General features: G+C 48.1%; 2 protein-coding genes across 2 annotated transcripts; one reads left to right on the top strand and one right to left on the bottom strand.

Annotated features, from left to right (window-relative positions):
- Positions 1-446: 446 nt before the first annotated feature.
- LOC117006673 (acrosin-like) lies at positions 447-5,038 on the bottom strand. The gene is made up of 7 exons (XM_042779917.1): positions 4,968-5,038; positions 4,603-4,815; positions 3,560-3,825; positions 2,351-2,496; positions 1,167-1,936; positions 630-712; positions 447-520 (listed from the first exon to the last, which is right to left on the bottom strand). The coding sequence occupies exons 1-7, from the start codon at positions 5,036-5,038 to the stop codon at positions 447-449; spliced, it is 1,623 nt and encodes a 540-aa protein (XP_042635851.1).
- A 7,302-nt stretch (positions 5,039-12,340) lies between these two features.
- LOC117006672 (kinetochore protein NDC80 homolog) lies at positions 12,341-26,649 on the top strand. Its single transcript, XM_033079228.1, has 16 exons — positions 12,341-12,468; positions 12,855-12,941; positions 13,698-13,821; positions 13,899-14,071; positions 15,239-15,341; positions 16,144-16,233; positions 17,422-17,515; positions 18,618-18,724; positions 19,517-19,661; positions 20,844-21,049; positions 22,204-22,356; positions 22,611-22,700; positions 23,479-23,571; positions 25,037-25,167; positions 25,675-25,777; positions 26,146-26,649. The coding sequence occupies exons 1-16, from the start codon at positions 12,368-12,370 to the stop codon at positions 26,266-26,268; spliced, it is 1,923 nt and encodes a 640-aa protein (XP_032935119.1). The 5' UTR covers positions 12,341-12,367; the 3' UTR covers positions 26,269-26,649.
- The last annotated feature ends 43,516 nt before the right edge of the window (positions 26,650-70,165 follow it).

A 70,165-nucleotide genomic window follows, 5' to 3' on the forward strand; every position in this document is an offset into this window, starting at 1 on the left:
CACATCCATCCCCCACTGTGGCTTGCCTGCCCCTTTCTTGCCTGAGTTTCTCTGCTCTGCTTTGGGGAGCTGCTTGCCTCTTGAACAGGTGATGGTGTGCAGTGCTCCTGGAATGGCTCTTCTCAGGGTGACAGAGATCTCAGCCTGAGAAGCAGAATGAAGACTGAAAACACTAAAGGACACTGAGGAGATTCTGGTATGTTTTAACTTTACCTTGGAACATGACCCAGTGTTTGCTGTCCAGCCTTAGTACAGTGATGTGGCTCAGAGAAAGAGTGGTAAAGATGCTCAGTGTAGGGGAACATGAGGCACCTTGCCAAAATATCCCTTGTGTGTGTGACAGATGTGGAGTCAGCCTGAGTGCCAGCAGTGTCTGCAGGGGAGCTGGGGACAGGTCATGTGTCACAGTGTGGGGGTGGCACCAGGCTCTTCTGCCTCCCCACTGCTCAGAACTGGCTGTGGAACTCCTGGCTGTGGAACTCCTCCTCAGCCTGTGTCTGGCCAATCTTCAGAATCTCTCCTGAGTCACAAGAGAGTCCAATTTCAAGTCCACACCCAGGGATCCCAGTGATGGGCAGCATAAAGCAGTGTTCCCAGCTGCAGTCCTCGAGAGCTGTATCCCCTGTGACCTGTGCTCCCTTCTCCCATCATGGCTTTGTTTTGCTGGTGCCTGGCTTGGGACTCCTTGCCTTGCACAGGATACTGAACTGGACTGCAAACACATGCTAACAGTGGTAACAGTCAGCTTTATTTCCACAACTAAATCAATTTCAGCATTTGTGTGCATGCAGAGGAGGAAGATGGGCAGGACAGAGGACACCTTTGACCCTGAGGCTGCCTTTGCATCAGCAGGCACTGCTGCAGTACGAAATGGTCATGGTCCACTGCAGCCTGCACAGGGTCCTGTTCATCCTCCTGCTTGTGCCTTTTTCCCTATGATGTCCAGCAGCATCTGGTGCACCTGAGTTAAGAATTGCTCCAATATCTTGTAGGGATACTTGTGTGAAGAGGGCAGGAGAGATTGTGTTGGTGTTGGCTGCTCAGAGGGGGATGAGGTCTCTGGTGCTGGCATGGCTGTCACATCTGGGTGATGAGTGGGAGTAGAGCAGCCTGATACTATTGGTCCTGGCTCTGGCTCTGGCTCTGGCTCTGGCTCTGGTTCTGGCTCTGGCTCTGGCTCTGGTTCCTCACAGGGGGATGAGCTGGAGCAGCCTGATTCTGTTGGTGCTGGCTCTGGCTCTGGTTCCTCACAGGGGGTTGAGCCGGAGCAGCCTGATTCTGTTGGTGCTGGCTCTGGCTCTGGTTCCTCACAGGGGGATGAGCCAGAGCAGCCTGATTCTGTTGGTGTTGGCTCTGTTTCCTCACAGGGGGATGAGCTGGAGCAGCCTGATTCTGTTGGTGCTGGCTCTCCCTCTGGTTCCTCACAGGGAGTTGAGCCGGAACAGCCTGATTCTGTTGGTGCTGGCTCTGGCTCTGGTTCCTCACAGGGGGATGAGCCAGAGCAGCCTGATTCTGTTGGTGTTTGCTCTCCCTCTGGTTCCTCACAGGGAGTTGAGCCAGAACAGCCTGATTCTGTTGGTGCTGGCTCTCCCTCTGGTTTCTCACAGTGGGCTGAGCTGAAGGTTGGCTCTGGCGTTGGAGTGGTTGTTTCAGTTGTCTCTGGAAGTGGAGTGGGAGTAGAGCAGCCTGACTCTGATGGCCTTGGCTCTGGCTGCTCAAGAGGGGTTGAGAGGCAGCTTGACTCTGGTGCTGAAGTGGCTGTTACAGCTGGGCACGGGCCCATCTGCACCAGGATCCAGTCGTAGAAGTGCTGAGTGGAGGTGTAGACTCCCGTCCGTTTTGCCCTGGCACAGCCTTTTCCCCAGCTGGTCACTCCCACGAGCCAGAAGTAGCTGGCACTGTTATCTTTGCACACCAGAGGCCCTCCACTGTCACCCTGCAGCAGAGGAGAGAGGATCAGGGTGCTGTTGGGTGGCTGCTGTCAGCACTAGAGGCTTGCTTCTGTCTTGCAGCCCCTGCCACAGTGTGTCCCTGGTACAAAAAGGCTCTGCTCAGGTGCTGGAGTCTCCAGAACCTTAGCTGGGAACAGGATGGGTGTCTGTGAAGGGCCCTCTTGTATCTGCACAGCGATGCCAGATGGGCAGAGCATGGATGGTCCAGAGTCTGGACCTCTGGGCTGCTGAGAGCACTGGATGGGCTTTCTGGGCAGGGGGGCAGGCTTGGAGAAGATGGGACTTGGCAAGGAAACTGCACCAGGGGAGGGGACCCAGGGGAGGAGAAATGATTTGCCAGGCACAGCACACAATAATGGGGTACCTTTACTGCTGGGGCTGGCTCCCAGCACTCCTACCTGGCAGGTGTCCATGCCACCCCGTGGGTAGCCAGCACACAGGTTGTGGGTGTGGATGGCCCCAGAGTACCAGCGGCTGCTGTTGACGAGCTGGTTATCCAGGAGACGGACCTTGGCTTCCTGCAGGACATCACTCACACCCTGAGCTGTGAGCACAGGAAGGAATGAGCACCCAGAATTCACACAATTCACACAATGACTAGGTTGGAAGAGACCTTCAAGATTATCAAGTCCAGCCCATGCCCTAACATCTCCACCAAGTGCCACATCCAGTCTGTTTTTAACACATCCAGGGATGGTGACTCCACCACCTCCCCAGGCTGATCATTCCAGTGCTTTATCACTCTTTCCATGAAAAACTTTTTCCTAATATCCAACTTGTATCTCCCCTGGCTCAGGTTGAGACTGTGTCCTCTTGTTCTGTCAGTGCTGCCTGGAGAAAGGGACCAACCCCACCTGACTAAAATCACCTTTCAGGGAGCTGTAAGAGTGATAAGGTCATCCCTGAGCCTCCTTTTCTCCAGGATAAACCACCCCAGCTCCCTCAGCCATTCCTTGTGTTCCAAGCCCCTCACCACTCTTGTTGCCCTTCTCTGGATGTGCTTCCTGTCTGCCTTGGGGAGCAGCCAGCCCCACCTCTCCAGAGGCATACAGCCTACAGCCTTGTCAGCTTTCTTCTTGTCTCTGGTAGGTGTTTTACCAGGCCTGAGAGTGCTGATATCAATCAGTGACTTCTCAGTAGTTTACATTAGCCAGCAGAGAAAGACTGGAGGCCTTACTAGATACGTTCCACAAGAATCTTTATTTCTTGCCAAGGGTGGTCAAGTAAGAATTCCCCAGAGACAAAGGGCAGACAGCCATATTTATAGGTTCAAGGGGGATTGAAACTACAGCCAATAGAAAGTTATACAAAGGGCAGCATCTAATCTAAGTCAAAAGTTCTGAAGGTGAACTGACCAATTACACAAACTAATTTCTAACCAATTATGTTCCAAGGTGTTAGGAGAGTGACCAAATTCTTAAGGAATTTGGCTCAGCCTTGGTATCCAGGAGACCTTATTTATTAAACTACATGCCAGGGGCCAGGGGAAGATGGCTTTGGAGGAATTGTATCATCCACACAGCCTGACTTTGTTGTCAGGAAGCCCAACCCATTTCTCCAGTGTGCTCAGCTCACCCTGAGGGCACGGTCCCTTTTTGGCAACTCACCTTTTGGACTGCCAGAACCCCAGCCAGCCACGTAGCAGGATTTTAGCTTTGACACTGTGATGGAGGCATTGGGCACACAGGCCAGCTGCACATAGTCACTGCACTGCACGGGCTGGTCCAGCTGCAGCAGGGCAATGTCGTTCTGCTGGGACTCTGCCGTGTACTGCTGGTGCACCAGCAGCTGCTTGATGTGGCGCACCTGGGCCTCGGGGCCCAGACGGCTCAGCTGGGTGGCCCCGATGAGCACACGCCACAGGCTGATGTTCCTGCAAGCACAGACAGGGGTGATGGAGCTTTTCTCTTTTATATTTGTCATAGATTTGTAATCCTGTGATTCTTTAGTGTGTAACTTTAAATTCTGTGTACAGTGTGAGCTGCTGCTTTCCCATTCTGGTCAGACACAACAATTCCTCTCCAGGCCTGAGGATCAAGGACACCTCACTTCCTGAGGGTCCAAGAAATGTAACAACAAAAGTGATTTGGGGGAAAGCAAACTGGGAGTAAATGACTTCATTACCTGAAGCTGTAATTGGAAGATTTACCTCCAATATGCAAATGGACCAAACTTATAAAAGTATGAAAACCTGTGACCCTCTTGTCCATTTTTGGGTGTAGCCCCTGCGGGGCTTTGTCTGAAATGTACCTGAAGGCCCTTCCATAAATACAACTGCTTTTTATTCCCTTCATTTTATCTGGCCTCTGTTCTTAGGTAATCCTGAAAAGGCATCACTATTGCAGCTCAGAACTTCCCTACCTTCTGCTTCCCAAGACAGAGAGAAAAGCAGAGAGGGTAAGAGAGCAAGAGGAAAGCAGAGCAGTGAGGAGTGTGAGTGCCCTAGCATGCCTTAGGCTCCAGGAATGCCATGCTGGAGGCTGCTGGGCAGCAGTGACATGAGCCCAGCCTTCTGAGCAGTCTCTCAGTGGGGCTCTGCAGTGCCAAGGCACTGGGCACATTGCAAGGAAAAGGAGGGGAGCAGTGTGTGGTGCTGCAGGCTGGGCAGCTGTTGGTGGTGGGGATCCCCTCATTTCTTGCTCCTCCTTACCTGGCCTTTTGGAAGCAGTGAGCTGCTGTGAGGACCCACTGGGGGCTGATGAGGGACCCTCCACACGTATGGCCAGAGCCTATTTTCTCGGGGTCCTGGATGCTGACAATCCAGGGCCAGGCCCCTGGCTGGGCACCTGTGCCAGCCATGATGCTGAAGTCAGAAGCTATGGAGTTGAAGTCAGAAGCCATGGGCCGGTGCCCGCAGGTGCCACTGCAAGCAGGAAGTCATTACTGCCCTGCCCTGCAGCTGCCCACGCTGGCTCCTGCTGCCCCAGCAGCTGGGGGCTGGCAAAGAGGCTCCCACATGGGGTTTGGGGGTGTGGCAGTGGGGGACAAGCACCTTCCCAGAGCCTGGGGCCATACCTGCAGGTGTCCCAAGTGCCATATGCAGGCCTGCACACAGCCAGCAGGATGAAGAGGTACAGCAGATTCATCACTGCCAGCGGCATCTGGCAGCTGGAAAAAACAAAAGCTTGTCCTTTCCAGTGCAGCCACTGACCTGTGTGCCTGCAGCAGCTGCATTGCCTGTGGCACCTGCAGCCCTGGGGCTGATGTCACAGAGTGGGTGGTTCCAGGTTCTGGGCACGGTGTCCTCAGAGGGCAGGGAAAGGCCACAGCCTCAGAGCACCACAGAATGGTTTGGGTTGGAAGGGACCTTGAAGGTCATGCAAGGCAAAAGGAGTCCCGTGCCTGGCACCTGCAAAATGACGCCATGGGCAGACAAATCTGGTACAGAGGGAAAGTCACTCCAAAGGCAATGTTTGGCCAGAGAAGGTGCTCAGAGCCACCACAGGATGGAGAAAACTGGCACATCAAAGCTAGGCAGAGGACAGGAAGGAACAATGCCATGTGCCAACAAATGGAACAAGCTAATGGAACAAGCCTGAGAAACTCCTGAGTGTTGCTGGAGGAATTGCTGACCATGGCAGAGTGTGAGAAGGTGACAGGAGTTACAAAGCCACCAGGAAGTCCTTCTGAGCCTGTTTACACATTTTCCATGTCTGTAGCAGGGTGAGTACTGCAAATGCCTCAGTGCTGCCTCTTGCTTTGGAGGCTGGTGCAGAACATGAGGGGCTGAGATTGAGAGCGTTCATGCACTCACTGTTGTGGTTTGGGAGTGGAATTCCCACTGGAACACTGCAAACCACTGCTCCTCACTCCCTTCTCCCTTTCCCCTCCCTTCTCTGGTGGGCTTGAGAGGAGAACTGGAGGCACAAAAGGAAAAGATCATGGGTTGAGACAAGAACAATATACTGGAAACAGCAATGAACCATGAAAATGAACAGTAACAGCAACAGTATAAATAAAGAAGTGCACAAGAGAGTGGGATGGGACAATCATGCACCCCGTGGAGCCTGGCAATACCTGCCCAGGCTGCCATGCATTTCTCCAGAGGGGACTTCCTCCCCTGTCCCTGGAAAATGGTGGGAGGAGGTTCAGAACAACCTCCAGGTCCCAGCCATGTCCTCTCCTGGCTATAGCAAAAATTTACCCCATCCTGGCCAGACCAGGACATTCACCCTGTGATCTGTGCCAGAGGCACTGAGTCCCTGCATGCCAGGGAGGGCAGTCACCAGGGATTGGCAGACTTTGGAAACTCCTCACCTCTCACTCTGGCCTCTGGTTTTCCTCATTTTATGGAATGGAAGAACACATGTCCAACTCCTCCCAGTGTCTTCTTCACTGGAAATCCTCCGTGCTTTGATTCCTTCTCTGACATCCTGCTGCATCTGGGAAAGCAGTGGCAAGCCCCAAGGCTTTGTGTGAAGGTCCCTCCTGCAGCACTAGAGGTGCAGGCAGGCTGGGCTGCCCTGCCTTTACCACACCTCATCCAGAACACCTGGAACCTCTTCCCATTCACACTCCCCTGCCCTGTCCTCCTCACCCCACAGGGATGCACAGAGGGGCTACCACACCTCACAGTTTGGTAGCCCTGATACCACACTGCATCAGCTCCATGTCCTGCCTCAGGACACCCAGGCTCTCTGCTGACACCTGGGCTTTGCTGTCCTCCAGAGAGAGTTGAACAAAATCATCCTCTAGAAAGGACACACACCACAAGCCCAGGAGCCAGCAGCACCACAGGAGAGTTCAGCAAGGTGCCCTGGGGATAGCCAGGCCAGGCAGGGCAAGGTGGGGGGACCACAGGGCCTCACTGAAGCTGCCACATTGTACAGCACAATAAATAAGGTTAAATAAATGCTGGGATGAAACACAGCAGTGCTGGGACTGCTCTATGTAGCAAATAACAGTTATGGGGGAAATACAGATGAACTGGGTGCACCTGAGAGCTGGGGCTCCTGCTGGAAGGCTTCAGCCTCGAGGCTCTCAGTTCCTAAAGGCTCTGCTGGTAACTGCTTCCCAGGAATGGCTCCTGGGGCAGGGAGTGGGGTGGACAAGTCAAGGATGGGGCAGAGATCAGAAGGAGCTGGGGAGCTCAGAGAGGTCTCCAAGGGGAGGAGGCTGTGTCTGAAAAGTCCCTCATTTTTCTGGCCAGCTTGGCAGCTCTGTCAGGTTCAACAGGAGGTTTGTGTGCAAACAAGACAGGGAGATATTGGCATGATAGGTGCTGGCATATTCCTGACTTAGGCTCTCCAGAGGGAGATTTGCTGTTTCCCCATAGGCCACAGAGGATTTTAATATGAGATGAACTTCACTTTGTCTCCCCAGGCTCGTGTCCAACCTGTTCCATGGTCTCTAGCACACGTACAGCCTGATGGTCACTGTCACCCACAACTGGAAACTGCTTTGCCATTTCACATCATTGAGCCAACCCACAGACAATGCACTGAGGAACATTATTCTCCCTGCAACTGAGTTTTGCAGTAGTATGGAGAAGAAAACTTCTGAGTCTCTCTTGGACTAAATACAAAGTGCCTTCCCAAATAAGCTTTCTGACCTGTATGGACACAAAAAAACCAAAGGAAAAAAGAAAAGATCTTTCAAATATCTACTTGACCAGGGAATGCAACTGAAATCAAAATATTTTCAATCTGCAGGTGGGAAATGGAGCCAATTACTGATATTATAGGCTCAAAAGCTACAAAGGTATGATAGCAAGGTGTGTGTCTTGGTCTAACCCCAGCTGGCAACCAAGGACAACACAGCCAGTGTGGCTGTGTGTGAGTCCACACCACATGCCTCCCACTCCCTGATGGGAGAAGAACCCAAGGAAAAAAACAAACCTCATGGGCTACTATAAGAACAGTTGAAAAATTGAAACAAAATAAATTATTAACATTACTTTTATTATTAAAAAGTGGGAGAGAGAGAAGTATGACCCAAGAGAAACAACTGACACACAATACAATTGTTCAGCACCTACTGCCTGATGTCCAGCCCATCCCTCAGCAACAAATCCATGGCTCCTGCCAGCTCCCATCATTTATACAGTGAACATGGAATATCCCTTTGGCCATTTTGGGTCACCCCTCCTGGCCATGCTCCCTCCCAGCTTCCTCTGTGCACCTGCAGAGCACGGGAAACTGAAACAAATTAACAAATTAACTTAGGGCAAGCACAGCTTAACACACTGATGTTGGAATTGTTGCTGTCAACATTATCCTCATGCCTAACCCAAAATGAGAATCTTTGATGTTTTCTGATCTATCTTGACCAGGCTGGAAAGGACAAAGCAGCTGCATCTGGGGGCAGACATTTGGGCAACATATCTACCTTTAGCCTCCCTTATGTTGGCTCAGGGGCTTTTTAAAATCTTGGGTTTATTTCTCATTTGGAGCATTCCCACTTCATCAACTTTGCACTGGCTGTCCAGCCAGAAAACTAACTGTATCCCAGCCAAAACCATACACCATGCTAACTTCTGTTGTTGGTTTTCATTTTTTGGTAAAGTTACAATAATTAGAAGGCTGAAGAAAGAAAGAGTAAGAAAATACTGAATAAAACATTTCAGTCAACAGATGTGGAATATCATTCTTTCAACCAAACACAGCTTTCAAAGCAATTATCTGAAGTTTAATTTAAAATTCTAATTTAATTTCAAGTTACTGTGCCTATGAACATATTTTTAATGGAAATGTATACTGGGATCTAAAAACCAGTCATTTTCCACATTTCAATTCACTTCATAAAACAACAGTTTCTGCATTTTACAGAAGTACAATCAGTAAATCAAATTAAAGTATTGGAATTTGATTTTTGCAACTTTTCTAAGTGGCAAAACTCTCAAATATCCTGTTAGTCAGTCCAGGATGACACGATTCTTGGATCTATATACACTGTCATTCACTTCAGCACCTTCCCTTCACAAAATTTAGAGCCCCATTTTATTTCCAAATCATGGAGCCTTTATGAGTTTTGATTGTCAGTGAGGTGGGTTCATCCATTTGTCCATTGTCAGTTACAGTGTCTTTATTAAAGGTTTAAAATACATACCATGGTTTCCATAGCTTCTGATTACACAATCTTCAAAATACACTTTATTACAATGCCCAGATTAGTGACAGGGGAAGAAAAAGATTTTTTAAATAAATTAATAGTGCCACCTCTAGATATCAGAGAGTACAGAATCATAATTTTTTAATACCTAGGTTTGTGATAAGAGAAGTTCATACTGCTTCAACAGAATTAATAAGCATATCTTTAGAAATTATACCTTCTTATAAGCATGTGATAACTCACAGGTGGATGAAATCTTGACTATGAAGCAATCAAAGCAGGAGTTTTAACAAATGACTGCTGAAGGAATTTAGCATATTTTGTACTGCTCCCTATCATGACACTGACTGAAATTCATGAATGGATTCAACAGCTGACATTCACAGATTCACTTGCAGATACAAAATTGGGGTTGTTTGGGTTCATTTTGACGAGTCTACAGATATAAATAAGTACCAAAATAATCTGGGTTGACTTGCAGAGCTATAACCTTTAACCACACAAACACAGTAAAAACCCAGTCCTTTCTAATCTGTGAATGATACGAGGCTAAATGGAGTCACAGATTTTTCCAAAATCTGTCTTTTCCACATTTTCACCAAATATCATTAGAAGCCTCCAAGTCATCAGACTTCTTCATTTCCTCATTTCCACTGCAGAATGATTTTATTTTAGCCTTTAAGGTGATTCTGCACATGCACAGCTTATTCACAAAAAATAATCACAGGCCTTCTGCACTGCATCAGCAAGCTGCACACCTTTACTGCAAGACTTTGCCATGTGAAATAAAAAAAGCATAGTTATCTAAATGTAGTTCAAGGGGAACAGATTTAAACAAAAAGCCCAGTGTGACTGACACCTTTATGAGGTGTGTATATCTATACACTGTATATACACCACATATGTATGCATTTACACTGTATACGTTTACTGCATGTTACATCCCTGGTATATAGACTATGTGTATTTCGTATATATGGGCACACTGTATATACACACATATATATGCATATATACACAGTACATACGTGTGCGTACACTGTATCTATGCATACAGACACACACACATATATATATATATGTATGTATATACCATAGATCCAGACAGAGCCATGGATCACTATGACGGCACCAGGAGCAGGAATACAGGCACAAGGGCAGGGCCAGCCGCAGCGCTGCTGAGCCCAGGCCCCGACTGCCATCCCGCGGGCACACGGGGACCTCGGCTCGGCCTCTTCCCCAGCACAGGGACCTCGGCTCGGCCTCTTCCCCAGAAAAACTCCCGGGGGCTGCAGGAAAGCCCGGGGCTCGCTGTGGCCCGGCAGCGCCTAGCCCACACTCACCGCGGGCGGTCGCTGTAGGACCATAGCCCTTCCCCGAGCCCTGCCGGGGGTTGGGGTCCTGCTCCCCTCAGGATGCTCCTCACCTCCATTCCCTCCCTCGCTCCCCTCCATTCCCTCCTGCCCGCGCAGCTCCGCCAGCGGCCCGGCCGTGACGCACTTCCGGCTGGCGCTCTGGGCACTTCCGGCCGGGGGATTTAAAATTGCGAGGAGGCGGCGGCGGGGACGGCAGGGCGGGGAGCGGGGCGGCAACAACAACGACAATAACAGCAACAATAAAAACAACAACAACACCCTCAACCAGCAGGACACGTGTTCGTGCGGCGGCGGTGAGTCCTGGGCTGGCCTTGCTGCTGGAAATGCTCCGTGCTTTGATTCCTTCTCTGACATCCTGCTGCATCTGGGAAAGCGAGGCTTCGCTATGGGTTATGATGCGCACTCAGGGCGAGCGGGTGGAGCTGCGCTCCAGCTCTGGCGCGCTCCTACTATTTTTATTTTTTTTATATATATTTTTAAAATTTTGTTTTAGCCTCCGCTAGCGTGTTTGCTCTGAAATACCTGCTTGGACTCCGCTGTTACAGTGTCCTGGCTGGTGGCAGTGGTGCGCAGGGCAGTGCCAGTGTCCCTGTGCCGGCCCTGCTGGGGCCGCTCCTCCAGGGCCGTGCCCGGTCCTGAGCTCAGGAAGGACATGGACGGGCCGAGCGTGTCCGGAGAGGGACAGCAGGGCTGGGCAAGGAGTGTGATGAGGAGTGGCTGTGGGAGCTGGGGTTGTTTAGTCTGGAGAAAAGGAGGCTCAAGGGTGACCTTACACCTGCTGAGCCTGTGGCCAGCTGGGGAGGGGCAACAAGCGAGAGGAGAGCTCAAACTGCGCTAGGCTCTGCTGGGACACTTGTAGGAATTTCTTCACAGAAAAGGCCATTATGCATTGCAATTATACACTGTCATAAATGAGTGTGTTAATCTTGCTTAAGCACCAGCATGATGCTGGAGTCAGTGTCCCTGGAGCTGTCTGAGGAAAGGCTGGATGTAGCTCTTAGTGCTGTGATCTGGCTTACAAGGTGCTGTTTGGTCCTAAGTTGGACTTTTCCAGTCTAATTGATTCTGTTGTGCTAATTGCTTGCTGTATCTCTAAAAATTCAATCTCTGTGGTTGATCCCAGTTAAGTAATGGAATAATGCAGCTTCTTCCCCAGGCACAGTCAAGTCATGACTATGGTGCCCTATGACCTGAGCTTAAGCTAAACTTCTGTTGTGGGTTGTGAGCAGTGGAACTGGAAGTAAAATGAAGCAACAGTTTATGTTAATAATGTATTTTGGTGATGTTTGTAGTGGAGGGGACATTTATTAGCTCTAATTCAGTCATTTAAGCACATCCCACAAATGGTAAAACCTCTGTAGAGAGCAGAAACTGGCATTTTATTCCTGAGTTAATTCTGTTTACATCAAATTCTCCCTTATGCCACTGTGGGGCAATGGTATTAATATTCCAGTTTGATTTATATTCTGCATGCATGGTCTGAAGAGAACCATAATGTAATGTCAGAACAGGTTTTCCAGTTCTTGTGCTATGATATGGGGAGATCAGTTGCAAATGAGGGGGGAGGCTCAGAATGAGCAGCTCAGGAGCTGAGGTGTGGCTGAAGTGCTGTGAGCAGTACTTGTGGTAGTGTGGCCCTTTTTCCAGTGGGCTGAACTGAAAAATTGCTCCAGCTCTTTTGCTTTTTGGAACCTGGGGGTTTGAAACAACCAAATATAAAGAAAGACATAACAGTAGGTTTGGAATAACCACTGACCTTTCAACAGTAAAACAGCTGATTTGGAAGACCGTGGCTGCTTTTGTGCATTTCTGGAGTCTTACATAATCTTTTTTCTTATTTTTATTTTTTTTTTGGTTCAATGTACAGGTCTACTTGTTTATTCTGAACCTTTGCAAAATCGTTGTGGCATTTAGAAAAGAAATACCTTAATATCCTTAGATTTCCTGCTGCTGGGATTCTGAGGGATTGTGATTTCCAGCAGAGTCACAATGAGGCGAAGCTCAAGCACTGCTGGAAGCAGCAGTCGACAGTCCAGGATGGCACGGAGAGTGCCAGATACCAGCAAGACAGGTCTTCAGGCACCTCAGATGTAAGTCTTGCTGCTCACACTGCTAAAAATAAGCATATAAAATTAATTCTGAAGAGATTTATCATAGTATGTTTGAGTGTGTGAGTAGCAAACAAGGGAAAAAAATTTAACCAGTGAGAAGAAGGCTCCTTCCAGCCAAGGATGCTTGCACAAGTGCTCCAGTTTGGTAAAAATACTTGCTTTAACCTTTTTGTGTACCTGTGTCCCATTTCAGATGGTAACCCTTTGTACCATGTTTCTTGGGAGGTGGCTGAGTGCATCAGTTCAGTCTAAGATGTTGCTGTGCTGAAGGTGCTTAGGAATAGATGAGTGCATGAACAGCTCTTGTACAAGTAAAAGATGAATTGGTAGAAATAGGCACTGGCATCCTTCTCTCTGTTCCTCAGGAGGGACAGAAGCACCTTTGGGAGGCTGAGCACGAGCAAACCTACACCTGGAGCTTCAGAAAGCAGAGTCAGCTGTGCTGGGAGCAGGTATGGATAGCTTTCATTCTTTTGCACTGTAAATTAAACCAACAATGGTCCTGCATAATTGTGGGATTTTTCTTTCTTGACAGATTTTCATTATAGGGAACAATGGATCTGAGGCGAGCAGATTTTTCAGGTCTGCTTTCCTCTGGTCCTTGATCACTAAACAATAGTGCTGCAGAGCAGAATTGCTTTGGGAACTTTTTTTTTCTTCTTCTTTTGGGAATGATGTGCACTGCAGACCTTAAGTGTATCTCAGTACATTTCCTTGTTTAAGGAAGAGTGGTATCTGAAGTATACTCTGCACTAGTTTCTTCTCTGTAAGATACAGACCTTCCAAAAATCTATAATCTTTCTGCTTAGCTCATGACTTTGTGTTGTGGTATCTTCTTTCCTAGGGCCCCAGTGTTGCAGGGGTCTTTCCCTTTTAAATATTCCCTAAATATTTTAGTGCTTGTGGTCACCGACATGATTTTTCTTCTTCATCTTTGGGATATTCTTCTGCTCTCTGAAAGTTTATTCCTTTCAAAATAATGAAGACAGTATTAATCTAGGATGCAGTAATCCCTTTGTTGTACATGGGGCATTGTGACTTCCAGGTTGATGTTTTTCCAATGTACCTCAAAATGAAAACTTCAAGTATCACTTTGTACAACAAATGCAAAGAAAACATAAATGTAGCAATTGTTGTGACTTCAGCATGAAGAGAGTTCTTCTTTCTATTTGCTTGTCACAAGGTCTGTATTTATTGTCTGTCCTTAGAGTGAGTGGGCTTGGAGGCTCGTGCAGCAGCCAGTGTGGGGTGTTTGGGACAGAAAAGATCAAGGATCCCAGGCCCCTTCATGACAAGGCATTCATCCAGCAGTGCATCAAGAAGCTTTATGAGGTAACATATTCACTTTTTCTGCATGCATGTTATGAGGTGTAAAATGTACTAATCCAAAGTGTTATTTCTCTTTTCAGTTCCTCATTGAGAATGATTATCCCCACAAGGCTTCCATGCAATCACTACAGTCTCCATCAGTTAAGGACTTTTTAAAGATTTTCATCTTTATCTATAAATTCTTCTGCCCTTCTTATGAATTGCCTGGCTCAAAATTTGAAGAGGAAATTCCCAAAGTTTTTAAAGACCTTGGGTAAGATGATTATTGTTAGTTCCCTGGGCTGAATAGATATGCTATGGCTAGAGAATTAAAAGCTAAGAATTCTGTGTTGATAGTTAGGGAGAATGGATTGGTTTCTTTTTTCAGATAAGACTCTGAAAGTACAATGTTGGGATTGTTTTGTTTCACTTTTGTTTTGCTCTAGGTTTAATCTCTGATTTTCAGTGTCTCTTGTACATTTTAAATTTCAACTTGCAGAACTATAAGCTCGTGGAATCTTGCTTTGTAATGTAAAATCTAATTGATTATTTGTATGAAACTTTGAAAGACAAGAGACAATTTTCTTTTGCAGACCTTTCAGTTTGTTCTGTTGGAATCAAAGAACTAAAATTTCCAGATTTTTGGATCAAGTTAATTTAGTTTAAAATAAGTTTTCCTGCAACTTTTCTCATTCTACTTTTAAAGCAGAATGTGGAAATGACCAAAATGTTGAGGTGAAAAAAAGCACTAAGTATCTGAGTGGTTTATTGCTGAATTTGTTCAGTGTTTGAAATCATTAACACCCCAAGGCTTTCCAAGAAAGAAAATCTTCCTGTTGATAATTGGGAATTTTCAGTCTCATTTAAAAAAAAAGTGTATTTTACTCCTGTAGATTTGAACCCATTATGGTGTGAAAGTGCCAGGGCTCCTTAAATGTGGGTGTAAATCTGTTTTGTTCACTTCTCAGCATTTATTAAAATTTTGCTTTAATCTGTAACATTTGAAACTGCTGACTGAGCTTGAAATGTTGCAAAGGATTACACTCTGCTGCACCAAGAGTGTAATTCTGGCTGAAGTGCCTAATTCTAACAAGTCAGTTAAAGTTTTGGGAGTTCAGGGAGCATCTGGACAACACTCTTGATCATATGGTTTATTTGTAGGCAGTCCTGTGAGGAGCAGGGAGTTGGATTTGTTGATCCTTAGGGGTCCTTGTCAAACCAAAGTATTTTATGAATCACTTCAATGAGAAACCCATGATAATTGAATAAAACAGTGCTGTAAGAACCCAACTTATTTCCTTTGAAATACAGTATAAAGTACAATTGAGCTTGCTCTTCCTTCTGTGCCTTCATCTACATATAAAAATGTGCTGCTTTATTTTCAAAATGTGGTGGTTTGTTTTCATCACAGCTATGAAGAATGTCTCCTTTGGCCTTATAGGTACCCCTTTCCTCTGTCAAAAAGCTCCATGTACACTGTGGGTGCACCCCACACCTGGCCTCAGATTGTGGCAGCTTTGGATTGGTTAATTGAATGTGTCAAGGTAACATTTGTCTTGAGATAAATATTTCAGCTTTCCAGGCTAGAATGTTAGTTTCAATACAGATCTAGTAAATATTTTCTACAAATCTCCTTGTCTAACATGTATGTAAAAAAAAAAAAAGGTGGATGTTCTTAGCTGTCATCTGGGAACTGACCCCTTAGCTTTATGTTTCAGTAACTTTAAAAATGATTTTTTCATGTTATAATGGGATCATTTTTTTCTTTAAATGTATGCACTGGATAAGTTCACATACAGAAAAGGTGGGGAAATTCTGGCTTATATTTACATTAAATGTGAAAGTTAATGGGTATAATCACTGAATAGACTGTGTATCTTGAGTGCAAATGTTAGGACATCTGCCATTCTCTCCTAAATTTGAAATCTAAGGATGGAATTTTCAATTGAAATTATTCACTTGTCCTGTGCTTCTGATACAGAGTGACAAGTTTTGTGTTCAGGTGGGATGTTTTTATTTAATTTTGGTTTTGTTTGGTTTGAGTTTTTTTTGGTAGTGGTAACTGTTGTTGCTGTCAGCTCAGGTCTGAGCAAAACTTGGAACCTGTGACAGAAGTTCAGCACTGCTGAACTGAGCACCCATGAAAATCCTGTCACTTTTGCTGAAAAGACACAAGACAATTTGTCAATGTTGACTGGCCAGTTCACACCTCTCTTCAGTCAATGCAGGCTCATTCCAACCTGCTTGCTGAAACTCAGGGTTACTCTGCTTCTTATCATGAGAACAATATGAAAACTAATGGATGTGTTCACATTTGCTCTTTGTGTGTGCACCTCTGCTTCTCAGCTGTACAATGCACTGAGGGAAGATGCTCCAGCATTCGATGCCAGACCAGGCTGGGGAGGAGAGACTGATGGTGGAATTGTACATCATGAGGTACAGTTAGAATCAGAATTACTCCTGTGCTGAACCAACACAATTTAAATCCAGTTTAGCTTATTGTGTCATGTCTTGATAGATTCTGTTCCCTTTTATAGTCACAACACTTTCTAGGGAGTAGCATTATATAAAAAGCCTGGTCAGCTATTTCCTGAGCAGGCATCATGGCCAGACTATTGCTGAAGACTGGGTGTTAAACAGAAATACCTTCTTCTCCAAGTATCTACTGTTTCAGTTCTCCTTTGTGGAGAAAGGGAATTATGCTGTTTATTATTTTAGTAGTTTCTGGTATATTTTGCTTTAGCACTTGAGACTTCTGAGGTTAACAGCAGTGCAGTGTAAAGACTTAATTCTAAATGTAGTGGCTTTTGCCAATATCTCCTCAGTTTGCTGAGTCAAAATTGGCTGTAATGCTCTATTTCTGAGCTTTAAAATAGGATGGAAATGTAATTCAGGCTCTTAGAAATCCAACAGCTTGCTTTCTTTTTAATTTATCATAGATTATTAATACTACTCAGACTTAATTTACTGTTAGCAGCTGTTTGGAAGGGGTTGCATTATAGTTAATTGTAAAAATCAAGTTAAATCATAATTTTGGGCTAAGGTTACAACCTGTTGGTTGGCGAGTAAAAATGCTTTTAAACTAAGTGTGCTCTTCTACACCAATACTTATGCATATATGTTGATACAGAATTCCCAATACTGGTGTAATTGCTTCTGAAATATCTGTAACTTAGTGTCTAGCAAATTCTTTCTGGGTAACCTTTCTTTAATTCTAGATTAGTTCTTTGACATCTGCAGATCTGAATTTTAATTGTTGTATTTACTGAAGAGTTTTGTTCAACATATCTCCAGTTTCCATAAATTAGCCTGAGAGAATCATATACATCAAGATGAAAAATTCTTAAATATTGTACCTACAATCCTTGTTAAATATCCTAGAAAAAGATAACATTTCCTTCCTTTCACAATGTGACTTACAGGTTCCTCCTCCTGCCTGAATATAATCTGTTGACATTCTAGGTTTAAAGGGAGGAAAACAGTTGAATTTTACAAAAGTACAATCAAAGCACTGAAAATATTTTTGATGTCTCTTTAGTTCTGCTGATTGAGTAGTTTTAGACTAGCCAGTTATTTTACAGGCATTGGAATTGTTGAAATGAAATATTTTTAAATTGTTTTCAGCTTTTCTTGGACTACTGTTTGAAGTGCTATGATCTTTTCATGAAAGGGAGAGATACCTTTGAGGAGGTGGATGCTGAAGTGCAGTCAAAATTAAGTAAGTTTAAGTTTTAATTGAGTCCTCCATTTTTGTTACTGAATTCTTTTCTTCTAGGATCAGTTTGTTTGGTTTACAAGTGAAAGTGATCTAAGGGAATCTGAAATTCCCAAGTACCTTTCAGTTACTTCAACTTAATGCTCTCTTCTTTTATATAAATTTTAGTAGTACAGATAGATGGGTCATGATCTGCTCTCAGCTGTAGCTGTGTCACCTGGTTTTTTAATGGCTTTGTCACAGAAAACCAGTATACAGTCCTTCAGATGCCAGCTCCATCTATGCAGTGACCCTTGTTTCTATCTGGCAAAGTTAACAATTGAAAAAAAGAAAAATATTTCCAGAGGATGCACACCTGATAAGTGAGTTCAGATTTTGAAAGCTCTGAAAGCAGTCTGCAAGAGTTCCAAACTCTCTTGTGAGGGTTCCTGTATATGATTTAGTGTGCACCTGTGTTTGTCTTCAGGGAGGTGGAACATCATTAGGATTTTTTAACTCGCTCATCTCACCACCTACAGAAATACAAAGAGAATGTATGAACAAGGAAGAAAAACATTTCTTACTTTCTTTGCTCTCCTATAAAAAGCCAGACTAAGGGCCCTTTGTTTGCAAACTGGAGCCATCCATTGGAGAGGAAATAAGCTCCCACACTGTCACTGGATATTAGGAAAACATAATCATCTCATTGTTTGGCAAAGGCCAAATCAAGTTAGGGAAAATACGTCCCAAATAGCAAGGAAGTATATGGATAAGAAAGAGGTTGTTAAATAGGTTTGATCTGTTCTAGCTTCACAAGGCAGTCCTGACTGATACACTGTCCTGTGGTGTGGGCTATATGAGAATTTGGAAGCCCTTACCTCTTGGGAATGACTTTGAGGACTGAGAAACCCATTTCTCTTCTTGTTTTGGGGTTTTTGCCTGGTTGCATTTTAATGAAAGGTTTTTCTGGTAACTTTCTTGGTGGTTTTTAGTTATTTCTTTAGTGTAAAATAATGGTGCAGATAATGAGTATTTACTGAGCTGAAGCTAAAGTTCAGATACTCAATGCACCACCTATTTTGAGTGAGATTAATTTGTAAGCCCACTCTCTTCTGCTCTCCCACAGAGGATTTATTTAATGTAGATGAAGTCCAGCTGGAAAGTTTAGCAGCTGAAAACAAAAGACTTCAAGAAGAGATTGCAAAAGTAGAAAAAGAAAAGGAAAGTGAGCCGGTTAGTAAATTAGGTCTCTGCTTTTGTAGTGGAGTTGAATTTTATAGTATTGACCATTTCTGAAGATACTTATGATACATAACAAATGGAAATTCTCAGTGCTTTGAGATTTTAACTAGGCTGGGTTTTTACAGACTCTGTACCATTATAGAACGAGGCTTTTCCTGTAGAGTCTTCAGTCACTATTTGATTGATAATGTACATGTATTTCCAGGTAATAAGATCTTGTATTGACTGAAATATAAATAAAATACTTGAACCACTTTAACATAGATTTTAACACTGTTTTCCAAACATTTTGGTGTGACACATGGGATTCAGTGGTAACAATATATTTGATAGAAAATATTTTGCTTGGAAAACCAGATTTCTGCTTTTAATGCATCATGAGTTTAAAAATGGGTTAGTGGCTGTGCAGGTGGCAAATTGAGACTCCTGCCAACTGTTCAAAATGTGCTGGGTTTAGTCCCAGCTTTCCATGCCCTAATTTTATCTGTTCTCTGTATATTATTGGAGTTGAGTTGTGAACTACCTGTAGTAAGAATTAACTAAATGCAGTGTCAGATGGAAATGAGAGACTTAATGCTGAAAATTTAAAAATCTTTTCAGACTTCCATGCTGTTAATTGAAAGGTGTTTGACTTGACTCAGCTGTCAGAGATAAAAAAATGTTTCAAGTTCTTTAGTTTTATATTTGTACTATTGCTACTGACTAATTACTGTCTTGTCTGGAAAGTGAAGTCATTGTTTTATATTCATCTAAGAGTGGCTGTTGTTTTCACCCGTTTTCTAGGATCGTAGAGTAACGCTACAAAACCTGAAATCGTCTCTTGAAGCAGATGTCCAGAAATACCAGGCTTATTTAGCCAGTATGGAATCTCATCTAGCCCTCCTTGATCAAAAGCTGGGAAGTCTTAATGATGAAGTGGAGACAGCAGGTAAGGAGGCCTTGATCACAGTCAGGACAGTGAAGCTAGAAGTACAGTAATTTCACAATTATAAGCCGCACCATTTTGACTAAAATTCTGGTCTGAACCCAAAGTGCGACTTATAATCAGGTGCGGCTTATATATGGACAAAGAACAAAAAGTTCCTGTTTTAGGAGGACAGGTGTCTGCTGAGAAAGGCAGGAGCTTCTCTTTGAAATGGAGAATGTAAACCCCCTCCCTCCAAATTATTATAATTTTGAAATCAAGGGGCTTTCAGGCAAAGATATGGGAATTAGGAATAACAGTTCTTTTCTAGGGAAATTAAAATAGAAATACAGTACTACAAAGAACAAACCCCAAACCCTGACACAGTCAGAGTACAACCTGACACCTGTCAGTCAGGCAGGGTGTTGGCAGCAGTCCCATTCCATGGTGGCTGCATCCTCCTGCAGTGACAGATGTGGCTCAGTTGGAGCAGTGCTCCTGTACAAGGTGCAGTTTCCCTCCCAAGCTCCAGTGGGGATGTGGAGAAATCCGGTTTCCCTCTGGAGTCCAGTGGAGAAAGGGGCTCCCTTAGTGTCCCAAAACCTCTGTTTTTATCTTGGTGAGAAATGTTGGGCTCTTCCCCCTGGCTGGAGCAACTCCCAATGGGATGCAGTAATTTTATCAGTCCCACAGTGGGACTCAATGGCCATTAGCAGAAAATGACTGGCTGGAGGAAGGATGGGTTGTGAAAAGATAAAGAACAATGCCCTGCCTGGTTTCAATGGATGGCCCATTAGCAGAACATCTCCCATGGAGATAAGGATCACTGCCCCCACCCTCAATAGATGGTGATAGAGTAGATATCTTTTATCGCATCCTGTAATCCAAGACAGTTGCTGACACCCGGATGTGTGGCTGATAATCAGGTGCACCTTATAATAGTGAAATTACTGTAATCTTCAAATAATTATAGCTCTTAACTTGAGAAGAGAGTAAGATACCTGGAGTAGGATGATGCTGCAAATAAGCTTTCCAGAATGGATTGCTAATAACGATTATTTTTTTGTCTAATAGCTCTTTATACACTAGAGTAATGAAATGGTAATGATAGATAATAATTAGGTTAATTACTCATAAAATAGAAGTGAGGTTTCTATATATAGGCTGCTATTTGATGTCCATTTCACAAATGTTTTGTGACCTTAGAAACAGAAGTAGAAGCAACGAAGCAGGAGAATGCCCGGCTCAGGCACATCTTGGATAACCAAAAGCACTCAGCTGTGGACATTGAGAGAATAAAACATGAGAGAACAGAACTGCAGGAGACCATTAACAAGCTGACCAAGGAACTGAAAGCAGAAGAACATCAGCTGTGGAATGAAGAGCTAAAGTATGCTAGGCATAAAGAGGCGGTATGTGGAAACCCCACTAACCTCAGAGATGGCTGTCAGCTTTCATCATGCAAGCTTCAAACTGGAGTCTTGATCATTTCTTTCCTAAATAATCTAACAACACCATACATGTGTCTAACCAGGCAAAACTGATGAGAATGGCCTCTGCTTACAGTATCTCTGAAAAATGTTCCTATTTTCCCCCTTTTTCTGTTTTGTGATTAATGGAAATGTATTTCTTTCCTTCATCACAAGAGATGTAACTAAAATATGAAGCACTGTCAGCTCTCACTGCTGTAGCATTAAGAGCTTTGATAACATTAGCATGCCATTGCTTTGATAACACAAGAAATTTCAGGCTTATGTTAATATTCCAGAGCAAGAAAGTAAGGCAAAACGAGTGAATTAGAGTCAACAGCTTTGCATGCATTTAGAGCCTGATTAGCTCTTTGTATAGAAATTGTAATGTCTTTCAGGCCAAGTTCAATCCCTTCAAACAGAATGAAAAGATAGTCCTGTAAGTGATGGGATTTAAAAGCTTCTGCTTTGCCAGTTGGAGAACTAAAGAAAGTTTCAAATATGTGATAGGGTTACCCTTTATCAAGCACTTGTATTAACTTAAATTGTCATGTGCAAGTATGAAGCACATAAAACTGGAAAAAAACTGGGTTCTTTAATGTTTGCATATTAATAGCATTCATTAATTAGAAATTAGAGCATTTAATGAACTTTGTTTGGCGGTATGTTCAAGTTAGTTTGTAACAAGAATGTGGCTGTGTGGCATTTCCTGTCAAAACTAAGAAGGGAAGCCATATTGAACATGAGTGATCATTGGTTTAGTATTATTTTCCAGCATGCGTTTGGTTACCTGTCAGCTAATTCTCAAAAACTTGGGGCAGGAAAAATTATGGCAGATGAATATGGAAAACCATAGGAGAATGTTCAGTGTTGGCCATGTACACTGAGAAACCTGGCTGAGCAAACTCTGAAAGAATCATAAAACAGTTTCTAATGCAGCAATGCTGGACTGGCATTACATACAGCTCTTGGATACTGGGGTGTAACAAGGAATTATCTCTAGAGAGCAACTTCTTTAAAGTACTATGTGACTACTTCTTGCAAAGCTTTTCACTTGGATCTCTTCTGTGATTTCTGCCCTTTTCTCCTCTGAGCAGATTGAAACACAACTGGCAGAGTACCATAAACTGGCTCGAAAGCTGAAATTAATTCCATTAAGTGCTGAGAATTCCAAGGGCCATGACTTTGAGATTAAGTTTAATCCTGAGGCAGGACCAAATTGCCTAGTGAAATATAGAACTCAGATCAAGGTAAGCAGAGTCAACACTGAAGGCTTTAGTTACCATTCACAAAAAAGATGTATTTCTTTGGAAATGCTGGAAAGATCTCTCAGTCTCACAATGCAGTGTCATTGAAAAGCTTGTGTGATGAGTCACTGTAATGGCATTGTAGTATATGAAAGAGATTTGGCACTGGAGAATCCAGTAGCCTAAAAACCATAGAAGATGTACTGGGATGCATCTTGGTTCAGATAATGTCAGATCTTCTTGTATGCATATTACAGGTTCCCCTCATGGAGATCATCAATGAGACTGAGGAAGAAATTCTTAAAGCTACTCAACGGAAAATGTCTTTGGAAGATACTTTGGAACAGGTGTGTTGGTTAATGAAGATTAGAACTAAGATACCAACCCTAAAACCTTATCTACTGCTTTCATTCAGCCTTTTACCCAGGTGAAGTGTGGTGTGGTGGGTGTTTTGGATTGGTTGGGGTTTTTCTGAGGACAGCAGAGGGGGAGAAGCTGTGAGAAAACTGTTTTAATTGTGATGGAACCTAAAGGTTTTTCTAAGAATTGGGGTATTTGTTGGTTGAAATGTTGTGTATTCCTTGAATTAAGGTTGATATATTTGACTATAAACATTGGAGATACTTGTTTTTATTAAGTTGCCCATTCCAGTTGATTGTGTGGCTTTTACCATTACTGACAGATTGTCATCAAGAAGATTTTTGGTGATATTGGGTTTGGGATGGATTGAAAGAAGGAGAATTTTATTTCCTCATTCTTCTACCTCTACCTCAGTTTTTATTGCTGGTGTTATGTGGTATGGAATGTCCTCTTGGCCAGCTGGCCTGGCTCTGCACCTTCCCAGCCCTTTGCCCATCCTACTCAGTGAGGGGCCCTGTAGTGATAGAAAGCCTTGGAGTGCTGTGCTGGCACTATTCAGCAGCAGCCAAAACACTGGTGTGTTATCAGCACTGCATTAGCCCTTATCCAAAACAGAGCACAGGCTGCTATGAACAAGGTAATGCCATCCCAGCCTAGCCTAGTTTAATTGGTTTTTCTTCTGAGCTCCCAGGTGTAGTTTGTGATGGCATGCATTTATGTTGGAATTTGTTTTGAACTGTTTCCTTGGTGATGTTATCATCCTAGGTGATTGTGATGCTAAAGGACAAGAAATGCAGTGTGAAAATGCTGACAGAAGAAGCTGAAGAGCTGGATGATCTTTACCAACAGAAGCTTAAGGTACAGCTCGATGACAAACTATCCTTAATGATACTGTTATCCTTAGTATCTGTTCTTATAGGTAAGTTTTTGTGTTGCATTTTTGTTTGGGCTTCTGCCTTTGCCTTCTTCACTTCCTCTTACAGGATTTTTTCAGTCTTTTCAGAAATGTGATTTCATTGCTACCTCAACTGAATCAGTTTTCACTTTTTTGTAAGAGAATCTGGCATGATAGTGTAGCAGATTCTGTAAACCATAAATAATTGCATCCAGTAATAAAAGCAGCAGCACTCATCTGACCTCAGGATGTCTCCAAGCATGTGCTTGAAGGAGATTTTAGGATTAACAGAAATCTGCCTTGTCTAATCAATACAATACAATATAATAAATACATTGACAGATTTTAGTAAATGTGTTTAATCAGCCTCTGCAAAAACTAAAAAGAACATTCATTAAACAATTTAACAGGCTTTTGGTTTGGTTGCTTGCTTTAGCTTCCTTTCCCAGCACAGGAGCAGTCCCTATCCCTTTCCCCACTTGCAGTTCAGCAACAAAGCCCAGCCCTCCCTGTTAACAACTGAGTGGCTGTTTTGGTACTTCCCAACTTCTCTGACAACACTGCTTTGGTGGGGCTGTGGTGCTCTGCAGAAAAAGGTTCTTTAAACTAAGCCATGTTCACCATCTGTGCTCTTGTAAATCCAAATTCCTGTCCTATAGCCATGGAACAGGGTTATTTCACTGCTAGCACCTAGTGAGTTGTCTAAAGGCAACTAATTTAGTTTCTGTTTTTCAAAACCACATGAAATTTAGCTTTTGGTCTGTGCCCTTGCATGAACTTTTCTCTAAAGCTCAGAAAATGCACAGTTGCCACTGGATCTTTCTAATAAGAAAGTCATGTAATTCCTCTTGTAATTGTTAAAGTGCTGTTTGTAAGTCTAAAGTATTAGAATTATTTTTGAAGGATGATGTTTCAGTAATCTATCAGAATTGCATGTTGAGTTGATGGTAGAATTTTGGTTTTGTGGATTGTATAACATCAGTGTCATTGTCCTTGAAGAGGATTACTTGGAATTGTACACTCCTTTAGACCAAAAGGAAAAGCTATTTTCCACTCAAATGTGGTTATATTTTAACCTAGAAGCAGTTGCTCATGATGTACCATTTCTAAGCTATTTAGACTATCTAAACAACACTTTGAGTTTAACTCTGAAGGGAAAATAGCTGCAACACAGATCTTTGAAATATGGTTAGAGGAATAAAGAGATGGTTAGGTTTATTCTGTGATGAGGATGTCACAGAAAACAGCTGAAGCTTTAGGTTTGGGAGAGATGCCATTAGGGATTTTTTTTCAGTTCTGAACTTCAAGTCACTTGAGTCAATTTTGAATTCAAGCACTAGGGTGTAATCAGGTAATGGAAAGGAATAATTTAGATTTGTTTTTCTTCTGAGCAGTACAACTTTTTTTCTTCTTTCCTTATGACTATAGGAGATAGAGGAGGAAGAGCAAAGATGTGCAAATGAACGGGAATTATTGAAGAAACACAAACAGTTACTTGAGAGTGGTGTCTATGAAGGTCTCAGTGAAGCCACAAATGAATTGCATGAAATCCAACGACAGTAAGACTCATAACTTCTATGTTTGCCTTGTTTATTTTGGTTTTGAAGGATAAAGATATTCTCCTGAATGTAACATAAAGCTGTTTCAGCATGTATCCATCTCAGTGTATTAATTTCACAAGTTAACAACTGAAAGATGTTTCTCCTCAACAGTATTTTGCTAGACTTATTTGTCTGCTGTATCAGAACTCCTGTTTTCCATCTAATTTTTTTTTATATATATGGTTTTGCAAAGAAATTTGTTTGTTTTCAAGCTTACATGCGAACTGCATTTTATACCTCTAAGTCTGGAAAGAGTATTGGGACTCTAAGGTACATTGTTTCTTATCAGTTAGCACAATCCAGTTTTTTTAAGTTGAGTATTGATGTCTAACTTAATTTAAATCAATACTAATAGAAAAAAAAGTATGGCTAAACGTGATGATAAATCAGACTTCAAGTGATTGTTTTAAATTTCAGGAATTCTCTAATTATGGACATGACCTTCTGAGTATCTTTACCTTTTAGATATCAAGTTGTTTTGCAAACAACAACAGAAGGGAAGAGAAAAATAACTGCTGACTTGAGTCATCTTATGGAAACAGTTGCTACTCATACAGCATCTGTAAAGGTAAGCTGAAATTTGATATTCAGAATTAAGTCTGTCTAGAGACATTTGCACCTAAACCCTTGGAAATAAGAACTTACTCTTTCTAAGGAAGTATCAGTTATTCAGCTGCTGCACTGAGTCCATGGATTCTAGATAGAATAATTCCATAGATAAATCTTCTGACAAAACCTGTGGTATAAATAATCAGAATTGATTTAAGTTTAAGCAGTAACATCCTGTCAGGTTAAACCTGCTTCTGGTAGGTGTCTCAGGAAAGTGTTTGAACTGAAATCAGTTAACCTGTGCAATGACTGCTTAAAATGCTTTAGCAGAATCGTGCACTACAGACCATGAAAGAGCTAACAAAGCTTTCTGTACCTCTTTTCTAGAAATACCTTGGTGAACAGAATGTGAAAATACAGAGAGAATATGAAGAATTCATGTCTGAAGATCTGTTGTCAGACTTGGCTACCATCCTAGACTGTTATACAAAGAAGGCTGAAAGTCTCTAATCACTAGAAGGGGGAAGATAAAAATGTTGCACTTCTGAAGCTCTGGTATAGACTTTTCCAAAAGGATTTAGTTTAGTGCTGAAACTGGCTTCAAGTGGAAGGAAGTGTAGTTATCATTGTTTTGTTTTGTTGACACAAATACATTAAAGAATTAAAAAATATATTTGCACTTTCTTAAAAAATGCTTTGCTCAGACTTTGTACTTTCCATAGCACATGTATGCATTTAGGGCACATGCATGACAGGGTTCACATCCTTCCCCAAGCCTTATTTTCCTAGCAAGACAAAATGTAAATGTCTGTTTCTTGCTTGTTCAGTTACCTGTGAAACTGCACAGAGACACCTCTTACATGAGTAAAAAATTAAAGCCTCTTTTGAAAAGATGATTAGTAGTCTTGTAGAACAGTAGTCTTGTAAATAGTCTAGAAAAAGTAACACAGTAGTTTGAAAATGAAGTTTTGTCTTTAGCTGTCCATTCACAGATGAAACTGGGAATTTTAGAGGAATAAAAACTGCTTTAACCTTATTAAAAATAGATGGCTTTTAAAAAATTCTTAGGAGCATAGGGCCAAGGTGCTTTGACAATGATTTATGTGGTGTCCTTTTGGCATTAATCTCACCAACCAACCTTTTGCTATCTTAATATTATGTAAATATTTCTTTTATGTGACCATTCTTGAATCTGCTTTTTTCTTATTTAACTATAAAAAATACTTGATGCTGTAGAAGCATGGCTGGAACTTTGTAGCTTTCTTCTTTTACTGAGGGTATGTGTATTTTTTTCATATTTTGTTGTCAGAAACTCTCATCAAGAATGTGCTAGTTCTTTTTTTTGGAATATTTCTTGAGTGCCTCAAGTAGATTCATTGAGGTTGGAAAGAGCTTCTAATTTAATTAACCCAACACTGCCCAGTCCACCACTCAACCGTGTCCCTGAGTGCCACATCCTCATGACTTAGAAATGCCTCCAGGGCTGGTGATTCAAGCATTTCCTTGAGCAGCCTATTCCAATGCTTGACAACTCCTGCTGTGAAGAAACTTTTCCTAACAGCCAATTGAAATCTCCCCTGCTGCAACCTGTGCCTGCTAAGGCTTTGACTTTGCAGTGTCTGCTCAGCTCATTTGTGTGAGGCTTCTGCAATGCTCTTCATTGGTTTTGCCAAGGTAAAGCATGGCATGCCCATGCCTTCAGTTATGAGCTGGGTAACAATTTGTGCTCTGTGCTTCTGTAGCATTCCCAGTAAGTTGCCTGCTCTGTTGTGGGAGTTCTCATCCCTGCTCCAACTTCTGTGGTGGAATTAAAAACCACCAATATTTTTTCATCTTTTTTGAAAGAGTAAGAAAAGCAAGAGCCAATAGCTGAAGACATTCCCTTTTCACTAATAGGGGGCAACTCTCTCAGTGCAATGCTCTAGGAAAAAGGGAAGACTGGTCTCTCATGCTCTGAAGCAATGGAGATTTTGTGAGCAAGGGTATTGCCTATTAATTCCTAATCTACAGGTTATTTGGTATGCAAGTATTTTGAGCACTGCAAACAATCTGAAGAGATTGTGTAACCTTTCCATTCTTCTTTGGGGTGCACTTGTTTGCTTTAATACTGGAAACCTTAATGTGTCCTTTAGAGCCAGTAAATCTTCCTCTTTTTGGCAGTAGTACACAACAGTGGATTTGCCTGTTTGTTTTTTTTTTTAATGCTTCCTGTCTATGGATTTTTGGCTGTGCAAAGGTCCTGGTATGATGAAATCATGTATCATTGAGACTTTTTTGCTTGCAAAGCTCTCCACCATACAGAGCTGATGAATCTTCATTGGGGTTTTACATTTTAGGCATTTGTTGGAAGTTTTGATGGTACTTATTCCTTTTTAAGAAATTGAAGAAGCACAGAAGACACAAAGGTCTCAGTGTCTCCCACTGGATGAGGGGCTATCAATGCCTTAGCCAATGTCATATCTGAGAGATGTGCACTGACACCTCCTGTCCTGTAGCAGGAGATTAGCAGAGACCAATCACTCATCTTGAGAAAACGCTTAATTTTGCAGGATTTTATTTTTTTATTTTTTTATTTTTGTAGAACATGATCTATTAACAGGATTTTTCTATACAGGACCGATGCCAGGTCTGTTATCCACTACTGCCTGCTGGAGAATGGACCTCTTGTGAGCCCTGGTTCATAAAGATTTACCAGTCCCAGTGTTTGCCTGAGGTAGACAAGAGCACATGGCTGTCCACAGGATCATTGGCTGCACTGTCCCTCCATTACAGAAGTTCTTATCAACAGCTTCATGATAACAAGGGACCTTTGTGTTGTCTGACCTGTATGTTGTTTTCCCTGGCACCTCAGGCATGAGACCACCATGAGTTTTAAAAGGCATGTAACATTGTGTATTACTCTAATTTCACCTCTAAAGAAACATTTATCAGTCTGGCAAGACTCCAAAGCAGAAGCAAAGACAGGTGGTGATGGAATGTGCATAAACATTTTGAAGCAAGCAAGATCTATGTAATTTTATTTCATTTTTCCTTCAAGGATTCAGAACAGTGAATGCCTTTGTATTGGTAGAAGTTATTGTGGCTCTTCTGAGAACACCAAACACTAGCACAGTCATGCAGGACAACTGGTGTGCCCAGCTGCAAGGCACTCACCATTCTACCTGGAAAAGAGCATCTGGAGTTACTGGTTCTAATTATCTGGGAGGTCTTGATCAGCAATGGCAATTACATTACATTTCAAATGTGTTGGAGTCTGTAACCAAGAGTCTCTGAATTCTTCAGAGAGAAATCAGAGTGCAGGGATTGAATTAAAACCTTTGGATGGATTAAAGTATGTTAAGCCACTTAGACACAAAGTAGAGGTGTAAGTATAAGTTTTAGAATAGAATAAGTAAGTTTTAGAATGAGCTTTAAGAGCTTCTAGTGAGTAAAAGGTCTCAGAGGTCAGAGTAGAAGTGTGAGTTCTAGTGAAGGTTGAAAAACTGAGTCGTAGGGCTGAGGGTTTCTGTGGAGGCTCCAGGAACATGGTGTCAGACACAATAAAGCTATAGTACAGAATATTGCTTACATTTTTCAGATAGAACAAGATAGACCATAGGTGTAGTTTATACATAACCTGGTGTGCTGAGAAACTGGAGTTCTGATGGGTTAAGGTGTGTGGTTGGAGTTTGTCTTAGCTTGCTGGGAAGGTTGTATATAGCAAAATGCACGGGCAAGAGCTGGGGCCTTGGCTTTGCTTTTTGCTTTTGTTCCTGCTCTCTCCACCATCATCAACACCCAAGAAGATGACAGGAACTGCCCAGCACCATCCTGCTGGGACCCTTGGGAGTAGCTTCTGCTCCTGTTTGGGACTTTATACCAAAACTTAGCATGGACTTTAGCCATTTGCCTTTTGCGATGCATGTGCTTCTGCAATAAATTTGAGAGCAATTATTGCCTTCTTCGTTCAATAAAGAAGAAATTGGTGCCCAGAACAATGGAGAATTAACCCTACAGCAGTGCAGCCTGGACCCCAAACAATGGGATCTGCCTGAGCACTGCTGGGTAGTGACTTACTATCCTCTTCTCCCCTCCCAAGGGGTAGCCATCACTTGTAGCAAAGTTAGAAGGAAAGCTGCAGAGTTTAGTCACACAAGCGAAGACAGGGACAACAGCTGGAGGTTGCCCAGTTTGGACACATGTAGGTATTTTAAGAGGAACACCACTAACTTGAAAGTAGGAATTTTAAAGGTATGAACAAGAAACCCAGGAATGACAATTTAGCATTAATGAGGATCTCTCCCAGCAACTGCAGGATGGTTTTATTGCTCAGAAGCTACTTCCCAGATGTTTTATTATGGGTGCTGAGAACACAAATAGTTATCCTAAAAGCTCCTTAAATACCATCAGTCTTCTGTGTGTGCTTGTCCTGGGTTTGCAGGGCTAGGTTTTGGCAGCAGGGGGACTACAGGGGTGGCTTCTGTGAGCAGCTGCTGGAAGATTCCCCCATGTCCAGCAGAGCCAATGCCAGGCAGCTCTGAGCTGGATGTGCCACTGGCCAAGGCCAGGCCAATCAGAAATGGTGGCAATGCCTCCATCATAACATATTCAGGAAGGAAAAAATAAAGGTTATTGGCTGCTGAAATTACAGCCAGAGAAGAGCAGAGTGAGAATAGGGGAGAGGAACAACTCTCTTAACACCAAGGTCAGTGGAAAAGGAGAGGAAGGAGGTACTCCAGGTCTGAGATTGCTCTGCAGCCCAGGGTGAGAACCATGGTGAAGCAGGCTGTGCTCCTACAGGCCAGGGAGGTCCCTGGGGATGCTGAGATCCACGTGCAACTCAGGGAAGAGACCAACACCAGAACAGGATGGCCAAGACAAGACTGTAAACCCATGGGAAACACATTCTGGAACAGGCTCCTGCCAGGGACCTTTGGAGAGAGGAACCAAAACTACTAGTGACACTGCAGAGGGGGTCTACACTGATACAGGCTGTGCCTGAAAGACGTTTTTTCCATTTTGTTGTGTGCCAGGCAGAGCTGTGCCCTGGCTTGTGCCAGCTCTGGGCAGGCCTGTGCTCACTGGGCTCTGTGCTTTGGGCAAGGAGTTCATGGATCCTTCCCTCAAGGGAGGCTCTGGCAGCCAGTGAACCCCTCTTGATCAGAGCCCAGGGGGAGTCCCAGGGAGGGCCAGCTGGGAGAGGAGCCATGGGGGTTCCTGTGGCCAGGAGCCATGTGGTTCTGTGACCTCAAGGGGACACATCCCTGTGTGCCCCCATGTCACAGAGGGGCAGTGATGTGGCACCTGTGGAGTGACTGTGAGCTCAGCTGGCCAGTGCTCAGTGTCCTGAGAGCAGGCTAAGGAGAGAGCTGGTCTTCAGGATAGCTCAGCAAATTTCTTTGCTAAGCACCTCTCTTTTCTCATTGTCTCTCTTTCGAGCAATTATTGTTTACTGTTGTCGTCAACTGTCATCCTCTCAAAGGTAATTATGATTTGACTCTTGTGCTAGAGCATAGAGGAAGGAGATATGAGATAAAAGTGTAGGCTGAAGGCTGAGCTGTTAAACCTTTGTAGGCTGCCCCAATAGACGCTAGTCTAGAGTTGTTATTTGCTGATTGTCTCTTCTTTACTATAGCCTAGGATAGGTAAGTAGGGCTGACTGCAGTCTGAGGGGCTCAGCCCAGAGTGGCCAAAAGCCCACCTTGGCTGCTGCAGGAGGGAATGAGTCAGAAAAAGGAGAGCAGCCAAGGCAGTAGTTAAGTTAGTGGCTGAAAGCTGGTCACTCCTGCAGAGGAGGGGAAAGCCAGAGAGCTCTGCTGTTGGTGCTGTGACAGCAGCAGCAGCAGGGACTCTTGAGAGAAGGTGACGTGCACTGGAGCACTTGAGAAGGAGCTTTGAAGCTCCTGGGGCTCTGTCACTGATCACAAAGGTGTGAGCCTGCAGTTCAGCAGCTGGTCCAAGCAGCACTGAAACTCCTCATGGCAAATGCTGTTCTTTCTCAAGAATGTATTTCTTTGGAGTTTTTATTCTTTTGGTGAGCTACAGTAATTTCTTTGCCATCAGGTGAGGATATCGACACTGATCTCTCTCTGGAGCGTGTCCTGATATCCCTGGTCATCCAGAGCTTTGTGCTCTGTTCCTGAGAGAGGCAATGGCCACAGCAGGGAACGATTCCTGTGAGTAACAGCTTCACTGGCAGCTTTGGACTTTGTGAATCCCCACAGACAGGTGACATGACTGGTGGTCAGATCCCAGAATGATGTGCTCACAAGCTAGAGTGAACTCTGGGATGTTTCCTGAGAGCAGCCAGACTGACCCAGGTGTTTATGATTAGTCCCAGGAAAACACCTTTTGTCTCTCCTTTGTCACTGTGTACAAGACTTTGAAACATCATTGCTCCTGGAGAGGTGTGACATCCTTGAGTTCCCTTTTGTGTTCAGTACTTGCTTCTTTTCAAGAAGTTACAGTGAGTTACAATCAGGGAAAGCTTGACCTGATAATCCAGTCTAGAGCTCTGTTGAGAAAGGAAGGTACCCTGAGGCCCAGAAATCAGAGCTGGGCTTTGATGGGCTCTGGGCAAAGTGAGCAGGGGAACAGAGTTTTCCACAGCAGTAAATTTCAATGGCAGTGCTAGGCTTGCCCTGATGCTGAGTTGAAGGTTTGAACTGGTTATCCTGAGTGCTTGTGTAGGAAAGTCAAAGTTTCAATATGCTTTGGTTCCTTGTCTGATCTCTTTCCAAATGGAATTTCTCTGCAGTCATTGCCCAGGGAATGGCTCCTCCACAAAGGATCCTCTTCCCAGCGGAGAAGATTTGCATGGTGTGGCAGCAGAGGCAGAGTGCTGGAGCGGGGCTCTGCAATGCGGGCAACACGTGCTTCCTGAACGCTGTGCTGCAGTGCCTGACCTACACCCCCCCACTGGCCAACTACCTGCTGTCCCGAGAGCACAGCCAGGCCTGTGAGTGCTTTTAGGGACAGCTCCTGAAACGCTCTTCAGCAAGTCCCAAACATTCCCAGATCCTGAAATCTGATTTAGGAGAACAGAAACCCTTTTGTCAGTCCCATGAGTTCATGTTCTTTGAGCAGTGAAGCCTAGAAGCCACTTGTCGTATCCAATTGTCTTACCTTTCATGAAGACACATCTTTCTAGCTCCAAGTTTTTGTTCTGTATTCCTTTATTCCAAGTTAAACCCTCTTTGCTTATTGCACAGAAAACTGTTGATTTGGCATCCCTCTAAGAACAATTTCTGCACACTAAAATCCCCTGGAATCATTGGGACACTTGGGAGGAGTGGAGTATTTCACAGGAGTAGGAGTGGAAGAGGAGGAGTTTCCCAGTGCTGTGGGTGTTTGGCTAACCTAAGGAGCTTCCCTGTGTCCCTCCTCAGGTCAGCAGCAGGGTTTCTGCATGATGTGCATCATGGAAGCACACGTGAACAAGGTGCTGCATTCCCGTGCCAGTGCCATCCTGCCTTTGGCTGTGCTCAAGGCTTTGAGATGTAAGTCATGCCAGGTGCTTGGACAGGTTTTCTTTCTTCCCTTCCTGTATGAGAGAACTGCAAACTTCTTTCTTAGGCATAGGAGAACATTTTGAGCGTGGCAGGGAGGAAGATGCCCATGACTTCTTGTCGTGCACTGTCAATGCCATGCAGAGAGCTTGTCTGAGTGCAAGCAGCGAGTAAGCACAAGCAAATGACCCTGACAAAGTCCTGAGCCCTTTGGACTGCTTGGTGTGCTCTCCTGAAGGGAAACATAAACCCTGGGCTTTGAGACCAAGCCAGACTTAAAGATCATGCTCTGTCTTACCACGTGTTTGCAGCTTGGACCGCCCATCTGAGTCCACCACCATCATCTCTCAAATATTTGGAGGCTCTCTGAGATCCAGAGGTACGTTTCCACAGCTGTTACTCTCTATGACATTGGCTGTGCCCTTCTGTGTGCCTGTGCCTGCCAGTTGTTCCTGGCACTGGTGGGACAGGTAGAATGTGTAAATGGGCAATGTCAGTCAGCTTGCCATTGCTGAGAGTTTGGATTTTTGCTTGCAGTCACCTGCTTGAGCTGCAAAGGCGTTTCTGACTCGTACGAGGCCTTCCTGGATATCCCTGTGGATATCAAAGTAAGAGCTTTGCAGTTGTGCTTCAAGACATGCCAAGGCCCCTGCAGCTTTCCAGAGCCAACACATTTGTCTTACAAACATGTACTGAGAGCACAGGAGATCTTGGTGGTGGGTGGGAAGGGGAATGGATGGTGTCCTCCTGCAGAGGCCGTGGCACTGGAATTTGCTGCAGCTCAGTGTGCTCATTTGTCACTCCTCCAGGCAGCCTCGTCCCTCACTGCAGCTCTGGAGGACTTTGTGAGACCTGAGCAGCTGGATGGTGAAAACTGCTATAAATGTGACACGTAAGAGGATTCCTGAGAACATATGAACAGGAGATGCTGTGTGAGGGGGCTGCATGTCATTGAGCAGAAGTCATCTTCTCCTGGAGCTTTACTGCACACAGATGAGATGCAGCTCTTTTAAAATATGGCAGTGAATAGCCTTGGGATTGCAAAAGCTGTGTGAGACAGGAGAGGTTGCGTGGGCACCTTGGGGGAGGAGTGGGTGCATTTGAGCACTGGGTTCTGTGCTTGGTTTGCAGGTGTAAGAAGAATGTTGCTGCCTCCAAGAGGTTCACAGTCCATTGTGCACCCAGGGTTCTCACGGTGTGCCTGAAAAGGTTTGACTGTTTCACTGGTGGGAAGATCAGAAAGGTTTGTACCCAGCTGCTGTGCAGCTTTCTCTTCCTGGAGCAGATTTCCTACAGCTTGTCACAAGGTACTGGTGTTGGCTTCTTGGTGTTCCCTTCTGGAGAGAGAAGAATTCCCTTGGGAAGACAGGCAAGCGCTCTTCTCCAGCAGAGCTGCTTTGGCCAACAACAGTTTCCTGCCACCCAAACCATTACATGTTGCTTTATGGAAAGCAGCTGTTCATGATCCCCCAAGATGCATTTACACCGCTCTGGCCCCTGGAGGTGGCAGGCTGCTCTGTGTCACAGGTCAGGGTCACTTGTGAGCCCTGCTGGTGTCTCTGCAGGTTGTGGAGTACCCCGAGTACCTGGACCTTGGCCCGTACATGTCCCAGGCAGAGGGAGAAGCCCTGCATTACTCCTTGTATGCTGTCCTGGTGCACAGTGGGGCCAGCTGCCATGGAGGACACTATTTCTGCTACACAAAGGTACTCAGCAACTTCCTTCCTTCCTTCCCAATGGGGAAAATGTGTGTGGGGAAGAGCAACTTTCCTGTCAGTGTTAGTGACAGCCAAGGTTTTGGGGCAGAAGGTCTCCTTAGGGGCTGGGCTGGATTTCTTTTGACATACTCTTTGTTAGGGAGATTTGTGCCTGTGTTTTTGGAGAGAAGCCATGCAGAGATGCTTGCCTTTTTTTCCCAGGCCAGCAACGGGCTGTGGTACCGCATGGATGATGCGTCTGTGCAGCTTCGTTGCCTTGACACAGCTCTGAGGCAGCAAGCCTACCTGCTGTTTTATGCCAGGTAAGAACCAGCATTCAGATGTGTTTAGATGTTTCCTTTTCCCTATTTATTTTTTTGCTTCTCCAGAGTGTTTTTCTCCCTGAATACAATTAGTAGCTGCTTCATTCATTGCTGTGGAACCTGTGCTACCCCATGTGTGTCCCTCAGGCTGTTGCCCTGATGTAGCAGCTCCTTGTGTGCTCTCTGATGCTGGACTTCTGTAGAGAAGAGTGCGGGAGGGGCCCTTTATTAGGGAGGGTTGGACAGGTTGGAGGGTATCAGTTTCCAGTTAACACAGGTCAGGTTTGCATTAGGTATTTGGATGAAATGCTTCAGTGTAAGGCTGGGGAGACAATGGACCAGGCTGCACACAGAAGCTGTGGATGCCCCATCCCTGGAAGTGTTCAAGGCCATGTTGGACTGGCGTTGGAGAAAGCCTGTCCATTGTAAGGTATTCCTGCCATGATGGGTGTTGGGACAAAATGGGCATTAAGATTCCATTCATTCCAAATAAGTCTGTGGATTTATGTAATGGAGGCTGTACAAGGTGTAAAGATGAGGTTTTTCTGGGACAGGAGTAGGCTGGGCAAGAAGGCTCCAGTTGAAATTTCCAAGTGAGGCCTCTCTGTCTTCTCTGTGTCATAGAAACCTCTCCAAGAAAAAGACTGAACCCCAGAGGAGGCTGCTACAACAACCCTAAATTGAGATCACTCTTTTTTTTTCTCCAGATGCTCTGATATGAAAACTGGAGAAAAGGCTTCTTCCTCGCTGGCAGCACCATGTGGCCCTTCCTTCCTTCCCCAGTGCGCAGCCAGCAGCAAGCAGGTGGCTTCTGTTGGCCGCCGGCGTTTGCCTGGCAGCACAAAGGTAACTCTGGGGAGGAGGGTCAGGGCACCAGAGGAGCTATGCATCCCTTTGTAGCATCTGAGCATTTGTCCTTTTGCCCCTGCCACCCTGCAGCACTGTTCACAGGCACAGTGCTGCTTCCTGTGCAAGCATCCCAGCTGGGTCCATCCCATTTGTGCGCCTTTGGCCCTTTGGCCTTGGCAGCCCTCCAGAAGAGCCTTTGGGAGGCTCTGAAATGTCCCCTGCCAGATCTCCTGGGGGCTCCCCACTGCCTGTGGCCCTTTCAGGAGAGAAGGGCAGGAACTGTGCATCGCTCTCTTTGCAGGAGCTGGCGCTGGGCACGGCAGGCCCTGGCAGGGAGCAGGCGCGGAGCAGATCCCCGCTGCGGGGCAGGGATGGCCGCAGCTGCTTTGGGAACAGCAGGGACAGTGACCACTCTGCAGGGAGGAGAAGGGGCCCTGCAAGCTGTGGCCGCGCTGCCAGGGATGGAGCAGCTTCAGGAGCTGGCAAGAGGAGCTTGCAGTGTGCTCGTGGCCCCGGGGCTGCTCAGGAGCAGACCCTGCTGAGGCACAGGGAGATGAGCAGATCCGGGCAGGGCGGCTCCGAGCTCTGCAGCCGCTCTGTGCAGCACACGGACTGCGAGCCCTCAGCCAGGAAGAGGAGGTGGCTGACAAGAAATTGTCCATTTTGTGAGCAAACCCCTGTGGCTAGGGCAGTTCCAGGGCCCTCCAGCTCCTGCTTGAAGCAGGCTCCCATGCTCAGGGCTGCTCAGGGGCAAAGCCAAGCGAGGTGCAGGGAGCAGAGGAGATCCCCACAGCGGGGCTGTGACCTCCAGGGCCAGTTTGTGCAGTGCACAGAGCAGCACCCAGGTCTGAGCAAGAGGAAGAGGAGAAGAACAAGTTCTCCATGGTGTGAGAGAGCCCCAGGGCCTAATGCGGTTTCAGGGCCCTCCAAAACCAGCTTCAATCAGGCTGCTGTGCTCAGGGCTGCTCAGGAGCAATCCTGAGTAATCCTGAGGGAGCAGAGGAGATGCCCAGAGCTGGGCTGTGATCTCTGCAGCCGCTCTGTGCAGCACACAGCCCAGCGCCCTTCAGCGAGGAAGAGGAGGGTTCCCATGGCCCAGAGATGCAGGTCTGGCGAGCACTGGGGGCACTCTGGGAGTGCTGCAGTCAGATTCTGGCCCTGGCTGAGGAAGAATGGAAGATCAGCACTGTGTTTTTTAGTATAGGTGTCCCTATTTTCTCCACATCTCCTCAATGATGAGGGAATAATATGTTTTTTATGGATAATGATGTTAGTTACTAGACTAATAGTTAGGCTTTAATTAGACTTCTTTATTGCACAGTGTAGATAGTTTCTGCTAGTAGTATAGGTCTGCAGTTGAAACCAATACTGAAACAATTATATTAAAGCTTGAAAAATAAATGTTAATATTGATAGTAGTCGCCCTTGCCAATAAACTTTTTTCTCAATGTAAAGGAGATACGTCGCTGTGTGGCCCCACTCATGGGAAAAATCTCCAGCCACTCAACGTAAAGGAGAGTGTTAGAAGTCTGTGCTGTTGAAGAGTGGGACTTTTACAGTGTGAAGTGCTGGACTGTCAGTGTCACAGTGCTCATGAGCTGTGCTAGCTGGGGCAGGATGCTCTGCCTGAGCAGGGATGCAGCAGCTCCAGCTGGGTCCTGTCTACACCTTCCCAGGAATGGCTTGAGCAAGGAGGGCCTCCTGTTTTTAGTGTTCAAGAATGCTGAGAGCAGCTTGCCCAAACTATCACCCCACCACTGTCACTGAAAACATCAGGATCAATTCAGCTCTCTAATGTTACCTTTAGTATCAGAAAGCACACATTACTTTATGACAGTGCCATTCTGGGCAACTGCTCCCAATTTCTATACCAGGCACGATGCTCCATGGTGTGGATGTCCCTCTGGGCAGTTCAGGTCTCCTGTCCCAGCTGTGCTCTCTGCCAGTTTCTTTTGTGAGCTTCCTCACTGGCAGAGCAGAAGATGAGGAAATAAAAAGTCCTTGACTCAGGATAAACATGACTTAGAAAAGTCCCAAACTTCCATGTATTATTAACAGAAGCAGCCAGCAGTGGCACCTGATGCCAGCATCCCCCACGCTCTGCCCCACGGATTTACACAGGACCAAAGCCCCAGTGGTCCCTGCAAGGAAAACATCCAAGTGTGCACAACCTGCTCCTGGGTTCTGCATCCTGGGAACACAGACAAATTCCCTCCCTGGAAAACGAAGCAGGTCTGAGCTGGGCTTTCCCAAAGCACACTGAAGGCACAGGTGGGTTTGTCTGTGCTGTTTGGGAAGTGGCACGTGAGCCACAAGGGAATCCGAGAGATTCTCGACTGCAGAGGCTCTGCTGAGCGCAGCCTGTCCTGACTGCAGCTGGGCTGGAGGTGACCTGTGCCTCCAAAGAGAGGGGCCAGAGCCTGTGAGCTGCACTGAGCAGGCCGGCCCCAGGTGCGTGTCACACTGAGCACTGCAGTGTCCAGCCTTGCCCTGCTCCAGCCAGCCCTTTCCAGGCTGCTCCAGTCTCCACCTGCATCTTCCCGGGGCATGGAACGCCACTGATCACAGGCACTGCTGCTCTGACCTGCAGGGACGGGGAGATTTCCTCACGGGCACTTGTGGCCAGTGGCACCTCCCTGTAAGAGATTTTGTGTCCTGCTCGGTGCCCCTCTGCAGCGGCCAGGCAGTGTTCAGAGCAGCCCCAGTTCCCCACAGCTACCCTAATTCCCTAAACCTGCCCAGTTCCCCAAAGGTTCCCCAGTTCCCTAGAACAGCCCCAGTTCCCAAAAGGACCCCTAATTCCTCAAAGCTTCCCCAGTTCCCCAGAACAGCCCCAATTCCCCATAGGTTTCCCAGTTCCCAGAGCTGCCCCAATTCCCCAAAGGTTCCCCAAAGGTTTCCCAGAACATCCCGGCGCTGCTGCCGCATTCTGGGTGCAGAAGGTCAAAGCTGCAGCAAGGAATCGCTGTGGGATGGGAGCAGCGCCCGGGCTGCCCCACGCAGAGCCCAGGGCCGGCTCTGGGAGCCCGCGGGCTGGGGAGGGAACAGGGCACGGAGAGAAGGAAACTTGCAGCGCTTTGCGCCTGCAGCAGCCGGGGCAGCTGCAGCGGCCCGAGCCGCCCTGCGGGACACGCTTGGAGCGCCGGGGCCGAGAGCTCTGCCAGCCTGGGCCCAAGTGACCCCAATGGGCCAAAGCCGCCCCAAAACAGCTCCGCGCTCCCCGGCCGGGAGCCGCCATCGTGCGCGCCGCCCTCAGCACAGCGACATGGCGGAGCGGGGCCGGCACGGCTGAAATGGAGACATGGAGAATTATGAATCAAGCATTGCGAAATGCTTTGAGTAAAAGAGGGACTGACAGCACTGTATTGTTTGCTAGAGATTACAGTGCTTACAAGAACAGGAGAGCGTGGCTACAAGGTGGGGGTCAAGGGCTGGAGTGTGCAAACAGAGTGCAAGGACAAAGCACAGGATAATCGGATCCTCAGATCCCTGGGACCGGGAGAATTGATATCAAAGTGTGGAAAGTGACCAAAGCACTAAAGAGAGAGCATGCACAGAGGGACAAGGTGATAATTTCAAATTGAAAGGAGTACTATTTTTTTCATCCCAAAGTCCCAAAGAAGACCAGCCGAGCAACCTAAATGGAATAATGGGCAGTCACAAAGACTGTTTTTTGAGGAGCGACCTCCATGCACCTCAGCGCTGAATAAATACCTACCTACTCTTAGAACTTAATTTTGTGTACTAGAGAGTGTTTTTCACAGTGCCATGGCGTAGCGGGGTCTGCACCGACTGAGGGCACACACCGGCCTTGGCCCGGCCTCAGGCCTGACCCTCGGCCTTTGGGGCTCAGAGCACCTTCCCTGAGGGAGCAGAGGGCACCCAGGTTCCTGTGAGGGAGCAGAGGGCACCCAGGTTCCTGTGAGGGAGCAGAGGGCACCCAGGTTCCCCTCAGGGAGCAGAGGGCACCCAGGTTCCCCTCAAGGAGCAGTTTCCCCCCTATGAGCAGGGCACAGGCCGTGCTCACAAGTGCCATCATTAATTGCCTCCCTCAGGTTTCCTCAGTGTCCCTCTCTGCTTACAGAGCTGAGTCCTGGCTGCTGTGAAATGCTCTTGAGCAGAGTTGTGTAAATCTCAGCCTTGTTCCCTGTGCTGAGAGGCAGCCGTGCTGCAGGCAGGAGGGCTCGGGGCCGTGCAGGAGCTGGAGCAGTTCCCACAGGAGCCCCCATTGCAGCGCCGGGGGCACAGCTGTGTCACAGCTCAAGTGGGACATTGCCCACACAGGTCCTTGGGTCCTGACCTGAGGCTGCTGTGGAGTTTTGCAGGGAAAAAGAGCAATAACTGGAAGTGACAATGAAAACCTAATTCCTAAATTAACAAAAATGCAAATGAAGTGAATGGCTCCAGGGCTGTGGTGGTTCTGGCCCCTCCTTCCTGTGCCTCAGACTCTCCCCAGCAGGAGGGTGTTTGGTGGGCCCTGATCTCCAAAATTCCATCCTTGCTGTTCGTGTGTGTCACTGCTTGTGACAGAACTTGGTGAATCTTGGTGTCCCAGGCTGGACAGGGTCCAAAGCGGCCAGTGGAAGTGGAGGTGATGCCTTTTGGGACTACCTAAAAAAAGAGGCAAGACAAAATGAAGGTAATAAAAAGGAGATAAAGCCCCCAGGAGCTACACCCAAAAATGGAATACAGCGTTCCAGGAGGAGATACTGTATCTGACCAGAATGGGAAAGCAGCAGCTGACACTCTATGTAGAGTGTCGAGTTAGACACTAATAACTTGCAGGATCATAAATCTATGAAAAATATAAAAGCCAAAATCCTAAGTCATCAGGGGTGAGGAGCAACCAGTTTCCTCTTTGGAGTACATGAGGATCACCAATTGCCTGCTGCTCAGACGCTGTTCAGAACTTCAGGTTTCCAGAGCATAGCCTAGAATCATGTGAGTCAAGTGGAGCAGGAACAAAAGTGCCTCCAGCCATCCTGAGTGGGAATCTGGCTAAAGCTGTGTCTGATCCAACCTAGCCTAACCAAGCCTGGAGGAAGCAGTGAATGTGAAGCTCTGAAAAGCTGCCCAGGAGAGGCAGCAGCTGGGTGGGGGCCTGGCAGCCAAGGTTCACCCAGCACAGCCTCTGGGGGTCCCTTTGGTGGTGCCAGTGCAGGGTCAGCCTGTGGGTGTACCTTGGGGACAGATAAAATTCAGTGGAAATGAGCCAGTGAGAGCTGGGGTGCTTTGCCACATGAGTGTCAGAGGCACAGGACTGTGCCTGGGAGGAGTGGAAGAGAAATGCCCAGCAGCCTGTGTGCCAGGCAGAGCTGTGCCCTGGCTTGTGCCAGCTCTGGGCAGGCCTGTGCTCACTGGGCTCTGTGCTTTGGGCAAGGAGTTCATGGATCCTTCCCTCAAGGGAGGCTCTGGCAGCCAGTGACCCCTCTTGATCAGAGCCCAGGGGGAGTCCCAGGGAGGGCCAGCTGGGAGAGGAGCCATGGGGGTTCCTGTGGCCAGGAGCCATGTGGTTCTGTGACCTCAAGGGGACACATCCCTGTGTGCCCCCATGTCACAGAGGGGCAGTGATGTGGCACCTGTGGAGTGACTGTGAGCTCAGCTGGCCAGTGCTCAGTGTCCTGAGAGCAGGCTAAGGAGAGAGCCGGTCTTCAGGATAGCTCAGCAAATTTCTTTGCTAAGCACTTCTCTTTTCTCATTGTCTCCCTTTGGAGCGATTATTGTTTACTGTTGTCGTCAACTGTCATCCTCTCAAAGGTAATTATGATTTGACTCTTGTGCTAGAGCATAGAGGAAGGAGATATGAGATAAAAGTGTAGGCTGAAGGCTGAGCTGTTAAACCTTTGTAGGCTGCCCCAATAGACGCTAGTCTAGAGTTGTTATTTGCTGATTGTCTTTTCTTTACTATAGCCTAGGATAGGTAAGTAGGGCTGACTGCAGTCTGAGGGGCTCAGCCCAGAGTGGCCAAAAGCCCACCTTGGCTGCTGCAGGAGGGAATGAGTCAGAAAAAGGAGAGCAGCCAAGGCAGTAGTTAAGTTAGTGGCTGAAAGCTGGTCACTCCTGCAGAGGAGGGGAAAGCCAGAGAGCTCTGCTGTTGGTGCTGTGACAGCAGCAGCAGCAGGGACTCTTCAGAGAAGGTGACGTGCACTGGAGCACTTGAGAAGGAGCTTTGAAGCTCCTGGGGCTCTGTCACTGATCACAAAGGTGTGAGCCTGCAGTTCAGCAGCTGGTCCAAGCAGCACTGAAACTCCTCATGGCAAATGCTGTTCTTTCTCTAGGTTGTATTTCTTTGGAGTTTTTATTCTTTTGGTGAGCTACAGTAATTTCTTTGCCATCAGGTGAGGATATTGACACTGATCTCTCTCTGGAGCGTGTCCTGATATCCTGGTCATCCAGAGCTTTGTGCTCTGTTCCTGAGAGAGGCAATGGCCACAGCAGGGAACGATTCCTGTGAGTAACAGCTTCACTGGCAGCTTTGGACTTTGTGAATCCCCACAGACAGGTGACATGACTGGGGGTCAGATCCCAGAATGATGTGCTCACAAGCTAGAGTGAACTCTGGGATGTTTCCTGAGAGCAGCCAGACTGACCCAGGTGTTTATGATTAGTCCCAGGAAAACACCTTTTGTCTCTCCTTTGTCACTGTGTACAAGACTTTGAAACATCATTGCTCCTGGAGAGGTGTGACATCCTTGAGTTCCCTTTTGTGTTCAGTACTTGCTTCTTTTCAAGAAGTTACAGTGAGTTACAATCAGGGAAAGCTTGACCTGATAATCCAGCCTAGAGTTCTTGGGAGAAAGGAAGGTACCCTGAGGCCCAGAAATCAGAGCTGGGCTTTGATGGGCTCTGGGCAAAGTGAGCAGGGGAACAGAGTTTTCCACAGCAGTAAATTTCAATGGCAGTGCTAGGCTTGCCCTGATGCTGAGTTAAAGGTTTGAACTGGTTGTCCTGAGTGCTTGTGTAGGAAAGTCAGAGTTTCAATATGCTTTGGTTCCTTGTCTGATCTCTTTCCAAATGGAATTTCTCTGCAGTCATTGCCCAGGGAATGGCTCCTCCACAAAGGATCCTCTTCCCAGCAGAGAAGATCTGCATGGTGTGGCAGCAGAGGCAGAGTGCTGGAGCGGGGCTCTGCAATGCGGGCAACACGTGCTTCCTGAACGCTGTGCTGCAGTGCCTGACCTACACCCCCCCACTGGCCAACTACCTGCTGTCCCGAGAGCACAGCCAGGCCTGTGAGTGCTTTTAGGGACAGCTCCTGAAACGCTCTTCAGCAAGTGCCAAACATTCCCAGATCCTGAAATCTGATTTAGGAGAACAGCAGCCCTTTGTCTGCCCCATGAGTTCATGTTCTTTGAGCAGTGAAGCCTAGAAGCCACTTGTCCTATCCAGTTGTCTTACCTTTCATGAAGACACATCTTTCTAGCTCCAAGTCTTTATTCCTTTATTCCTTTATTCCAAATTAAACACTCATGGCTTAGTGCACAGAAAACTGTCGATTTGGCATCCCTCTAAGAACAATTTCTGCACACTAAAATCCCCTGGAATCACTAGGACATTGGGAGGAGTGGAGTATTTCACAGGAGTAGGAGTGGAAGAGGAGGAGTTTCCCAGTGCTGTGGGTGTTTGGCTAACCTAAGGAGCTTCCCTGTGTCCCTCCTCAGGTCAGCAGCAGGGTTTCTGCATGATGTGCATCATGGAAGCACACGTGAACAAGGTGCTGCATTCCCGTGCCAGTGCCATCCTGCCTTTGGCTGTGCTCAAGGCTTTGAGATGTAAGTCATGCCAGGTGCTTGGACAGGTTTTCTTTCTTCCCTTCCTGTATGAGAGAACTGCAAACTTCTTTCTTAGGCATAGGAGAACATTTTGAGCGTGGCAGGGAGGAAGATGCCCATGACTTCTTGTCGTGCACTGTCAATGCCATGCAGAGAGCTTGTCTGAGTGCAAGCAGCGAGTAAGCACAAGCAAATGACCCTGACAAAGTCCTGAGCCCTTTGGACTGCTTGGTGTGCTCTCCTGAAGGGAAAGCTAAACCCTGGGCTTTGAGACCAAGCCAGACTTAAAGATCATGCTCTGTCTTACCACGTGTTTGCAGCTTGGACCGCCCATCTGAGTCCACCACCATCATCTCTCAAATATTTGGAGGCTCTCTGAGATCCAGAGGTACGTTTCCACAGCTGTTACTCTCTATGACATTGGCTGTGCCCTTCTGTGTGCCTGTGCCTGCCAGTTGTTCCTGGCACTGGTGGGACAGGTACAATGTGTAAATGGGCAATGTCAGTCAGCTTGCCATTGCTGAGAGTTTGGATTTTTGCTTGCAGTCACCTGCTTGAGCTGCAAAGCCGTTTCTGACTCGTACGAGGCCTTCCTGGATATCCCTGTGGATATCAAAGTAAGAGCTTTGCAGTTGTGCTTCAAGACATGCCAAGGCCCCTGCAGCTTTCCAGAGCCAACACATTTGTCTTAAAAAGAGATCTTGGTGGTGGGTGGGAAGGGGAATGGATGGTGTCCTCCTGCAGAGGCCGTGGCACTGGAATTTGCTGCAGCTCAGTGTGCTCATTTGTCACTCCTCCAGGCAGCCTCGTCCCTCACTGCAGCTCTGGAGGACTTTGTGAGACCTGAGCAGCTGGATGGTGAAAACTGCTATAAATGTGACACGTAAGAGGATCCCTGAGAACATATGAACAGGAGATGCTGTGTGAGGGGGCTGCATGTCATTGAGCAGAAGTCATCTTCTCCTGGAGCTTTACTGCACACAGATGAGATGCAGCTCTTTTAAAATATGGCAGTGAATAGCCTTGGGATTGCAAAAGCTGTGTGAGACAGGAGAGGTTGCGTGGCCACCTTGGGGGAGGAGTGGGTGCATTTGAGCACTGGGTTCTGTGCTTGGTTTGCAGGTGTAAGAAGAATGTTGCTGCCTCCAAGAGGTTCACAGTCCATTGTGCACCCAGGGTTCTCACGGTGTGCCTGAAAAGGTTTGACTGTTTCACTGGTGGGAAGATCAGAAAGGTTTGTACCCAGCTGCTGTGCAGCTTTCTCTTCCTGGAGCAGATTTCCTACAGCTTGTCACAAGGTACTGGTGTTGGGTTCTTGGTGTTCCCTTCTGGAGAGAGAAGAATTCCCTTGGGAAGACAGGCAAGCGCTCTTCTCCAGCAGAGCTGCTTTGGCCAACAACAGTTTCCTGCCACCCAAACCATTACATGTTGCTTTATGGAAAGCAGCTGTTCATGATCCCCCAAGATGCATTTACACCGCTCTGGCCCCTGGAGGTGGCAGGCTGCTCTGTGTCACAGGTCAGGGTCACTTGTGAGCCCTGCTGGTGTCTCTGCAGGTTGTGGAGTACCCCGAGTACCTGGACCTTGGCCCGTACATGTCCCAGGCAGAGGGAGAAGCCCTGCATTACTCCTTGTATGCTGTCCTGGTGCACAGTGGGGCCAGCTGCCATGGAGGACACTATTTCTGCTACACAAAGGTACTCAGCAACTTCCTTCCTTCCTTCCCAATGGGGAAAATGTGTGTGGAGAGGAGAAACTTTCCTGTCAGTGTTAGTGACAGCCAAGGTTTTGGGGCAGAAGGTCTCCTTAGGGGCTGGATTTCTTTTGACATACTCTTTGTTAGGGAGATTTGTGCCTGTGTTTTTGGAGAGAAGCCATGCAGAGATGCTTGTCATTTTTTGCCAGGCCAGCAACGGGCTGTGGTACCGCATGGATGATGCGTCTGTGCAGCTTCGTTGCCTTGACACAGCTCTGAGGCAGCAAGCCTACCTGCTGTTTTATGCCAGGTAAGAACCAGCATTGAGATGTGTTCAGGAGATATGGGAGAACTTAAAGGTAAAGTTGTGGGGGGAGGGACACTTTATCAGGGACGGTTGGACAGGATGAAGGGTACCAGTTTCCAGCTGATCCAAGGCAAGTTTACATTAGATATTTGGAAGAAATGCTTCAGTGTAAGGCTGGGGAGACAATGGACCAGGCTGCCCAAAGAAGCTGTGGGTGCCCCATCCCTGGAAGTGTTCAAGGCCATGTTGGACTGGCGTTGGAGAAAGCCTGTCCATTGTAAGGTATTCCTGCCATGATGGGTGTTGGGACAAAATGGGCATTAAGATCCCATTCATTCCAAATAAGTCTGTGGATTTATGAAATGGAGGCTGTACAAGGTGTAAAGATGAGGTTTTTCTGGGACAGGAGTAGGCTGGGCAAGAAGGCTCCAGTTGAAATTTCAAAGTGAGGCCTCTCTGTCTTCTCTGTGTCATAGAAACCTCTCCAAGAAAAAGACTGAACCCCAGAGGAGGCTGCTACAACAACCCTAAATTGAGATCACTCTTTTTTTTTCTCCAGATGCTCTGATATGAAGACTGGAGAAAAGGCTTCTTCCTCGCTGGCAGCACCATGTGGCCCTTCCTTCCTTCCCCAGTGCGCAGCCAGCAGCAAGCAGGTGGCTTCTGTTGGCCGCCGGCGTTTGCCTGGCAGCACAAAGGTAACTCTGGGGAGGAGGGTCAGGGCACCAGAGGAGATGTGCAACCCTTTGTAGCATCTGAGCATTTGTCCTTTTGCCCCTGCCACCCTGCAGCACTGTTCACAGGCACAGAGCTGCTTCCTGTGCAAGCATCCCAGCTGGGTCCATCCCATTTGTGCGCCTTTGGCCCTTTGGCCTTGGCAGCCCTCCAGAAGAGCCTTTGGGAGGCTCTGAAATGTCCCCTGCCAGATCTCCTGGGGGCTCCCCACTGCCTGTGGCCCTTTCAGGAGAGAAGGGCAGGAACTGTGCATCGCTCTCTTTGCAGGAGCTGGCGCTGGGCACGGCAGGCCCTGGCAGGGAGCAGGCGCGGAGCAGATCCCCGCTGCGGGGCAGGGATGGCCGCAGCTGCTTTGGGAACAGCAGGGACAGTGACCACTCTGCAGGGAGGAGAAGGGGCCCTGCAAGCTGTGGCCGCGCTGCCAGGGATGGAGCAGCTTCAGGAGCTGGCAAGAGGAGCTTGCAGTGTGCTCGTGGCCCCGGGGCTGCTCAGGAGCAGACCCTGCTGAGGCACAGGGAGATGAGCAGATCCGGGCAGGGCGGCTCCGAGCTCTGCAGCCGCTCTGTGCAGCACACGGACTGCGAGCCCTCAGCCAGGAAGAGGAGGAGGCTGACAAGAACTTGTCCATTTTGTGAGCAAACCCCTGTGGCTAGGGCAGTTCCAGGGCCCTCCAGCTCCTGCTTGAAGCAGGCTCCCATGCTCAGGGCTGCTCAGGGGCAAAGGCAAGCGAGGTGCAGGGAGCAGAGGAGATCCCCACAGCAGGGCTGTGACCTCCAGGGCCAGTTTGTGCAGTGCACAGAGCAGCACCCAGGTCTGAGCAAGAGGAAGAGGAGAAGAACAAGTTCTCCATGGTGTGAGAGTGCCCCAGGGCCTAATGCAGCTTCAGGGCCCTCCAAGAGCAGCTTCAATCAGGCTGCTGTGCTCAGGGCTGCTCAGGAGCAATCCTGAGTAATCCTGAGAGAGCAGAGGAGATGCCCAGAGCTGGGCTGTGATCTCCGCAGCCGCTCTGTGCAGCACACAGCCCAGCGCCCTTCAGCGAGGAAGAGGAGGGTTCCCATGGCCCAGAGATGCAGGTCTGGCGAGCACTGGGGGCACTCTGGGAGTGCTGCAGTCAGATTCTGGCCCTGGCTGAAGCAGAATGGAAGATCAGCGCTGCACTTTTTAGGAGAGGTGTCCTTATTTTCTCTTTGTCTCCTGAATGATGAGGGAATAATATGTTTTGTATGGATAGTGATGTTAGTGACTAGATTAATAGGCTTTAATTAGCATTCTTCATTCCACAGTGTAGATAATTTTGGCTTGTAGTATAGGTCAGTATTTGGAAGCAATGGCTTTAATTAGAATTCTTTATTTCACAGTGTAGATAGTTTTTGTAACTAGTATAGGTCTGTAGTTGAATGCAATTTTGAAGCCATTTTTGTATTATAGCTTGAAAAATAAACATTGAAATTGTTATTACTCACCCTTGCCAATGTCCCTTTTTCTCAGTCCCAAGGTGAAATCCTGCTGGGTGTCTCCACTAAAGGGAAGAATTTCCAGACACGCTCTGACAAAGGCAGTGTCAGAAGTCTGTGCTGTTGATGAGTGGGAGTTTTACAGTGTGAAGTGCTGGACTGTCAGTGTCACAGTGCTCATGAGCTGTGCTAGCTGGGGCAGGATGCTCTGCCTGAGCAGGGATGCAGCAGCTCCAGCTGGGTCCTGTCTACACCTTCCCAGGAATGGGTTGAGCAAGGAGGGCCTCCTGTTTTTAGTGTTCAAGAATGCTGAGAGCAGCTTGCCCAAACTATCACCCCACTACTGTCACTGAAAACATCAGGATAAATTAAGTTCCCTGATGTTACTTTTAGTATCAGAAAGTACAGATTACCGTAATTTCAGGATCACAAGCCGCACCAGATTGTAAACCGCACTTTCATTCGCAGCGAGGATCCGTGTGCAACTTTCACAAAATTGCCAAATAGTAACAGAATCGTGGGATCACGGGGTTTACTGGCTTGGCCCTGCTCTGGGCGGTTGCCATGGAGCGGCCCCAGCCCTGCACATCGCTGCCGCTGGGAGGCAGGGGAGCAGCGTGCCCGGCCGGTGCCACCGGGAAGAGGGAGAGGGTCGTGCCCAGCCAGTGTTGCCTGGAGGAGGGAGAGGGGCGTACCTGGCTACTGCCGCCGGGAGGAGGGAGAGGGACGTGCCCGGCTGGTGCCGCCGCCGCGCCCCCCTGGCCCGGGCAGTGCTACTGCTGCGCCGCCACTGCCCCGCCGCCACCCAGGGCCGGGCGGGCTCTGCCTTGGCTCGGGGCTGCTGCTGGCTCAGACTTCCTGGTTAGGAAATTTCCAAAATTCATTCATATATAGCCGGTCCTGAATGTAAGCTGCACCTCCGGTGTGGGAGCAAAATTTTAGTCAAAATGGTGCGGCTTATAATCGTGAAATTACAGTGCCTTTCTGGGCAACTCCTAGTTTCTACCTCAGGCATGATGCTCTGTGCTGTGGATGTCCCTCTTGGCAGTTCAGGTCACCTGTCCCAGCTGTGCTCTCTGCCAGTTTCTTTTGTGAGCTTCCTCACTGGCAGAAGATGAGGAAATAAAAAGTCCTTGACTCAGGATAAACATGACTTAGAAAAGTCCCAAACTTCCATGTATTATTAACAGAAGCAGCCAGCAGTGGCACCTGATGCCAGCATCCCCCGCCCTCTGCCCCACGGATTTACACAGGACCAAAGCCCCAGTGGTCACTGCAAGGAAAACATCCAACTGTGCACAACCTGCTCCTGGGTTCTGCATCCTGGGAAGACAGACAAATTGCCTCCCTAGAAAACGAAGCAGGTCTGAGCTGGGCTTTCCCAAAGCACACTGAAGGCACAGGTGGGTTTGTCCGTGCTGTTTGGGAAGTGGCACGTGAGCCACAAGGGAATCCGAGAGATTCTCAACTGCAGAGGCTCTGCTGAGCGCAGCCTGTCCTGACTGCAGCTGGGCTGGAGGTGACCTGTGCCTCCAAAGAGAGGGGCCAGAGCCTGTGAGCTGCACTGAGCAGGCCGGCCCCAGGTGCGTGTCACACTGAGCACTGCAGTGTCCAGCCTTGCCCTACTCCAGCCAGCCCTTTCCAGGCTGCTCCAGTCTCCACCTGCACCTTCCCGGGGCATGGAATGCCGCTGATCACAGGCACTGCTGCTCTGGCCTGCACGGACAGGGAGATTTCCTCACAGGCACTTGTGGCCAGTGGCACCTCCCTGTAAGAGATTTTGTGTCCTGTTCGGTGCCCCTCTGCAACGGCCAGGCTGGCTCTGTGCAGCCGAGTGTTCAGAACAGCCCCAGTTCCAAAAAGCAGCCCCAGTTCCCCAGAACAGCCCCAATTCCCCAAAGCTGCCACAGTTCCCCTGAATCACCAAAGTCAAGGATAACACTTTTCAGCTGATTTACTCAAAAGGATTTGTTTATTTCTATGCTGGACGAACTTGCGGGATCTCTCTCAAAGTTTTGTGCGCCCCTCTGCATCTTTTAGTCCTTTATTTATTCACAAAATTAATTCATATTCTAAAACTCCTATACATATTTATTACCTGTCACTGCCTTCTCCGTGCTTAGTATTAAAATTTCTTGCATACTCACTGAGGTTGCGTAGTATCCCCTTGGTTTTGGGTCGGTGGGATTCAAACTGAGTCAAAGGGCTTCAAGGGATGAAGTAAGGATTGTATACGTCGCTCTAAACTCTTGACCTCTGTCCTGCTATAATGACTACCTCTCCTGTTAATCTATTCATTCTGGTCTTTACTTACTTCAGTATCAAAATTTATGATTGACGGGTTTCTTTGTCCAGCTATAAGTATATTCTGATGTATATCAGTTTCACTTTAATGTTTCCATATGTGTATTTTGTTGCTTCTGCTATTATATAATCACAGTTTGTCAACTTCTATTCCTTTGGCTAGGATATTTATAATCAAAGGATACATTCCTAACCTCTAGCTTCTAGGCTTTTCAAGATATCCCATAACTTATTCCCCAAACATGGGATACTCTTAACAGTACCAGAAGAGTACATATGCTATGACTGACCCCAGAACACCCCCAAATCCCCAGAGGTTCCCCAAAGGTTCCCCAGTTTCCCAGAACATCCCAGCACTGCTGCCGCAGTCTGGGTGCAGAAGGTCAAAGCCGCAGCAAGGAATCGCTGTGGGATGGGAGCAGCGCCCGGGCTGCCCCACGCAGAGCCCAGGGCCGGCTCTGGGAGCCCGCGGGCTGGGGAGGGAACAGGGCACGGAGAGAAGGAAACTTGCAGCGCTTTGCGCCTGCAGCAGCCGGGGCAGCTGCAGCGGCCCGAGCCGCCCTGCGGGACACGCTTGGAGCGCCGGGGCCGAGAGCTCTGCCAGCCTGGGCCCAAGTGACCCCAATGGGCCAAAGCCGCCCCAAAACAGCTCCGCGCTCCCCGGCCGGGAGCCGCCATCGTGCGCGCCGCCCTCAGCACAGCGACATGGCGGAGCGGGGCCGGCACAGCTGAAATGGAGACATGGAGAATTATGAATCAAGCATTGCGAAATGCTTTGAGTAAAAGAGGGACTGACAGCACTGTATTGTTTGCTAGAGATTACAGTGCTTACAAGAACAGGAGAGCGTGGCTACAAGGTGGGGGTCAAGGGCTGGAGTGTGCAAACAGAGTGCAAGGACAAAGCACAGGATAATCGGATCCTCAGATCCCTGGGACCGGGAGAATTGATATCAAAGTGTGGAAAGTGACCAAAGCAGTAAAGAGAGAGCATGCACAGAGGGACAAGGTGATAATTTCAAATTGAAAGGAGTACTATTTTTTTCATCCCAAAGTCCCAAAGAAGACCAGCCGAGCAACCTAAATGGAATAATGGGCAGTCACAAAGACTGTTTTTTGAGGAGCGACCTCCGTGCACCTCAGCGCTGAATAAATACCTACCTACTCTTAGAACTTAATTTTGTGTACTAGAGAGTGTTTTTCACAGTGCCATGGCGTAGCGGGGTCTGCACCGACTGAGGGCACACACCGGCCTTGGCCCGGCCTCAGGCCTGACCCTCGGCCTTTGGGGCTCAGAGCACCTTCCCTGAGGGAGCAGAGGGCACCCAGGTTCCTGTGAGGGAGCAGAGGGCACCCAGGTTCCTGTGAGGGAGCAGAGGGCACCCAGGTTCCCCTCAGGGAGCAGAGGGCACCCAGGTTCCTGTGAGGGAGCAGAGGGCACCCAGGTTCCCCTCAAGGAGCAGTTTCCCCCCTATGAGCAGGGCACAGGCCGTGCTCACAAGTGCCATCATTAATTGCCTCCCTCAGGTTTCCTCAGTGCCCCTCTCTGCTTACAGAGCTGAGTCCTGGCTGCTGTGAAATGCTCTTGAGCAGAGTTGTGTAAATCTCAGCCTTGTTCCCTGTGCTGAGAGGCAGCCGTGCTGCAGGCAGGAGGGCTCGGGGCCGTGCAGGAGCTGGAGCAGTTCCCACAGGAGCCCCCATTGCAGCGCCGGGGGCACAGCTGTGTCACAGCTCAAGTGGGACATTGCCCACACAGGTCCTTGGGTCCTGACCTGAGGCTGCTGTGGGGTTTGCAGGGAAAAAGAGCAATAACTGGAAGTGACAATGAAAAGCTAATTCCTAAATTAACAAAAATGCAAATGAAGTGAATGGCTCCAGGGCTGTGGTGGTTCTGGCCCCTCCTTCCTGTGCCTCAGACTCTCCCCAGCAGGAGGGTGTTTGGTGGGCCCTGATCTCCAAAATTCCATCCTTGCTGTTGGTGTGTGTCACTGCTTGTGACAGAACTTGGTGAATCTTGGTGTCCCAGGCTGGACAGGGTCCAAAGCGGCCAGTGGAAGTGGAGGTGATGCCTTTTGGGACTACCTAAAAAAAGAGGCCAGACAAAATGAAGGGAATAAAAAGAAATTCTGTTTACTGAAGTGCCTTCAGCTGCATTTCAAGAAGCCCCCAGGAGCTACACCCAAAAATGGACTACAGCGTTCCAGGAGGAGATACTGTATCTGACCAGAATGGGAAAGCAGCAGCTGACACTCTATGTAGAGTGTCGAGTTAGACACTAATAACTTGCAGGATTATAAATCTATGATAAATATAAAAGCCAAAATCCTAAGTCATCAGGGGTGAGGAGCAACCAGTTGCCTCTTTGGAGTACAAGGATCACCAACTGCCTGCTGCTCAGACGCTGTTCAGAACTTCAGGTTTCCAGAGCATAGCCTAGAATCATGTGAGTCAAGTGGAGCAGGAACAAAAGTGCCTCCAGCCATCCTGAGTGGGAATCTGGCTAAAGCTGTGTCTGATCCAACCTAGCCTAACCAAGCCTGGAGGAAGCAGTGAATGTGAAGCTCTGAAGAGCTGCCCAGGAGAGGCAGCAGCTGGGTGGGGGCCTGGCAGCCAAGGTTCACCCAGCACAGCCTCTGGGGGTCCCTTTGGTGGTGCCAGTGCAGGGTCAGCCTGTGGGTGTACCTTGGGGACAGATAAAATTCAGTGGAAATGAGCCAGTGAGAGCTGGGGTGCTTTGCCACATGAGTGTCAGAGGCACAGGACTGTGCCTGGGAGGAGTGGAAGAGAAATGCCCAGCAGCCTGTGTGCCAGGCAGAGCTGTGCCCTGGCTTGTGCCAGCTCTGGGCAGGCCTGTGCTCACTGGGCTCTGTGCTTTGGGCAAGGAGCTCATGGATCCTTCCCTCAAGGGAGGCTCTGGCAGCCAGTGAACCCCTCTTGATCAGAGCCCAGGGGGAGTCCCAGGGAGGGCCAGCTGGGAGAGGAGCCATGGGGGTTCCTGTGGCCAGGAGCCATGTGGTTCTGTGACCTCAAGGGGACACATCCCTGTGTGCCCCCATGTCACAGAGGGGCAGTGATGTGGCACCAGTGGAGTGACTGTGAGCTCAGCTGGCCAGTGCTCAGTGTCCTGAGAGCAGGCTAAGGAGAGAGCCGGTCTTCAGGATAGCTCAGCAAATTTCTTTGCTAAGCACTTCTCTTTTCTCATTGTCTCTCTTTCGAGCAATTATTGTTTACTGTTGTCGTCAACTGTCATCCTCTCAAAGGTAATTATGATTTGTCTCTTGTGCTAGAGCATAGAGGAAGGAGATATGGGATAAAAGTGTAGGCTGAAGGCTGAGCTGTTAAACCTTTGTAGGCTGCCCCAATAGACGCTAGTCTAGAGTTGTTATTTGCTGATTGTCTCTTCTTTACTATAGCCTAGGATAGGTAAGTAGGGCTGACTGCAGTCTGAGGGGCTCAGCCCAGAGTGGCCAAAAGCCCACCTTGGCTGCTGCAGGAGGGAATGAGTCAGAAAAAGGAGAGCAGCCAAGGCAGTAGTTAAGTTAGTGGCTGAAAGCTGGTCACTCCTGCAGAGGAGGGGAAAGCCAGAGAGCTCTGCTGTTGGTGCTGTGACAGCAGCAGCAGCAGGGACTCTTGAGAGAAGGTGATGTGCACTGGAGCACTTGAGAAGGAGCTTTGAAGCTCCTGGGGCTCTGTCACTGATCACAAAGGTGTGAGCCTGCAGTTCAGCAGCTGGTCCAAGCAGCACTGAAACTCCTCATGGCAAATGCTATTCTTTCTCAAGAATGTATTTCTTTGAAGTTTTTATTCTTTTGGTGAGCTACAGTAATTTCTTTGCCATCAGGTGAGGATATCGACACTGATCTCTCTCTGGAGCGTGTCCTGATATCCTTGGTCATCCAGAGCTTTGTGCTCTGTTCCTGAGAGAGGCAATGGCCACAGCAGGGAACGATTCCTGTGAGTAACAGCTTCACTGGCAGCTTTGGACTTTGTGAATCCCCACAGACAGGTGACATGACTGGTGGTCAGATCCCAGAATGATGTGCTCACAAGCTAGAGTGAACTCTGGGATGTTTCCTGAGAGCAGCCAGACTGACCCAGGTGTTTATGATTAGTCCCAGGAAAACACCTTTTGTCTCTCCTTTGTCACTGTGTACAAGACTTTGAAACATCATTGCTGCTGGAGAGGTGTGACATCCTTGAGTTCCCTTTTGTGTTCAGTACTTGCTTATTTTCAAGAAGTTACAGTGAGTTACAATCAGGGAAAGCTTGACCTGATAATCCAGCCTAGAGCTCTGGTGAGAAAGGAAGGTACCCTGAGGCCCAGAAATCAGAGCTGGGCTTTGATGGGCTCTGGGCAAAGTGAGCAGGGGAACAGAGTTTTCCACAGCAGTAAATTTCAATGGCAGTGCTAGGCTTGCCCTGATGCTGAATTAAAGGTTTGAACTGGTTCTCCTGAGTGCTTGTGTAGGAAAGTCAGAGTTTCAATATGCTTTGGTTCCTTGTCTGATCTCTTTCCAAATGGAATTTCTCTGCAGTCATTGCCCAGGGAATGGCTCCTCCACAAAGGATCCTCTTCCCAGCAGAGAAGATCTGCATGGTGTGGCAGCAGAGGCAGAGTGCTGGAGCGGGGCTCTGCAATGCGGGCAACACGTGCTTCCTGAACGCTGTGCTGCAGTGCCTGACCTACACCCCCCCACTGGCCAACTACCTGCTGTCCCGAGAGCACAGCCAGGCCTGTGAGTGCTTTTAGGGACAGCTCCTGAAACGCTCTTCAGCAAGTCCTAAACATTCCCAGATCCTGAAATCTGATTTAGGAGAACAGCAGCCCTTTGTCTGCCCCATGAGTTCATGTTCTTTGAGCAGTGAAGCCTAGAAGCCACTTGTCGTATCCAATTGTCTTACCTTTCATGAAGACACATCTTTCTAGCTCCAAGTCTTTATTCCTTTATTCCTTTATTCCAAATTAAACACTCATGGCTTAGTGCACAGAAAACTGTCGATTTGGCATCACTCTAAGAACAATTTCTGCACACTAAAATCCCCTGGAATCATTGGGACACTGGGAGGAGTGGAGAATTGCCCTGGTGCGAGACTGGAAGAGGAGGAGTTTCCCAGTGCTGTGGGTGTTTGGCTAACCTAAGGAGCTTCCCTGTGTCCCTCCTCAGGTCAGCAGCAGGGTTTCTGCATGATGTGCATCATGGAAGCACACGTGAACAAGGTGCTGCATTCCCGTGCCAGTGCCATCCTGCCTTTGGCTGTGCTCAAGGCTTTGAGATGTAAGTCATGCCAGGTGCTTGGACAGGTTTTCTTTCTTCCCTTCCTGTATGAGAGAACTGCAAACTTCTTTCTTAGGCATAGGAGAACATTTTGAGCTTGGCAGGGAGGAAGATGCCCATGACTTCTTGTCGTGCACTGTCAATGCCATGCAGAGAGCTTGTCTGAGTGCAAGCAGCGAGTAAGCACAAGCAAATGACCCTGACAAAGTCCTGAGCCCTTTGGACTGCTTGGTGTGCTCCCCTGAAGGGAAACCAAAACCCTGGGCTTTGAGACCAAGCCAGACTTAAAGATCATGCTCTGTCTTACCACGTGTTTGCAGCTTGGACCGCCCATCTGAGTCCACCACCATCATCTCTCAAATATTTGGAGGCTCTCTGAGATCCAGAGGTACGTTTCCACAGCTGTTACTCTCTTTGACATTGGCTGTGCCCTTCTGTGTGCCTGTGCCTGCCAGTTGTTCCTGGCACTGGTGGGACAGGTACAATGTGTAAATGGGCAATGTCAGTCAGCTTGCCATTGCTGAGAGTTTGGATTTTTGCTTGCAGTCACCTGCTTGAGCTGCAAAGGCGTTTCTGACTCGTACGAGGCCTTCCTGGATATCCCTGTGGATATCAAAGTAAGAGCTTTGCAGTTGTGCTTCAAGACATGCCAAGGCCCCTGCAGCTTTCCAGAGCCAACACATTTGTCTTAAAAACATGTACTGAGAGCACGGGAGAACTTGGTGGTGGGTGGGAAGGGGAATGGATGGTGTCCTCCTGCAGAGGCCGTGGCACTGGAATTTGCTGCAGCTCAGTGTGCTCATTTGTCACTCCTCCAGGCAGCCTCGTCCCTCACTGCAGCTCTGGAGGACTTTGTGAGACCTGAGCAGCTGGATGGTGAAAACTGCTATAAATGTGACACGTAAGAGGATTCCTGAGAACATATGAACAGGAGATGCTGTGTGAGGGGGCTGCATGTCATTGAGCAGAAGTCATCTTCTCCTGGAGCTTTACTGCACACAGATGAGATGCAGCTCTTTTAAAATATGGCAGTGAATAGCCTTGGGATTGCAAAAGCTGTGTGAGACAGGAGAGGTTGCGTGGCCACCTTGGGGGAGGAGTGGGTGCATTTGAGCACTGGGTTCTGTGCTTGGTTTGCAGGTGTAAGAAGAATGTTGCTGCCTCCAAGAGGTTCACAGTCCATTGTGCACCCAGGGTTCTCACGGTGTGCCTGAAAAGGTTTGACTGTTTCACTGGTGGGAAGATCAGAAAGGTTTGTACCCAGCTGCTGTGCAGCTTTCTCTTCCTGGAGCAGATTTCCTACAGCTTGTCACAAGGTACTGGTGTTGGGTTCTTGGTGTTCCCTTCTGGGGAGAGAAGAATTCCCTTGGGAAGACAGGCAAGCGCTCTTCTCCAGCAGAGCTGCTTTGGCCAACAACAGTTTCCTGCCACCCAGACCATTACATGTTGCTTTATGGAAAGCAGCTGTTCATGATCCCCCAAGATGCATTTACACCGCTCTGGCCCCTGGAGGTGGCAGGCTGCTCTGTGTCACAGGTCAGGGTCACTTGTGAGCCCTGCTGGTGTCTCTGCAGGTTGTGGAGTACCCCGAGTACCTGGACCTTGGCCCGTACATGTCCCAGGCAGAGGGAGAAGCCCTGCATTACTCCTTGTATGCTGTCCTGGTGCACAGTGGGGCCAGCTGCCATGGAGGACACTATTTCTGCTACACAAAGGTACTCAGCAACTTCCTTCCTTCCTTCCCAATGGGGAAAATGTGTGTGGAGAGGAGAAACTTTTCCTGTCAGTGTTAGTGACAGCCAAGGTTTTGGGGCAGAAGGTCTCCTTAGGGGCTGGCTGGATTTCTTTTAGACATACTCTTTGTTAGGGAGATTTGTGCCTGTGTTTTTGGAGAGAAGCCATGCAGAGATGCTTGTCATTTTTTGCCAGGCCAGCAACGGGCTGTGGTACCGCATGGATGATGCGTCTGTGCAGCTTCGTTGCCTTGACACAGCTCTGAGGCAGCAAGCCTACCTGCTGTTTTATGCCAGGTAAGAACCAGCATTGAGATGTGACCAGGAGATATGGGAGAACTTAAAGGTAAAGTTGTGGGGGGAGGGACACTTTATCAGGGACGGTTGGACAGGATGAAGGGTATCAGTTTCCAGCTGATCCAAGGCAAGTTTACATTAGATATTTGGAAGAAATGCTTCAGTGTAAGGCTGGGGAGACAATGGATCTTTCTGCCCAAAGAAGCTGTGGATGCCCCATCCCTGGAAGTGTTCAAGGCCATGTTGGACTGGCGTTGGAGAAAGCCTGTCCATTGTAAGGTATTCCTGCCATGATGGGTGTTGGGACAAAATGGGCATTAAGATTCCATTCATTCCTAACAAGTCTGTGGATTTATGAAATGGAGGCTGTACATGGTGTAAAGATGAGGTTTTTCTGGGACAGGAGTAGGCTGGGCAAGAAGGCTCCAGTTGAAATTTCCAAGTGAGGCCTCTCTGTCTTCTCTGTGTCATAGAAACCTCTCCAAGAAAAAGACTGAACCCAGGAGGAGGTTGCTACAACAACCCTAAATTGAGATCACTCTTTTTTTTTCTCCAGATGCTCTGATATGAAAACTGGAGAAAAGGCTTCTTCCTCGCTGGCACCACCATGTGGCCCTTCCTTCCTTCCCCAGTGCGCAGCCAGCAGCAAGCAGGTGGCTTCTGTTGGCCGCCGGCGTTTGCCTGGCAGCACAAAGGTAACTCTGGGGAGGAGGGTCAGGGCACCAGAGGAGCAGTGGATCCCTTTGTAGCATCTGAGCATTTGTCCTTTTGCCCCTGCCACCCTGCAGCACTGTTCACAGGCACAGTGCTGCTTCCTGTGCAAGCATCCCAGCTGGGTCCATCCCATTTGTGCGCCTTTGGCCCTTTGGCCTTGGCAGCCCTCCAGAAGAGCCTTTGGGAGGCTCTGAAATGTCCCCTGCCAGATCTCCTGGGGGCTCCCCACTGCCTGTGGCCCTTTCAGGAGAGAAGGGCAGGAACTGTGCATCGCTCTCTTTGCAGGAGCTGGCGCTGGGCACGGCAGGCCCTGGCAGGGAGCAGGCGCGGAGCAGATCCCCGCTGCGGGGCAGGGATGGCCGCAGCTGCTTTGGGAACAGCAGGGACAGTGACCACTCTGCAGGGAGGAGAAGGGGCCCTGCAAGCTGTGGCCGCGCTGCCAGGGATGGAGCAGCTTCAGGAGCTGGCAAGAGGAGCTTGCAGTGTGCTCGTGGCCCCGGGGCTGCTCAGGAGCAGACCCTGCTGAGGCACAGGGAGATGAGCAGATCCGGGCAGGGCGGCTCCGAGCTCTGCAGCCGCTCTGTGCAGCACACGGACTGCGAGCCCTCAGCCAGGAAGAGGAGGTGGCTGACAAGAAATTGTCCATTTTGTGAGCAAACCCCTGTGGCTAGGGCAGTTCCAGGGCCCTCCAGCTCCTGCTTGAAGCAGGCTCCCATGCTCAGGGCTGCTCAGGGGCAAAGGCAAGCGAGGTGCAGGGAGCAGAGGAGATCCCCACAGCGGGGCTGTGACCTCCAGGGCCTGTTTGTGCAGTGCACAGAGCAGCACCCAGGTCTGAGGAAGAGGAAAAGGAGGAGAACAAGTTCTCCATGGTGTGAGAGAGCCCCAGGGCCTAATGCAGCTTCAGGGCCCTCCAAAACCAGCTTCAATCAGGCTGCTGTGCTCAGGGCTGCTCAGGAGCAATCCTGAGTAATCCAGAGGGAGCAGAGGAGATGCCCAGAGCTGGGCTGTGATCTCCGCAGCCGCTCTGTGCAGCACACAGCCCAGCGCCCTTCAGCGAGGAAGAGGAGGGTTCCCATGGCCCAGAGATGCAGGTCTGGCGAGCACTGGGGGCACTCTGGGAGTGCTGCAGTCAGATTCTGGCCCTGGCTAAAGCAGCATGGAAGAGTAGCACTGCTTTTTTACCATACATGTTATTTTTTTCTCCACGGCTCCTCAAAGATGAAGGAACAGTTCATTTATATGCATAGGGATGCTAGTGACTAGATGAATAGGCTTTAATTAGCAGTCTTTATTCCAGAGTGTAGATAGTTCATTTTTTCCTAATGTACCTCAGTAGTTTGAACCTATATTGAAGCAATTTTTGTATTATAGTAGATTAATAAATGTTAAGTAGGCATTTGTTGCAGTGTGTTTCTTGTCAATGGTATTTCCTGGTATCGCCCACGCTAATAATTTAGTCTACAATCATACCCTCCCACCCACCTTGTCAATCTATCCTGATTTCCCTGTCAATCCTGCTTTGTGCCAGCCCCATGCTTAGAATTCCCCTTTGGCAGTCCCCTAAAACTCGAGGTCTCATTAGTGCATGTGATCCAGTTTTCCCCTCTACCTCTCTCATTGGACAATGCCTTTGGGAACCCTACCCTTTACTCCTCCTCACAATTTCTCCATTTTATTAATAATTTGTATCTTCCCCTTCAATCTCCTCCATAATTAAATTGTTGAACCTTTGCCATCTTTGTCTTTTGCCCCGTGGATTCTCCAAAGCAATAAATCCTTTTTATCCTATGCAAAAGACCTGCCCTCCTCCTTGCCTCCTTCAAACCCAATCTGACAGCCAAAGGCCATGGAACCATAGCTCGAGCCACATCTAAGACCTTCTGTTCCTGGAGTGTGACCCACTCTGGGCACGGGGCCATAGCGCCAAAGTGAGTTCAGCTCTGGCCCTTGTGTCAGCTGGCACTCACTGTTTTGTTAATAACAGTTCCTAAGATTGTTCAGTTTTCATGTTAATTATTAATGTTAAATTCCAAGCCTTATCCTGTTCTGATTCCTAATTAATGTTAATTGTTAATGTTAAATTATTGGCCTCGTTCTGTTTCATTCCCCAGTTGTCTCACCTGTGTGCCCTTTCCCTTCCGTCGGGTAATGCCTCTGCTGCTCCCCTGAAATGGCGCCTGTGAGGAGGGCGACATCATGGATCCGTATGCAAATGAAAGGGGTGCAAAGGACACTGGGACACTATTTGGAGTTAAAAACTCCTTGAAACAATGAGCCCAAATGACATCTGGAACTGAGAATAGTGTCCCCAGGTAGGGAAAATAGTGCAAAACTTGAATTTATCACTCTGAGCTGGTCTGATTTCATCGCCATGACCTGACAGCACCCTACCAATATGACACCTTTGGACTATGAGCCAAAATTGTCTTCTTGGGATTCTCACAAGGCTGGAAGTCCCAGCTTTGCCTAAGCAGACAAAGCTGTGCTCATTCTTGTTCTCTGGCTCATCCATTGGGAGCAGTGGTGGCACGCGGGGTCCCTTGACCTCCTCACCCATGATGATTTTTCAATAAAGACCTTACAAAGGAGCAACTCTCCTGGCCCATTTATTTCAACTGGGGGCTCAGTGAGCCGGCCCCATGGATGAACTGGGGATTTTAATCCAAAAGAGTTCTGGTCATCAGAGTTGCACTGCCTCTGAGTGCAACCGACAGTCTCTGCTGTCTCAGCCCGGCAGCTCGTTTGGGCTAGGAAGTGATAACATCTTGCACCTGAGGAACACTTCCCTGTTGCCTTCGTTGGGGGAGAAACGAAGGCAAGTGGCGACCTGGTTAGAGTGGGCCATGGCGAACACACACACACACTTACAATCCCAGTCACCGGACAAATCACTCGCTACACTGATACAGTCGATGGTGAAATGCATTTATTTCTCGGCAAACGCCGGCTTAAGTAACTTCGGTACAGCTGTGATTGGCTAATGTCACGGAGAGGGCGGGGCCTAATTCCTCGTACATCACAATGTCTTCCGAACGAACTTTCTAGCTCACCACATTTCCCCCCTCTCCATGACCGATTAAGCCTTCACAGCTGTGCTAAACTGATGTTAGTAACAACTTGTGAAACATATTAGCAACAACACGTGAACTATTTTAAGCATCTAAATGCAATCGTAACTTGGTTATAACTTATCCAGTCCAACAATGAAACGGGGACCGAACATTAACACGGGTACAACAACTGCAACTGGTCCCACTAGGGTGAACACATGGCTGGTAAACTAGGGCTGTTGGGTAAACAGGGAAATTGAACTGATTTCATTGCCGGAGCCTTTGGCCATGACGTTGGAACTTGTATTCGAGTTCTTTGCTTCGCCGATGAAGCGGGTTTGGCAACAACAGAACACCGAAGCACAGAGATGGAACACGAGGCTGATGAGATGGATCACGGCAGTGAACCTGTCAAAAGAAACTCAGAGATCTCGTTAGTTTCATCAGTTTTATTACACAGCAGGGGCTTTTTATTACACAGCATGGATTTTAAAGGGCACCACTTGATGACATCATCCTTTTCTTACTGCTGTGTACTCTCTGCCCGTTACAACTAGCTTCCATTGTTTCTTCAGCGCTGGAAGCTTCTGCTGTCTCCAGAGCAGTCACTGCTTCAGAGGTTAGCTCCAGTTCACTTGCTGTGGTGTCATCACTTACATTCTTTCTAGTCTCTGGCACTGTCTTAGCAGTGCATCCTCCACAGTAACACCCAGTTCAGCTGCTTTCTGAATTTCTTTCTCTTCCTCTTCTCTTGCCTGCTCAATGCACTCTGTCAGAGCAGCAGACATGCATGATGGTGATCTCTCCTCAATGCCGCTCACCACCCTTTCTTCTTCCACAACGGTAACAGCAACTGCATGTACCAGCCCTTCAGATCCTTACTCCATCCTCAGGGTCTCCTCTAACTTTTCTGCTCTCTCTTCCTCTGAGGTTTGTTCTCTCATTGCTTCAGCATCTTTCACTCGTTGGGCTTCCATTTTTTCCTGTTCTGCTGCTTCATGCTCCGATAAAGGAACAGCAGCTGGAATATCAGAATGTTCTTCAGCTGTTTCTGCCATGTCTTCTCTTGCTTGTTACCTGCAGCTGAGCCCGCGCACCAGGGCACTGGCAGAGGAATTCTCGGATGTGTGGGCACGCTCCTGCCTGGACTGCTGGATGGGGACCCGGTGCCCCTCCAGGAGGAGCACCCACAGTCCTGGCGCAAGAAGAAGCTGATGGAGGGACTGCTGCGTGGATGGGAGCTAGATGTTCTTCTTCTGTGACTGGCTGGTTCAATGCCCAGATGCCTTGGAGCAAATCTCCTGTCTTTCTCCCCCCTTCTTTTCCCTGTGTTTTTTTTTGGTTTTTTTTTTTTTTTTTTTAAAACCACAACAGAGGAAAACATGCATTTGAATTCCCTTAGTTTGGTGAAAACCACTATTCCTGATATTTTACAATCCCATCTTTATAATTTTCTCCCCTTGTCAGTCAATTCCAATCTGGCCACAATTGAAAGAGACTGAGGAGGTTTCGATGGCAAACGTTCTTTGCTTAGCTAATATTCCCACCTGGCCAGGGCTGAGATATTAGACTAGGCAAAATGTTTTTTCCTATTGTATTTTAAAATCCAACCTTTACTAAATTTTGAAAAGTGGTAAGGGATAAGTATTTTAGAAAACCACACAATTTTAATTCAACAATGGAATGCTTTTCACCAAACTAATTCACTCAATTTGGTTCCTCAAACCTATAATGTTAAAGGAAGCAACATCCTTAAGTTCTTTGAATGGCTAACAATATATGATGCCAGTGCAATGTATACAAACAACATTAGCAAACGTTGTGGTGTAAACTTCCTCACACGCTTAAAAATATTAACATGTGCCTGCTGTCTTGGTAAGGCACATTTATAGCAACTGCAGGAGAACGAGTTACCAAGGCGAATTTCGGAGCTCTGGGACTTTGACTTCCTGGTTCCGGTGGGCCTCTTTTTGTCTGCGTGTGGTGTGAGTAAGCCGGTATTTTTGATGGGAACAGCCGGTGCATAGCTTCTATCACAATCGGATTCCGATTCTGTACTGGATATGTATTGTTTTGTGTGTCTTTGCTTTCCCCACCTCTCATGCCGTGATGTTTGCTCGGCCCACCCGGACTCGCTATCCGAGTCGGAGAAAGTAGAGTGATAGGGAGCTTCCGACCACCGGTGACTTTTGTCCGAGCTCTGCCTTTCTTTCCCCCCTCCCCTTCTCTGTCCTTTTTTGGGGGGTTTCTCCTCCTCCAAGGGGAGTATCTTGGGGTGAGCTCCCTGGCTGGTTCTCGGGCTTTCCTCCCTTTCATTGTCCGCGCCCCTCCCCCCATGTTCGTTACTGCGCGTGCGTGAGGCGGGAGGAAGCTCTTGGCCCCGCCCCTCATCCTCAGGCTCAGCGCCATCTTGGGGCGCATAAGGGGGTGATCTTTTTAAAATTTCGTCAGAGTCCGCTTTGTTAGAATTGTTTCGAAACTTGGAAACACTTTCATTATCTGGCGATAGCTTAGTGGTTACTTTAGAGGTCGAATTAGCGGACTGGGGCCGTGAGTAGTTGTCAGTTTCAAGCGGCGTGCTATCACCGATCACAGTTTGAGTCGCAGCAGCCACTCCTACTTTAGGTGTGAATTTTAAACAGGCTCGGGCTGCCCGCCAAGTTTCTTGCTCTGTTAGCGCTCTCTCCAGAACCTTCATTACTTTTCCCCAACTCTTTAAACATTTGCTAGAGCCGGAGGCAATTGCGTCGTTAGCGAGGGCGGTAGTACACTCCCTCCAGCACCCTGAATGCAGGGTGTCTGCAGGATGATCTATCGCCCTCAATTTTAACAACCGCGTGATTGCACAATCAAAATCCCTTAATTTGCATTGGATGCCACATTGCCTATGCAATTCGGAAACTACCTTGCCAAGTGCATCCATTTCTTGGCGGTACGTGAGCGTCCTCACCGTCGGGGTCAGATCCAGCTGCCTCGACCGCCCACCTGTGGTTAGCTAGAAAGATCGTTCGGAAGACATCGCGATGTACGAGGAGTTAGGGCCCACCCTCTCCATAACGTCAGCCAATTATATGGGTGAAGGAAGTTACGTATGTAATCCTCAGTTATTTAAGCCGGTGCTCACTGGCTAATAAACGCACTTCACCATCCACCCTATGGGTGTCTGTGTGTGATTTGGCCCGTCAGGCATGTAAGGTGTTGCCAACGTGTCCCGTCCTAAGAACTGGGTCGCTACGCCTCCACCTGCGAGGCAACATAGTGATGCCGAAACCAGGGATCGCCCCCCGGTGTACAGGTGAGGGAAGGTCGCCTCTCGACGTTCGGGTGAGGGAACGTCGTCTACTGCCCCACGGGCGTAGGCGGATAGCCCCCTGACGTGCGAGCCTGGGCAGATAGCCCCCTGTTACATGGGCGCGGGCGGTCGGGTGACGGGATTCACGCCGGTTCAGGAGGGACGGTCGGAGCGGCTGGACCGACTTCGACGGGGAGGACGCTCCCAGAGCCGTCGAGATGGAGGCGCTCGGCAAGGTAATCGGGGAATTGTATAATCAGTGGGGGATAAATGTTAAAAGAAAAGATTTGGAGTGCACAGTCATAAGACTGGTAGATGTGGGTGCGATAGACCGTCCTGTGGACGTGTTGCATTCGGAATGTTGGGAAAAATGCCTCAAAGCACTCGCTAAAGATGTAATAATCACGGGATCGAGTAAATGTTTAAAGAGTTGGGGGAAGGCCATGCGAGCTCTGGAAAAGGCTCTATCAGAGCAAGAAATTTGGAAAGCAGCTCGCAGCTGTTTAAAGATAACACCTAAAGTGGGGGTGGCCGCCGCCACCCAGACCGCGTCTGGCGATCGCGCAGGGTCGAAAACTAACAACTGCTCACGACCCCAGTCCCCCATCTCATTTCCTAATCTAGCAGATAATCGGTCGCCAGACAGTGGGAAAGTTTGTGAGCCTCAGGGTATTTTTAAAGAGCTGAGCCCTGAAGAAATTTTTCAGAACCCACCGCCTTATGCGTCACAAGATGGCGCTGGGGAAGAGGGAGAGGGGCGGGGCGAGAGGTCCGTTCCCGCCACAGGCATGCGCAACTGCGAACACCAGGGGGAGGGCGCGGCCGGCAAGAGGGAGGAGACCCCAAGATCCAACCGGGTAGCTCACCCCAAAACACTCCCCTTGAAGGAGGAGAATTCCCCCAAAGAGGGGTGGAGAAGGGGAGGGGGAGAGACAGGGCAGAGTTCGGACAAAAGCCGCCGCTGGCCGGAAACGCCTTGCCATTCCACTTCCTCCGACTCGGACAGCGAGTTCGGGTGGGCTGGGCGATTGCCGCGGAGTCAGCGGTGGGAAAAACTGAGAGACAGGGAACGATACTCACCCTATATAGAGTCCGACTCCGATTCGGATGAGAACTATGCGCCAGCCACTCGTATTAAACTTACCAGTTCGTTTACACCGCGCGCGAACAAAAGGGACCCGCCGGAACCTATGCCTTTGACAAACTGGGAAAAGGTCCAGGCGGCACTTGCCAATTTGCCCGAAACAGCGGTGCGAATTTTCCCACTTAGGAGAGTGGACAATAACTTGCCAGCATATTCCCCAGTGAACCCAAAAGACGTACAAGCTGTTGTGAAAGCCATTGCCGAGAAAGGCATCAATTCTACCATGGTCTCCACTCTAATTGACGGCCTTTTCGGCAATGATGACATGCTCCCTTTCGACATTAAGCAGACATGCCGCATGATTTTTGACGGGGCAGGAATGATTGTATTCAAGCAAGAGTGGGAGGACAACCTGGAAAAAGTGCTTGCCTGGGTTAGCGGAGACCAACACCCGCTGCGTCATTCCAGCCTACTGCAGCTGATGGGCCGCGATCCACAGATGATTAGGCCCCAGGCACAAGCCCAAGGACTGCGAGCTTCTGAAATCGCCGCCACCACCCGCGCGGCTAGGGAAGCCATTCGCACTGCCTGCAGGATCGTAGCCAAACCGGCTCCGTGGACTACAATCAGACAAAGTGAGAGCGAACGCTTCACCGAGTTCGTAGATCGTCTTCAGACGGCTGTGGACGCCTCCGATTTACCACCGGAAGCGAAGGGACCAGTTCTAGAGGGATGCCTCCGGCAACAATGTAACCAGTCTACTAAAGAGCTTTTGCGTTCGATACCACCCGGCGCCAGCCTAGCGGCAATGATCAAGCACGTCGTGAGAGAGGAGAACCTAACCCCGGTTCAAGCTGCTGTCGGCGCCGCGCTGGCTCCACTTCCAGCCGCAGTCAGCGCCGCCGTAGCCGAGGTCATGGTTGTTCGAAGTTATCCCAGCCAAAACCAACCACCGCCTATGGGTCCCTCACGTTTACCGAAAGGACCCTGTTGGACCTGCGGCAGAAAAGGCCACTTTGCCCGGGACTGCCGAAACCAGAGACAGGGAAACGGGCGGGGGAGGGGGCGGGCGGGCCACAAGCAGCCTCCTCCCGATTGGAACACCCAGCGGCCCAGCTATGTCAACCCTGCATGGAGTGGACAACTCCCAAACCAGTTGCCCCCCCAAGAAGCCACCAACATTATGGCTCAATATCTGCCCCCACAGCAAGCACTCTCCCAGTCAACGGTCCAATCACAGCCCACCACACTCATCCCCCAGACAGACAGCCTGGAGAACAGAACCCCTGGGTGCCCCTGGCAGTCCAATGCGACAAACCACCAATAGTCTGGGGAACCTGCCGAGAATACAAATACAGCTCTAACAGATTAACCTGGAGAAGCCCTACAGACCACCCTCGACACAGTACCACAGCCATCAAAGTACTTTTTCTAACTGATACCGGCTCGGACGTTACAGCCATCCCGCAGTCACTTTGGCCCCCGTGTTGGAGGTTGAAAGATGCCTCCGCAGTGAGTGGAGTGGGAGGAGCCTCCGCTGCAAGAAAGAGTGCAGAGTTGATATCAATCATCGTACACGACGGAACAGATACAGAAGTCCGAGTTTATGCGTATGTCCTTCCCGATGACCCACCTGTTCGACCCCTGCTTGGGCGAGACGCCCTAGCTCAACTGAATGTCAGGGTGACAAATTTACCCTGAGGGCCACTGCTGCATACCCACCAATCCCAATCCAACTAACTTGGAAGTCATCAGACCCCATATACGTTGAGCAGTGGCCCATACCCGAGCCTCGAATGTCCATCCTCCTCCAACTGATTCAAAGAGAGTTAGAAAAAGGACACATTGAACCTTCCGTCTCCCCGTGGAACACTCCTGTGTTCGTCATACCCAAGCGCAACGGTGAAGGATTTCGCTTGCTTCACGACCTGCGAGCAGTTAATAAGAAAATCCAACCAATGGGTCCCGTACAGACAAGACTACCCAGTAATTCTTTCATCCCAGCAGATCAGCCTTGTGCGGTAATTGATATCAAAGACTGCTTCTTTTCAATACCCTTGCACAAACAAGACAAAGAGAGGTTCGCTTTCTCCATCGTATTCCCCAATGGACAACAACCCAACCTCCGGTTTCAGTGGAAAGTGCTTCCCCAAGGAATGGTAAACTCTCCCACCATTTGCCAAGTTGTGGTGAGTCGAGCCCTAGCACCCGTTCGGTCAGCGAACCCCCAAGCTACCATCATCCAATACATGGACGACATCTTGGTAGCGGCTCCTCTACCCAGCCAAGTGGACAGCCTTGTGATAGCGGTCTCTGAAGTTCTGGAAGCCAACGGCTTCGAAGTAGCAGAAGCAAAAGTAAAAAGAGGCCCTTCAGTCACGTTTTTGGGTGTGAAGATCAACGGCTCTTACGTATCACCTCCAGCTATCAAAATTCACCGTAACATCAAAACACTGCATGATGCACAGCAACTGGTAGGATCGCTACAGTGGCTGCATAACATTGTCCTTATTCCACCCGAAATTATGTCCCCATTGTATGATCTCCTTAAAGGCAAACACCCATGGGAACAGAAAACCATTTCAAAAGAAGCCACTCGCTCGCTCGACTACATCGAAGAGCAGTTGTCCACTGCAGTTCTCTCTAGGTGGAACCCACGCCTGCCACTGGATCTATACGTACATTTCACCAAAGAAGGGGGAGTCGGGGTACTAGCACAAGGATCCCCTGAGTCAGCCAAACCAGTACAATGGGTAGTTCTTGGAAGACTATCACAAGCCTTTACCCCGGGGGTGGAATGCCTTGGAAACCTGATTATGAAGGGCAGGAAACTTGCCCTGAGCCACACAGGTTTCGAACCTGCAAAAATATATTTACCTTTTCGGAAGCAGTTTTTGTCATCGTCTGTGGCAGTCTCCGAGTGCCTTGCCCTGGCTTTGTTCGGTTTCGCGGGAGAACTTTGTCACGCTGCGAAGCCCCCATGGACTCAATTACTAACCACAGTGGACATCGATCTCCCACCAAAAGTCAGGAATCGACCCTTACCAGGCCCAACTGCATTCACCGATGTGTCCTTGACAACTTCCACTGCAGCCGTCGTGTGGCAAGAGCAAGACCAATGGCGGTGCGTCACAAAGAGAGACGAATCCTTATTCGTCCAACTGCTAGAAGCCTCAGCAGTGGTGCTGACTTGCGACCTGTTTCCAACCAAGCATCTTAACATTGTCACGGATTCCATGTTCGTCGCAAAACTCTGCCAAGTGATGTCCAACCCAGGCGTCTCCACCTCACCAGCTGCCATAATGATTGAAGAAGCACTCTATTCCCGTCAGGGCACCGTGTCAGTGATGCATGTCAATAGCCACGATCCAGTCAAAGGGTTCTATCAGACAGGCAATGACAAGGCTGATGCAGCAGCGAAAGGAATTTGGACTCTCCAAGAAGCACGTCAGTTACATGAATCACTTCATGTTGGGGCAAAGGCGCTCGCCAAACACTGCAACATCCCTGTGTCGGACGCCAAGCACATAGTAGCCACCTGTCCTCATTGCCAAAAGTCACCGTTATGGTCAAGCGGCGTCAATCCCAGAGGCCTAAAGGCCTCAGAGATCTGGCAAACAGACTTTACTTTATGCCAACTGCTAAAACCCAGAGCGTGGCTTGCCGTAACAGTCGACACTTATAGCAACATGATTGTCGCAATGCAACATGCAAAAGCCAACTCCAAGGCCACCGTCCAACATTGGCTGACCGTTATGGCCTGGCTCGGGATCCCAAAACAGATAAAAACAGACAATGGGACTAACTTCGTTTCCACATCGGTCCAAGGATTCGCCACCAAATGGGGCACCACTCTGAAACAAGGCATTGCATACAACAGTACAGGGCAAGCTATAGTAGAGAGGGCTAATCAAACTCTAAAGTCTAAATTAGAAACCCTAGCCAGAGCAGAAGGGTTTACAAATGCTATTCCTCCACCTGAACAGCCACGCCTATTGGCGACTGCTCTGCTTGCACTTAACCAGTTTCCCAGAGATCAAAACCGAGCCCCTTCCCAAAAACACTGGGCTGTAGAAGCCACCGAAGAGGGTCCACCAGTAACCATCAAAAACGAGCTAGGCGAGTGGGAAACAGGCTGGAAGCTGGTCTTAATGGGTAGGGGGTATGCGGCAGTCAAAAAAGATGATATCATTAAGTGGTGTCCTTTGAAATCCCTAAAACCCACGCTGCCCAATAAAACTAATGAAACCTCTGAGTTTCTTTTAACAGGTTTGCCGCTGTGATCCATCTCCGTGCCTCAGTGTCTTACTGCTATTAAGCCTGCTTTCTGCCAGCCAAGC

Source organism: Catharus ustulatus, chromosome 23 (genome assembly GCF_009819885.2).
Source record: "Catharus ustulatus isolate bCatUst1 chromosome 23, bCatUst1.pri.v2, whole genome shotgun sequence".
Lineage (NCBI taxonomy): Eukaryota > Metazoa > Chordata > Aves > Passeriformes > Turdidae > Catharus > Catharus ustulatus.

What these genes read in the sequence shown, in the direction of transcription:
- LOC117006673 (XM_042779917.1), bottom strand. Translation starts at nt 5,038, where the DNA reads ATGAATCTGCTGTACCTCTTCATCCTGCTGGCTGTGTGCAGGCCTGCA. An exon ending in CACTGCTTCCAAAAGGCCAG is followed by an intron (nt 3,826 to 4,602) that starts GTAAGGAGGAGC and finishes CTGTGCTTGCAG; the next exon opens with GAACATCAGCCTGTGGCGTG. An exon ending in GTGGCATGGACACCTGCCAG is followed by an intron (nt 1,937 to 2,350) that starts GTAGGAGTGCTG and finishes CCTCTGCTGCAG; the next exon opens with GGTGACAGTGGAGGGCCTCT.
- LOC117006672 (XM_033079228.1), top strand. Translation starts at nt 12,368, where the DNA reads ATGAGGCGAAGCTCAAGCACTGCTGGAAGCAGCAGTCGACAGTCCAGG. An exon ending in GGTTAATTGAATGTGTCAAG is followed by an intron (nt 15,342 to 16,143) that starts GTAACATTTGTC and finishes TCTGCTTCTCAG; the next exon opens with CTGTACAATGCACTGAGGGA. An exon ending in TTGCATGAAATCCAACGACA is followed by an intron (nt 25,168 to 25,674) that starts GTAAGACTCATA and finishes TTTACCTTTTAG; the next exon opens with ATATCAAGTTGTTTTGCAAA.